The sequence below is a fragment of the Camellia sinensis genome, chromosome 3, assembly GCF_055761805.1.
Source record: "Camellia sinensis isolate YWXY chromosome 3, ASM5576180v1, whole genome shotgun sequence".
Taxonomy (NCBI): domain Eukaryota; kingdom Viridiplantae; phylum Streptophyta; class Magnoliopsida; order Ericales; family Theaceae; genus Camellia; species Camellia sinensis.
Genome location: NC_138963.1, coordinates 225,991,335 through 226,063,423, shown reverse-complemented (window position 1 = coordinate 226,063,423; position 72,089 = coordinate 225,991,335). Strand labels below are relative to the sequence as shown.

At 41.7% G+C, this 72,089-nt stretch overlaps 1 protein-coding gene and 1 pseudogene across 2 annotated transcripts; both read left to right on the top strand.

The window, feature by feature from the left end:
* The first annotated feature begins 47,740 nt into the window (after window positions 1-47,740).
* Window positions 47,741-53,105, top strand: LOC114276179 (increased DNA methylation 3 pseudogene; annotated as a pseudogene).
* A 10,163-nt stretch (window positions 53,106-63,268) lies between these two features.
* On the top strand, window positions 63,269-67,856 carry LOC114276160 (uncharacterized). 2 transcript variants are annotated; one of them, XM_028217940.2, is made up of 4 exons: window positions 63,269-64,869; window positions 65,725-65,783; window positions 66,287-66,483; window positions 67,216-67,856. In XM_028217940.2, exons 1-4 carry the CDS (start codon window positions 64,436-64,438, stop codon window positions 67,648-67,650), a joined length of 1,125 nt encoding a protein of 374 aa, XP_028073741.2. In that variant the 5' UTR covers window positions 63,269-64,435; the 3' UTR covers window positions 67,651-67,856. The 2 variants fall into 2 exon arrangements, with proteins under 2 accessions (XP_028073741.2, XP_028073740.2); XM_028217939.2 differs by having other exon boundaries at window positions 63,273-64,869; window positions 65,725-65,993.
* Window positions 67,857-72,089: the final 4,233 nt, after the last annotated feature.

Below are 72,089 nucleotides of genomic sequence, written 5' to 3'. Positions count from 1 at the left end.
GTACGATGCATTATTTCGATCTTGCTCCTCCTCTAATAATGCTTTGTACCTAGACACCTTATAAGTGAGTTCCACTAAGTCTCTGAACTCAGTTGAGTCAAACTTTTTTCGAAGCCTAAACTCTAAGCCATTTTGAGCCAATCTCATGAATTCTGGCTCTGGTAAGATGACTCTGCATTTATTTCGAGCCCTTTTAAATCTGGCAATAAACTGAGTAGCCTTCTCATCAGGCCTTTGACTCAACCTTGCCAAGTCTGCCATGGAAACTTCTGGCTCCGATTGGAAGAATTGAGCATGAAAAGCCTCTTCCATTTGTTGCCAAGTCTGGATAGAGCCAGGTATAAGGTTAATATACTATACAAATGCTCCCCCAATTAGGGAATTTGAGAATAACCTTAACTTCATATAGTCATTATTAGTAAATTCACCGCATTGAGCAGCAAACCTAGCAATGTGCTCCACTGTTGATTGGTTTCCATTCCCATAAAAAAGGACAAAATCTGGTATCCTGAAACCTCTTGGGTATTCATGTACCCTGTCTACCCATTCTGGGTATGATTTTCTATACACAGGAGTCTGGACCCCCCGAGCCATCGGTCTACACATCTCTCTAACAATATCAGCAATTTGGTCCTTAGGGACCATATTTTGTGCATGCTGAACTACTGCTGGAGGAACAAACACAGGATTTGGTGGGCAAACTTGTGCCTGTGGTCCTCTTGGTCCATAAGGTGGTATATTTGGGACTGGTTGTCCCTGTGGTGCAGGTTGCTGTTGAGGGTGTGGGTGACCCCTTTGAGCCTGTCCTGCGAAAGGACCTGCGAAAGGTGTTGGAACTGGTGTTGTGTCTCTTCCATTTGTAGGAAAACCTACCAACCCCCCGGGCATAAATTCGAATAAGGGATTAGTTAACCCCCTCGTGCCAGGTATGGCTTCGAACATTGGATTTGGAGCTATTCTTATGCCATTTTCTTGTACTGGGCCAGATCCACCAATTTACATGGCTTCACTGTTAAGCACTAAGGCATTTTGACTCGTTATAGGCCTCGAAATAGGTTCGTACCAAGACTGAGGTGATGGTCTTTCATAATTTTGATTACTAGTTTGACCATTAGAATGTCCATTAACTTGCATAGGCTGTTTATCTCTAGCCAATCTTTGTCGAGGGACATTTAAAACTTCCTCCATGTGTCTTGCGTTTGATGGTTGGTAGTTATTCATTCGATCCAAAAAGGATGTTGCCTACCTTTCCATCGTGTTCATTAACTGCTGTCTCATGGCATCTACTAGGCCACCCCATGGATTTATTGGCTGAGTAGATGGAACAGTAGATGTTCTAATTCTTTGGTCTCGTCTAATATTATGAACATGCGGTACTTGTTCCGAAGTGCTGGTCTGTTTGACCATAGGTTCTGATAAAATGGGAGTTTCCACAGGATGTGTTATCACATTATCCTCTGGATTAGGTATCTCTACCTCTCTTTCTACGCCTTCCTCCAAGCGTTCATTTTCTCCTTGTCTCCTACGTGTAGCCATTTCAATTAGTCCCACTGGGCGTGCCAAAAATATATGTTGGATTTTTTGGCTTTCAAAGGTTATTATTGTAATTACGAGACACCCCATTTTTGACCGTCCTCAAGACTTGGACGTCACCGTTTGAACACTCGGTGATCATCCATGTTTGTGTTCGTTTGGAGTTCCCGGAGGCCTCGGCTCGCGCGCCTTGCCTCAGGATCTCCGAACTTGACTTTTTAGTGTCTGGTTTCACACCAAACACTTGTGTTTTACCTTTGAGAGGCAGGGTAGGGCTTGTAGACCATCCCCACCCACCACCGGCAGTGGCTAGAGGCCACCGGCTGGTTTTTGCTGCCACCGGCAATGTATATTGCCGGCCGGCACTATTTGTTGCCGGTCAGCACTTTTTAGTGCCGGCCGGCACTCTTTTTGGCCAAGATGGCATTTTTGGCCGGCCGATTACTGTGCATCTGCTTTTGCAGATATTTTAAGACAGCTGTCTTGCCTTTTGCTCCCCTCCATACACGTGTATGGAGGGATCTCCCTCTTATGAAGCTTGTCTTGTAAGCTTTACAAGACAAGAAGTGCCATATAGAGAGGGATGGCTCTCTTGGCTTGAGAGGTTAGAGACTTAAGATTTTTTTGAGAGCTTAGACAGCCATTGTTAGGGTTTGAGTTCTACGGTTAGGGTTAGATACACATTCTATCTTTCTTTCCCTCTCTTTTGTGCTCTTGTGTGTGTTTTAGTCCATACTATTGCACACAAGCACCTAGTGTTCTACCTTCCTCTTAGAGCTGGGGTTCTAAGGGACTGATTTTGAGGTTTTGGTGTTGGATTCAAGCTAAGGAAGGCCATTGGAGCATCATTGTTGAAGAAGGCTTCAAGGGTAAGAATCTCACCCCTTTTTACCCCATTTTTGCATTGTATTTCTACCTATCTTAAATTCGTTTTTGAGCTTAGTGTATAATACAAAAAAGTTCTGTTTTTAGACCCTCTTGGTTGTTTGTTAAGAGTGTTTTGTGGTTTGGGTAAGTTTGAATACCCTTAGGCCTTGAAAGGCCTCATTTTGTGCCCTTTTGTGTGAACTCCGGGATTTTGGTGTTGGGGTCTCTTCACCACTGAAATCTTGAGGGATTTCAGTGGTGAAGGTGATGCCTTGAAGTCCCAAGAAGGAGAGGGCCACCCCCTCTCCTTGTTGTCCTTGAAAAGGGCATGTTTTGGCCTCTTGAGAGAGCATTATGTTTGAGGGTGTATTGACCATGACTTGGCTGCTTTTTATGCTTAATGTGTCATGTTATGCCTCTGTTTTTACTTGGTTTTGGTACTCCATGCATGCTTAGCATAGTTGCCATGTAATGCCTTGTTATGCCTTAACATGTCTTAGGTTGTGTGCCTTTGTGTAGACACCCCATTTTTGACCGACCTTAAGACTCAGATGTCACCGATTGAGCGCTTGGTGATGTTGCATAATGTGCTCATTCAGAAGTTTCAGAGTTGCGGCCGTGAGCCCTGCCTTCGGACTTCCGAACCCTCTTCTGTGCCTTGTCTCGGTTTGCGAACCAGACTCGGTTTTCTCTGTTTCTTTTCCTGAGGGGAGGGAGAGGTCCAGTAGACCATCTCTCAATGTCCGCAGGCTACATTTCGTGGCCGTAGGCCATTTTGCCCATTTCGGAGTCCGATTTCCAGTTTTTCCGGACCATTGGCCGTGTGCCTCGGTTCGGGACCGCCTAACCACCTCCGTTTGTTCTAATTTTTGGCATACTTCTTATTTGGTCCCTTTTGAGGGACACTGGGGTCTGAGAAACCCACTTCGTGGTCGAATGCCACTTTCGGTGCTTAACAGCCCATTTTTGGGACCTCGAACTGCGCGTTTTGGTCCCCGAGCATTCGTTTTGCATCGGTTTTCGTTCATTTTTGGCAGGTACCTCTGTTTTATCACCAGAGAGGTCACTGAAGGGTGGGAGGCCAGCAATTGTTGCAGCAACCAGTTATACATCCACCGACGCCCTCCGGCGTCCGTTTTTCGCACTTCCGGGCTAATGTTGAACACCTTGGGCCCATTTTCTCGAACTTTGAACCACATATTTGTGATGTACACACATGGGAGGACCCTAAAAAGTGGTGGCCGGCCATTAATGTTACTTGACCCTTTTGACCCCCTCCTTCCGAGCTAATGTTGAACACCTTGGGCCCATTTTCTTGAACTTTGAACCACATATTTGTGATGTACACACATGGGAGGACCCTAAAAAGTGGTGGCCGGCCATTAATGTTACTTGACCCTTTTGACCCCCTCCTTCCGAGCTAATGTTGAACCCCTTGGACCCACTTTCTTGGACTTTTAACCACAGGGTTGTGTTGTACACAGATAGGAGGACACCATCAGTTGGTGGCCGGCCACTAAATCTGATTGACCCTTTTGACCCCTAGCCGGCCGGCTAGGGGGTGTGGCCGGCCGGCCACCTGCAGCAAAAGTAACAGGCCGGCCGAGCTCCTTGCACTGTGCACTTTACAGCTGTGGAGCTTTATCCCCCAGAAAATATCTTTATCCGGGGGATATTTTGTGGGGGAAAGTTTGTCTCCTTTTCCCCCACCTTTACACTCCCTTTTTGGCCCTTATAACCAGCTGGTGGCTTCACTTGTAGGGGTTAGAAAAAATTGTTCTTCAAGCTTCCATACACAAAGCCATCTTTATCCCTCTCATTTCCTTGAAAACTTCCAAGTCCTTAATCACCATTTCTTCTACACCACCAAGCTCTACCACCACCACCTCATTTCCAGCAACAAGGAAGGCTTCTCAAAGGCTAAAGGAGCTGCAAATTGGTCCAAGAAGCAACAAAAGCTTTAGTCTTCAAGGGTGAGTAACATTTCTCCTCTTTGACCCTTTTTCTTGATCCATTTGTAAGCCCCATATGCTTTTTGTTTCAAGCTCCGGCCCTAACTGAAAAGGGCCCTCTTTTGAGCTCATCTTCACTTTTCATTAAGGGCTCAACCCTGTTTGAGCCCTCCATGATGCACTTGCTTCATTGATCCTCTTATATGTCATAATCTTGCATGCTATTTTTGGCCCATGAGTAATCTGTTTTTGAGCATGTTGTAAACTGATATTAGGCTTATTTTGAGCCCCTCTTCAACATTGAAGAAGGGCTCAACACCAGTTGGGACTTCCATGTTGTACTTACCTTTATACTCCTCTTTTATTCCCCATTCTTGCATGCAATGGCAGCCTACCATGCTTTTGTTTTTGGCCATTTTACAGTTCTGAAAAAGTGCTTATTTTGGTCCATTCTTCATATTTCATTTAGATCCTTTCATGGTTTGGGACCTCCATATGCCACTTCATGTTATATCTCTCTTTTATTCCCCATTCTTGCATGTTTAGTTAGCCTATCATGCTTTTGTTTTTGGCCATTTTATAGTTCTGGAAATAGTCCTATTTTGGCCCATTCTACATGTTTTATTAAGGGTCTTTGGCTGTTTGGTGAATAGTTTGCATACCTCATGTTATAGCCACTTTTGAACCTCATTTTGCATCGCATTTCTATCATGTTTGTATACTGATTTTGGGGCTGCCATATACTGTAAATTTTCATATTTTTGGTCCCTCTTCAATGTTGTAGAAGGAAATTTTTCAGTTTGGATTTTGCTTATATCACTTGCTTCATTACCCCTCTCTTGGCCCCTATTCTTGCATGCCATTTTTGCCCTACCTATGGTTGCTGTTTGGCCATGTTTATAACTGTGAAAATGCCTTTTTTGGGACTGTCTAGCTTCCGTCTTTGCATTGCATGTCCATATTGTGCATGTTTGGCATAGCTATAGGCCACTTCGGGTGCCTAAATTTGCATTTCGGGACAATTCCATGCATTTCGTGTCATTTCGCCTCATTTCGGGACTGTTTTCCCCCATATTTTAGTGCTGAAAATCCATTAGAATGATTGCTATCCATTTCATGTCATTACACCGCATTATGTCATCGCCTCGGTTTGCGTGCCCGTGTGCACGCATTTCGAGGCACTTCATTTTTATCCGTCGGCATCCTATGTGAGTGTGGCTGAGGCTCACTCATGTTGGTATAAGCCCATATCATGTTTCCATGTCATTTGCATTGCGTATGTCATCGCCTCGGTTTGCGTGCCCGTGTGCACGCATTTCGAGGCACTTCATTTTCAGCCATCGGCATCCTATGTGAGTGTGGCTGAGGATCACTCATGTTGGTATAAGCCCATATCATGTTTCCATGTCATTTGCATTGCGTATGTCATCGCCTCGGTTTGCGTGCCCGTGTGCACGCATTTCGAGGCACTTCATTTTCAGCCATCGGCATCCTATGTGAGTGTGGCTGAGGCTCACGCATGTTGGTATAAGCCCATATCATGTTTTCATGTCATTTGCATTGCGTATGTCATCGCCTCGGTTTGCGTGCCCGTGTGCACGCATTTCGAGGCACTTCATTTTCAGCCATCGGCATCCTATGTGAGTGTGGTTGAGGCTCACTCATGTTGGTATAAGCCCATATCATGTTTCTATGTCATTTGCATTGCGTATGTCATCGCCTCGGTTTGCGTGCCCGTGTGCACGCATTTCGAGACACTTCATTTTCAGCCATCGGCATCCTATATGAGTGTGGCTGAGGCTCACTCATGTTGGTATAAGCCCATATCATGTTTTCATGTCATTACATCACATTCTGTCATTGCCTCGGTTTGCGTGCTAGTGTGCACACATTTCGAGGCACTTCATTTTCATCCGTTGGCATCCTATGTGAGTGTGGCTGAGGCTCACTCATGTTGGTATAAGCCCATATCACATTTCCATGTCATTTACATTGCGTATACCATCGCATCGGTTTGCGTGCCAATGTGCACGCACTTCGAGACATCTCATTTTCATAGCATAGTGCATACTAGGTCGTATCTTAGATTGCATTCTGTCATTGCCTCGGTTTGCATGGCCGTGTGCACGCATTTTGAGGCATCTCATTTTTACAGCATAGTGCATACTAGGTTGTATCTTAGATCGCATTTTGTCATTTTCTCGGTTTACGTGCTAGTGTGCACGCACTTCGAGGCATCTCACTTTCATAGCATGGTGTATGTTAGGATTGTATCTTAGTCGCATTTCATGCGTATCATGCATATTGCATCGTGTTCGGAATAGGAGTTAGCCCGGGCACGGGAAACGAGGTGCGTTTCGTACTCCGAGTGGCGGAACGTGTCTCAATTCTAAGTCACCGACACTCCGGATTATCCATGATGGAGTTAGGTTTTAGCCGTAGTTTCATGTGCATTCATTCTATATTGAGTTGTGCATTTCGACTCCTCGGCCATCATGCCTCGGTATGCGTGATTGGTGGCACGAGGTTCGAGACATGCATATATCTGTGCAAATACATTGCTATGCCCCTTTCCTGCTCTCTGTTGCAGCAAAACGAAGAATCAGCAACTTTTTGGGGCTTGGCACGCATTTCAAGAACAGGTGTAAACAGAGGCTAATTGGGGCATTCCGGTGGATTTCCGCGCAAGACAACCCGGACATGCATCATCCATCAGAAGCAAGGCAGTCCCTGGCTTGCATGCCAGTTTTATTTATTTTCTTAGTTAATTTGTTAATTAAGTAGGAATTTGTACATATTCGGACTGTAATATTTTGGACTGTAATATTCTTTTATTCGAGACTGTATATTTATTCGGACCCTCCGAGTGAGGGCACAACTGTAATAAGTGTGCGTGAGTGTGATGTATGTCTTCCAACCCCACGTCTTTCTCCCTTTTATTTATCCGCTTATGATGGTTAGATTAGGGCATGCTAATTTAGCATACAGTATGACAACATGTTTGCATTCATTCATCTGTATTGCATGCACCGGGCTCGGCGCATCATACTAACTGCATTGTACTTTCAATTTCAAAAGTTGAATACATGATAGTTGTAACATTTCATATGCCATCTTAGAATAGCCGAGCCTGCTATAATTGCATTTTGCATGTGTTGCATTAGGCATTTCTGTATAGTTAGGATCATGCATGATTTCTAATGAATTCCTATTTTGGCTTGGAGTACTCGGTAAGCTTTATGCTTTAGCATCCTTGCATGCGTGTGAGTGACTGCCATGAATAGCATGCTTACCATGAGGCTATGTGCTTATATGATATAACTGCCTGAATGCCTGTGGGTGAAGGTTGGGTTACTTAAATTGGAATAAATCATCAAATGTTTTAAAACCTACCTGCGGGTAGCAAACCATTTTCAAAAACAAGCATGAAATGTTTCGTTCCAATTCAGGCGACCCGGTCTATATTTGTATGCTGTGCGCATCACGTAGTAACCTAGGCTAATAAACCGGAATAAGAACTCACAATGTTTTCAAAAATTGATATCATGGTTAGTAGAGGCCGGTCTATGACCGGGCGAGCGGGGGTGCTCACGAAGTGACCTTCCCCAATCGTACCCAAGTTCCCGAGCCGAGGCAACTTTGGTGATGACGGACACGTGGCCTTTTGGCACCGAGTCAGGGTTTCCTAAATTTCCCAAAATAAAATATTTAGGTGGCGACTCTGTATCTGGCAAAGCAGTCCATGTTTGGCACTTCTTTCAAAAATCTGTTTTTCTTAAAACGATTTGCCGGATTTGGACTCTTTGGTTCAGACTTAGAACCGTGACTAACGAAAGTCGAGTCCGAGCTGTAGCGAGGTCCCCCGCGGGCTTGTTACAATTTCTGGCGACTCTGTTGGGGATTTAGAGAACTTGACTCGAACTCGTGATATCTGTTTTTGACTACACTTGTGTGTTTCTTTGCATTGCATTTGCATTGGTGCGCCTAGGACACCGTGTTTGCCATCTGCTATTCCTGAACGGTTTGCTGGAGGCTTGTCTTGTCAAGGCATGACCATAAGGCTGACCAGTTGTGGGCTCTGCCAGTATGGGAACACAAACCCCGGTTTTACTGGGGCACCCTCTTTGACCATTCGACCTAGTGCATATTCGGATCCATAGTGACCATTCCAAATTAGGACAGGTTGCTTACCCGTTTATAGGTTGTTTGAAACCGCTGCGTGCGTAGTGAAACCCTAGCTCCTGACACAATAGGACAGGGAAACCCTACCCCAACATAGGGGTGTTTTGGCTCTCACTTATCTGTTATGTGCTTTAGAGTGCGTCTCTACAGGAATGTATGTATCAGTATATGAGTTTGGGCATCAAGCCTGCGGGCATCAGTTCAGTATTGACAGCATCAAGCCTGCGGGCATCAGTTCAGTATTGACAGTATCAGGCCTGCGGGCATCAGATTAGTATATGAGTTTGAGTATCAAGCCTGCGGGCATCAGTTCGGTATTGTCAGCATCAGGCCTGCGGGCATCAGTTCGGTATTTTGGGTATCAGGCCTGCGGGCATCAGCCAGTATTTGAGAATTAGTTATCTGCGGATATCAGATTCTGTTTTAGGGGACAGTGATACAGGGATAATAATCAGTGTTTGAGGACAGTGTGTTATTCAGCTTATTGATTGTGTGTTGATTATGCCCGGCTGTGTGTCATGCATTTTATTTTAAGCTGTTATGCTGTCCGTTTATCTGTTTATTTATTTCCATTTCACTTTATTTATCTTTTGCTAGGTCAGCTTTAGCACAATTGCTTCCAACCCAGCAGGCATTCCCCAAGCACTTTGGACACGAGGTCGTCGACTCCATCGATCTGAGGATCTAATCGACGGACAGCCAGTGTTCCATTCTCTACCCCCTGTTACCAGAAGGAAGCAGAAAAAGCGCAGTGTATCTGAATAGAGATCACCAGAACAGTGGTTTCCCCCATCAGTGGACAGTCAGATTGAGATCCCCACTGAGACAGATCTGCCGGTAGTTCAGATAGATCAAAACAGTATGACGGCACCAACAGGAGTTGAGGAAATGATGCGCCAAATGCAAGAAACCATGCGGGCCATGCAACAGGATGCCGTTCGCCGGGATGAACTCGCTAAGCAACAAGCTGAGATTATGACCCAGCAGGCTGAGCTGATTACCAGACTGCAACAACAGAATACAGCATCTGCTTCACACCAAATTCCTCCTCCGGCAGGGGCCCCATTACCTGAGCAGACACATACTGTTCAGAACGCCCCACCAAATGCCCAGAATACCCTGCCGAATGTCCAAAATTTACAAGAGGACACGAATCTTCCAACGGGGCCAGCTCCGCCCCCGCTTCCGCCACAATTGTCCAAGGTCCATACATCCAATCACCCGGACTCTCCCTTCGAGGTCGAGGTTGATCATACAGCTCTGAAATTGAGCAAACTGGAGAAGCTATTCAAGAAATCCCAAGGGGTCAAGGCTATGCCGGATATCGAAGATGGATATACCGAGGAGGCCGTAACACTCCCCGATAGGTTCAAAATGCCACAAATCGACCGCTTTGACGGGACCGGCGACCCCATGGTCCATATCCGACTGTTTGCAGACATCTTACGGCCAATGGGCCTAACACGACCACAGAAGCTTTCATTATTCGGCCGAACCCTGTCGGGTGTGGCCTCCCATTGGTACGCAAAGTTACAAGATGAAGTGAAGAAGAATTGGGATGAAATGGCTGAGGCCTTTGTCGCGCAATATTCGTACAACACTCAGATCGAGATCACAACTCGTGATCTCGAGACGACAAGGCAAGAGCCCAAAGAAACTTTCTCGGACTTTGTGATCCGATGGAGGGCAAAAGCGTCAATGATGACTTTAAGGCCCACTGACAAAGATCAAATCCGGATGATTGTGCGCAATCTCCACCCGAAGTTGATGCAGAGAATGATTGTAGTCCCCTTCCCTACTTTCGCAGATTTACATGAGATGGGGGTGCAAATCGAAGACGCAATGAAACAAGGTCTGTTTGACCACGACAGGGAACAACCGAGGAGGACCTTCAACCGTAACAACAATGCGGGCCCGAGTGGCGCTGCAAATACGAGAGCCTCGGAAGTTAGTATGGTCACCACCACTCCCCCTCCCCCTCTAAGGCCCATGACTGCCACACCCTTCTCCGGCGCGTCCGGAAGCAACACACAAACCAACAGATTCCAACCGCGAGGCCAAAGAACCTTTACCCCACTATATATGCCCCTGACCAAAGTTCTGGGAATATTGATCAGAAAAAATCATTTAAAACCCCTGGAGCCAAAGCCATTACCGAATCCACTCCCCCCCTCTTATGACCCAGCAAAGTACTGCGCATATCACCAACAACACGGTCACGACACCGACCGTTGTTACAGATTGCGTCATGAGATCCAAGATCTTATTGACAAACAGGTGATCGCGCCTCCTGATAAACCCAATGTTACAACCAACCCTCTCCCGCCACATAACCAACCTCCCCCTCCCAAAAGAATTAATTTTATCCAGACTGGGGTCGCATCTTACGATCCTAGCATCTATATTACGCCCACCCACCTACCCAAGCCGGGGGTGCTCCTTCCCGATTGCACTGACTTCTTGTGCATGGTGGACATCTCTAAAACCCAACCAGAACTGATGGTGGTGACCGTCAAAGATAGGGCAGGGCAGATTTTGGGAGAGAATGAGATTGTTGAATCTGGGACTGGACAGAGTTTTGCTGGGGGAGCCTATGATCCAAGCGAGTATATCCTATCAACGAGCCAAATTGGGCTAGGTATAGAATTGCCAGAGACAGGAGAGCTATGCATGATCCGGGGGGATGGATCTGGGCTATGGGCAGATGATCTGACAGCCGTAGAGGAGGACTTTGCCAACCTGCAATTTCTCGATGACCAGGAACTGGGGGATGCGTCAATCAATTGGTACGATTATGAGGGATCAGCGGAGGCCACTGGATGGCTCGAGGATCAACCAGATGCAGTGGGGGAAGCCCAACCAGAACAGAGCCCGGCAGGGGCGGAAGTATCAGTTGTGGCCGGAATGGCCGAAAGTCAAGTTGTATCGCCGGAGAGCGCCGGTGCTAAGAATTCCGCTCGAGACATGGGCATTATGGATACGAGAAATGTTGAACAAACAACTGTACTGATGCAGCTGGAACGAGAAAAGTTCGAGGAGGCTGAGAGAATTAGGAAAGCTAAAGGCCCTGAGGGGACTGAAAGTGCTGTGTGCACGAAGATAGAGAATGCTGCGAACATGTGGACAGAGGATACTACGAGTACAACTAAACCGGAGCCAGACAGGTGTCTGTTGGCTGCCGATGGAATGTGGTGGGAAGACGATGACTTATGTCTTGCCCATACGGATGAAGATTGGGGGAATAATCAACCGGATGACACTTGGTACCTCGATGAGGTTGACCACATGACGAGAAGTGGGCAGTACTTCAAACCCCCACACCTGGACCAACCCAAGGCATCCGGGAAGGATAGAGAAGCGGAGAAACAGAAGGAGAAGCAGATTGAAGACGAAGCTGTGCTGAAACAGTTAAAAAAGATACAAGCAGACATCTCCATCTGGGGATTGCTAATGGCATCACGAGTACACAGAGAAACTGTCCTATCTGCTATGGACAAGTCCAAACTCTCCATAGACACCACGCCTGAACAGCTGGTTGGGCTGGTTTTTCCAGGAGGAGGTTCCCCGACATTAACCTTTTCGGACAAGGAACTACCGCCTGAGGGCACAAATCATAACAAACCTCTCTATATTTCTGTGGAATGTAGAGATAAGTGGATACCGGTGGTACTTGTTGATACCGGGTCTGCGATTAATGTCTGCCTGACTAGAACGGCATATGCAATCGGGTTGAATCCCGTGGACTTCGTCCCAACCACCCAAGTGATCAGAGCATACGACAATACCAGCAGAGAAGTGATGGGGACTGTTAAAATTCAAACCAAGGTTGGTCCAGGACAACACAGCATTGAATTTCATATCTTGGACGTTCCCGCAACCTTTAACCTACTTTTGGGGCGACCGTGGTTGCACCAGGTCAAAGCAGTCTCTTCCACTCTACATCAGATGCTAAAGTACCCCCACGGGAAAGGGGTAGCGATCGTTTTCGGGAATTCATCAATCCATCTGCCGCCGGAAGTGTCTACACCTGTCTTGGAGATTGAGCACGGCACGGAGGATGTGTTTTTATCGGGGTTCACTTTGGCCGAGGCTCAAGTGGTGCAGAATGTCATGGCTGTGAATGAGGGCATGTATGTTAGTGCACAATCTATCTACCTCATGAACAAGCTAAAACATACCCCCGGGATGGGATTAGGGAGAAGCGGCCGGAAGGGCATCTCAGTGTTGGCCGAAGTGCCACACAACCCTCACGCCTTTGGACTGGGTTATCTGCCCACCAAAGAGGACTGGGTGAGAAAAGGAAAAGAAATGGCCGGAAGGGCTAGGGAAAAGAAGGCCGGGAAGCCATTTGAGTTAATGCATAGGCCCATCTGGGGTACCCTAAACGGACGCTTCGTCCGGGAGGGGGAAGATTTTCCATTCTGCGGCTTCCCGGAGCCATGGCTAAACGCGGAGGGGACGCGCGTGCCTGGTTTTGAAATCTTCTTCGACATACAATTATCTGGAGATGACGTTGCCGAAGCGCAGACAGACCCACCAACTGAGGTTGAGCAATGTGAAGCAGTGGATCCTGAGGGCACAGAGCTTGAAATGGGGGTAGCACTGGCGAGTCTACTATCAGATCCTCCGATCGGCCAAGAGTGCTTGGGGGATAACTCTTCGGTTTCTGTGATTGGAGATGAAATAGCTGCGGGCTTTCCAGCACCGATCTTGGATGCATCTATCGCACCTTCTCTCATCTGGCAATATGAAGAAGGCTTTTTATCTAGCAGCTCCGGGTCAGGTAGTGAGCCGGAATCTGATTCTACCGAATCTTGTGCGTCGGAATCAGATTCCAGCTCGACTGAGTCTGAGTCCGGTATTCCTGGGGGTGATAACCCGGATGCCACAGTCCTGTCTAGGTCGTCATTTTCATTTTCTTTTGAGTCTGTTGTAACAGAGGAATCTGACGGCTTGGAAATATTTAATGAGAATGATGTGGATGTGGTTTCCGAGTATTTTTCTGTGCCTTTGATTTATTGCTTAAATCAGGATTTTCAAAATTTTGATGAAAACAACGAGGAAGAAATTCCCCCAGTTTTGCAACGATTAATTGATCAAGAGCAGGAAAGATTTGTTAAACCTTTAATGGATGAAATCACTACTGTGAATGTTGGTACTGAGAAGGACCCGCGGCTGGTCCAGATCGGGTCCACGTTGTCTTCAGAGGAGCGCGAGCGCTTAGTCGCTTTATTAAAAGATTTCAAAGATGTTTTCGCGTGGTCCTACGAAGACATGCCTGGAATCGATCCTGAGATTGTACAGCACCGGATCCCTCTTGACCCCGAGGCCCAACCTGTCAAACAGAAACTCAGAAGGATTCGCCCGGACTGGGCCCTCAAAATTAAGGAAGAGGTCACCAAGCAAATTGACGCAGGGTTCCTGCTCGTATCTGAATACCCAACTTGGTTGGCCAACATTGTTCCGGTGCCAAAGAAGGATGGCAGAATTCGGGTCTGTGTAGACTTCAGAGATTTGAACAGGGCCAGTCCGAAGGACGACTTTCCCTTGCCACACATTGATGAATTGGTGGATTTCACGGCGGGACACGCCTTACTTTCGTTTATGGATGGTTTCTCAGGTTATAATCAGATAGTCATGGCACCCGAAGACCGGGAGAAGACTGCGTTCACTACCCCGTGGGGTACATATTGTTATAGAGTGATGCCATTCGGGTTGAAAAATGCTGGAGCTACGTATCAACGGGCAGCAACTACAATATTGCATGATATGATCCATAAAGAGGTCGAGGTGTATGTGGACGACATGATTGTCAAGTCCAAAGATAGAGAGGGCCACTACACCGCCTTACAAATTTTTTTTCAAAGGATCAAAGAGTTTCGGCTGCGACTGAACCCCCAGAAATGCACGTTTAGTGTTACAGCAGGGAAGATGCTAGGGTTTCTGATTACACAAAGGGGCATCGAGGTCGACCTTTCCAAAATCAAGGCCATCTTAGAAATGCCACCACCAAGGACTGAAAAGGAGGTGCGAGGCTTTCTGGGTAAAGTGCAATTCATAAGACGGTTTATTTCTAAATTAACCTTGACTTGTGAACCACTTTTTGGTCTCCTGAAGAAGGAAAGAAATTCCAATGGGACGGCCGATGTCAAGCAGCTTTTGAGCAGATCAAAGAGTATCTACAGAACCCACCCGTGTTGTCACCACCAGAGCCGGGGAGACCGTTGATATTGTACCTTTCGGTAACTGAGACTACCATGGGCTGCATGCTCGCGCAGGAGTTAGAAGACAAAGTGGAAAGAGCCATCTACTATCTGAGCAAAAAGATGCTGGATTACGAGACCCGCTATACACCGCTGGAGAAGGCTTGTTTGGCCTTGGTATGGGCAACCAGGAAGCTGCAGCACTACCTGTTAGCTCACTCTGTAATGTTGGTTTCGCGTTTAGATCCCATCAAATATCTTTTCGAGAAACCAGCACTTACGGGTAGGCTAGCTCGTTGGCTGCTGTTGCTCTCCGAATTTGATTTGAAGTATGTAACGCGCAAGTCAGTAAAAGGGAGAGCGGTAGCGGAGTTCCTTGCCGACCACCCGGTTGAGGGGGATGAACCGGTTGAGTATCTATTCCCAGATGAAGCCATTCTGCACGTCGAAGATGAAACTTGGACGATGTATTTTGACGGAGCGTCAAACCAGTATGGGTATGGGATAGGGGTGTTGCTGATAGCGCCTGACGATTCCCGTATCCCTTTAGCATTCAAGCTTCGGTTCAAAGTCTCGAACAATGAGGCAGAGTATGAGGCATGTATTGCTGGCCTGGAAGCAGCCCTAGAACTGGGGGCAAGGCGGTTGGACGTCATTGGGGACTCGAACCTTGTTGTGTCTCAAGCAAAAGGAGATTGGAAAGTCAAGGAGGAAAGGATGATAATTTACCACCAAACCTTGGATCTGCTAATTCCTCGGTTTGAGAAGCTAAATTTCACCCACCTCGTAAGAGAGAACAACAGGTTTGTAGATTCATTAGCAACTCTATCTTCTATGATAGACATCCCGTCCGGAGTCCGGATGCGTCCAGTCATTATTGATCAAAAGTTTACGCCAGCATACGAGTCGATTTCCGCCATAGATGAGGTTAAAGACGGCAACCCCTAGTATTACGACATCTGGAACTTCTTGGAAAAGGAGACATATCCGCTAGGGGCAAATGCCAAGGATAAGAGGGCCGTCAGAAGAATGGCTGCTCAGTTCATTATCTGCGGGGGAAAGCTGTACAAAAGGGGTTATCTGGGAATGCATAAGCTCTGTGTAGAAGCTGAAGAGTCGAAACGCCTGATGGAAGCCATCCATGGGGGGGAGTGCGGTGCACACATGAATGGAGTAATGCTGGCCAGAAAAATCCTCAGACAGGGCTACTACTGGTCAACCATGGAGGAGGATTGTATTAGTTTTGTTCGGCGATGCCACAGGTGTCAAATTCATGCAAATCGCATGAACATCCCGCCGTCAAAGCTGTACAACATGACTTCGCCATGGCCTTTTTCGGTCTGGGGAATTGATGTGATCGGAGCTGTTACCCCGAAGGGGTCAAACGGGCATGAGTTTATCCTGGTAACGATAGATTATTTCACAAAGTGGGTCGAGGCCCAATCATACGCGGTGTTGAAGGCGTCGCATGTCGCAAAGTTCATCAGGAACAACATTATCTGTCGCTACGGGGTACCAAACGAGATAATTTCAGATAATGGTTCCCACTTCAAGAAAGAAGTGATAGACTTGTTGGAGAAATACAATGTCGCTTTCCATAAGTCATCTACATACCGGCCGCAGACCAACGGAGCGGTTGAGGCCGCCAACAAGAATATCAAGCATATACTGCAGAAGATGGTGGAAACCTATCGGGATTGGCCAGACAAGCTACCATTTGCTCTGTGGGGCTACAGGACTTCAATCAAAACTTCTACTGGAGCAACTCCATATTCATTGGTCTATGGAATGGAGGCTGTTCTACCCATCGAGATTGAGGTTCCGTCGTTACGAGTATTGGCTGAATGCCAGATAGCCGAAGCAGATTGGCAGCAAAGTAGATTCGAAGAACTCATGCTCTTTGATGAAAGAAGACTGAAAGCACTGTACCACATCCAAGGCTATCAACGCAGAATTGCTCGGGCTTTCAACAAGAAGGTTAAGTCCAGGAATCTGAAAGAAGGAGATTTGGTGCTCAAAGACAACCGAGCTCCCATCCACGACCCAAGGGGCAAGTTCAAACCCAATTGGACTGGTCCTTACATCATCAAAGCTATCTGGTCAGGTGGAGCTGTGGTTCTGATGGATCTAGATGGCTTGGAGTTCTCACAACCGATCAATATGGACAAGTTGAAGAAATACTATCCTTGAGAGGCTCGCTAGGCCGAAAACCCGAAAGGGCGACCTAGGCAAAAGTCAGAGCACAAAAAATTAGAAAATATAAAAACTGAGCTCGCAAGGTTGAAAACCCGCAAAGGGCGGCCTTGGCAAAAGTTAGAGCGCAAAAGGAGAGTGAAAATACTCGAGTGAACCTAAGCCTGAACTACGTAAGGCTTGATTCCCATCTTTGGGATACGTAGGCAGCTTCACATCGAAGTTCAGCCATAAACTTTTCCCCGATCAACTCTTTCCATTTTTTTTTGATCATCTCAGTCATCTTTATCCATCAGCATTTATCGCGATCTCCGGTACAGTGCTGTTCAAACTAGGGGCAACTTTCCGTTGCCGCGACGGTGCAAAGTTACTCAGACTAGGGGCAACTTTCCGTTGCTATGAAGTGCCGCATTGTTCTTCAGACTAGGGGCAACTTTCCAGTTGCAGGGATCTGGGGTTGTGCATCTCAGTGACAGATCTTCGGCGTGTCCAGTTCTGATCCACATCGAAAATAGTTTTGAAAAGTTTTAATAAAAGTTGGCTTTGTTCAAATCAATCTTTTTACGACTAAGACCATTTTGGACCAAAAGCGGAAAATTTTCAGTACCACAACTTTCAATTTCATTGATTTCAAAACTGAGTTCTCTTACTCTTGCATTACAATCGAGGTTGCTTTTTTAGTACATTCATAACGAAAACTTGAAGATGCTAAATAAGCAATAAATTTGGGGCATAGTTGAATCAAGTATCTCTGCGTCCCCTCCCAGAGCTGGACGAAGCATCTGATACCAAGCTAGGCCCAACCTGTGCCTCCTCGTTGAGCCAATCCAAGCACTCATCGGACAAAGTGCAACTGAAAGTTGAAGCAGGGGCCAGGAGCTCTCTAGTCCTCCATGCCGTGGCATATCGGGCAAGCTGTGCACCCCGGACCGGGAAAGCAGCTGGGTACTCAATCCCCTCCGGTGGGCAGGTCTGATCATGACCAAACTGACGCAGGAACCGGAACGGAAAATAGAATACGCAGTGGGTTAGACCAATCAATTGGATCCCAATCAGCCGAGACATACTATAGCTCATTGCCGGGAGGTTGAGCCAAGGACAACGCCAAGCAATGCCGTCTACGGACAAATTGCACATCCAATCGAACCACCACCTTTCGTCAAGAGCATTGACTAGACGCTGCCGAAAGAAGTAGCCTCGAGCTGAATAGGCCGGGCAAGAGTCCACAACCTGCAACTTATCCATTAACCATACCTAGGGGAGGGATGAAAAATGAGAGAATAAAGAACAGAGAGACGTACGATGAGAGAAAAGTAAGACAAGGGGTTTTGTGAGAAAAACCGAGCCTGAGGGTCGAGTGATGTGAGCAAATATATATGTAAGGTTGGGCGGGAAACATTACCTGCAACAGCAGTGGACTCCCGGCAAACCTAGTCGCCTCCCGGCGATAGACAGAATCTAAGCCCATCAGTGTCTCGGCCAAGGTCATGGCAATACAGCTCTTTCCTTCTCTCAAACCTTGGGCGACTTCGATCAGGCGAATGCTAGCCCCGCCGAAGCCCGAGGAAAGCAGAAAGTGAGACAACAAACATAAGCAGAGGGCGTGTTGCCGGAAACCCTGCCAATAATGGTTGCTGCAGTCACCGGCGTCGGAAAAACGATGGATCAAACCAAGGATGTCCAGTTCCCCACTGCAGATCAGAGATCGAGCGTCATGCGCCATAAGCCCACACATCCGCCCTAAAGCCTGAGCATGGCCAAAACGGAGCTGGGGCAAGATCACTTCAGAGCATTCAGACTCCATCAAAACCTGAAAATCTTCGAAAGTGGGACACATCTCTTGGCCGCCAAAGCTAAAAACGTGCGTCACTGGGTTCCAGAACCTTGCCGCGGCATGGAGAAAAGGAAGCTGTAGCGGAGTACGGCTCAGCGTGAATAGTGCATTCAAGCCGAAACCCCGGAAATTCAGCTTTTCCGAGCCATCTAGAGAAGAGATCGAAGATGTGACATTTTCTGCGAGAAACGCCTCCATCTTTGTCTAAAACTAAGATGAAATGAATGTTCCCGAAGTTGAGGCTTTTATAGAAGGAAAAACACTATTCACGGGGACACATGTCAAAAACCAAGTGGCTGCAGGACTGAGTGGCCGGCCGGCCACCTTTTCTGGCTGGCCAGCCATTTACTTTTTACAAAAATGGCCGGCCAGCTGTCTCTCTCTACAAAATTGGCCGGCCGGCTCCCAGGGATGGCCGGCAATGCTGCAGTGTATCTCCTTGGCCCTGTTTTACCCTTTGAGGAAAGTTTCAAGCATTCCCATGCAACGGGAGAGTCAATGACCTTCATTTCCCTTTGTTTCGGATGCGTTCCGGTGCCCAGATCGTCAGAAGTACGCTCTGTTGTTGCTGAGTTTTTTTTATCGAGTTGTTGTTTTGCTTATCGAGTTGTTTGTCGAGCGGACGTGTTTCATGTTTTTGAGCCATTATTCTCTGTTTAAACAATCTTTGTTAAAGTCTTGTTTATTTGCGTTGTCAACGTTGTTGCATTTTGCTTGTCGAGTTGTAAACTTCCTAAGGTCCTGCTATATCTTAGTAAGTTGAGTTGCTTAGTTTGTTGCGTCGGTTCACTACCTGACTTGGTGATTACACAATGCGCACTCCCATTCAAATTCATTCTTTTCTTGTGCGAAATAAAATGATGCGATACGATGCTAAAAGTTTAAAATACAAACACCTTTTCAAAAGCTATTTCATTCCATCATGCTTTACAACAAACAAAGGTACAAGTTTTACAAAAAATAAAACTGCCTAACAATGTGCAAAGTGCTACAAACTACTAGCAAAAAGAAAAATAAAGCAGGAAATAACAGCATCAATGTCCTCGGGAACGGGAACGAGAAGCACTCCTCATCCTCTTCTGCGGGACAACCTCTGCACCATCATCATCATCTGAGTCGGAGCTGTCACCCTCAGGATCCCCCTCAGCCTCACCTCTGTTCCCCGAACCAAAACTGGAGCCCCCCTCCTCAGCAGATGTCTTTGACTGACGGTCGGTAGCCTCCTCCTCCTCCTCAGCATCCTCCTCCTCCTCATCAGGCTCCACCTCTACAACGTGAGCCCTGCGTCTGCGGACAGGCCCTCCTCGAGCTCCTCGAAAAGGCCTAGATGGCCCGGCTCCTCGGGAAGGCCGGGATGGCCCCGCCCCCTGAAAAGGCCCAGATGGCCCAGCTCCCCAAGGAGGCCCAGGTGGCCTGGCCTGCGGCTGACCGGACCATGAAGGCATCTGAAAACAAAGAGTTCAATTCAAATACATCAGTCCAAATATATACACCAGATGCAGATACAAGCAAAGGCTACGTGAAGTAGGTGCATGTAAATACAGAATACAAGTGGGGTGTGTGTCAGATGTGCTCTACACAAGTAGTCTATCGATGCAGTAGAAATCAGCATGTCATCAGAAGTATGATAAATGCCAGAAAACTGAAGGGTACCTGAATGCCCGCGACAGACAACTGTGCCTCCCTCCACAGAACCATGCCCTCGAGTGTGGCCACCAGTCCAACCATCTCCTCCATGTACCCTCGCGGTGGCTGCAAATATGAGCTCATAATCATCAGTGAACAAAAATGTCTAAACGTCTGAATGATGAATGAAAAAAAACAGTGGAGCATACCAGCGGTGAGTCAGGATCAATGGCGTATCGATCACTGGGCATCGGAGGCTCTAGCGGGATCGGGGTCAGAGAGATAGCCCCATACTGTCGCGCCATCAACTCAGTCGGCATATCTGGCCATCCAGGATGAGGATAAGCCGACGGAGTCGGAGGAACCGGTCTACTCCCACCTCTAGATGTACCAGCCCTGCTAGTAGAAGGGGCGTCTGTAGCCCGAGCCTGAGCCTGGCCCGAGGATGACATACCGGCAGGCCTCATCATCGGGATACGAGCTCCCGTCAATGGAGGCATCAAATATATGTGACGGTAAGTGGCATAGTCGCCCTCCTCAATATATAGTAAAGCATCACTACCCAGCATGGCGCCGACTACCTCCGAGTAAGAGAGTCTGTCAGCAGTCCGCATACTGGCTGGGGGTACTACGGGAGGATCCTGAGAAAGATAGCCCCATACCTGACGCAGAAAGCGTTCCCCCAGGAACCATGCCCTGCCAACCGGCCCTTCGAGCAGGACCCTATACTGGGAGATGTCCGACCCTCCGGTATACTGAAGTCGGAGACCATCACCCAGAGACACCCAGGGCTGCCATGTGATCTGCGGATGATAAATGCATAAACCAATCAGAAATCAAGAATATACAGAGCAAATCAAAGATGAGAATGAAAGAAACTGAAAGTTCTGAGGTACCTCTGAATGTCGCACAGTGTCAAAGTACTGTCGCAGGTAAAGGAGGGTCTCTCGAGGTCTCGGCCGGTGCGGGCCCTCGAACACCAGTGAATATGGGGTCATGGGAACCCCTGCCACCTCCAACTCTGGGGCTAATGCTGGGAAGTATACATAGACCCATAGCTGAGAAAAGCAGTGCAGAATGTAAGTACGAAATGCTGAGAGCAAAATACAGACTGTAAAAGTGCGCTGTGAGTGCAATATACAAATAATGAAAAGCAGAAATGTAAATCAAGGGGACAGAAAAGTACCTCCCAGGCTCTCCAGTAGCCGCCAAGTAAATCTCCCCGCCCGCGGGAGGTCGCGCTCATATAAAAGTAAAGGGTAGCCAGGCCGGCGCCACCCCAGTCATATCGATGGACCTGTGATAGGTCAACCAGAGCGCTCAGCAGGTATAGCCCGACTGTGTTCCCTCTATCGGCGAATAGGGTAGTCCCGAAGAGGAACATAAGGAAACCACGGGCATACTGCTCTATCTCCTCGGGAGTCTTAGGCACCATCTCCGCCCGCCGGAAGTGGGAAGAGAACCAAGTGTATCGGACTCTCCCAGAAACCCTGTCAACAGGCGGGCGAGCCCCCAATAGATACATCCAAGCGGCCTCCCACTCGCCCATATCCTCATCATAGGGGATGGACCAACCTCCGATGTCTAAGCCAGTCAACACAGCGAAGTCTAGGGGCGTCATGGTCATGTCTCCAGTGGCAGAGAAATGAAAGGAGTTGGTGGTGTCCCACCATCTCTCTACCAAGGCTGCCATCAGTGTCCTCCTGGCAGGACAACGTGACAACCCGACGCAGAAGGGCCCGAATCCTGCCAAATCTACCAAATCTCGAACACCCTCCGGGAGCTTAGCGTACCAGTCCCGCACGATGGTGGGACCATACCCCCGCACACTGCGGGAACCAACCTGCATTCAGAATGAATACATATGTCAATAATGAAATGAATGGGCTGTGTGCCGATGAGATGAATGGGCTGTGTGCCGATGAGATGAAATGGGCTGTGTGCCAATGAGATGAAATGGGCTGTGTGCCAATGAGATGAAATGGGCTGTATGCCGATGAAGTGAAATAAGCTACATGCAAATTCTAACCTGGGCTGCGTGTTCAGAAAAAATTGAAGTTTGGGCTGCGTGTTCAACTTTCTATCAGTGTGGGCTGCGTGTTCACTATTTAATCTGGGCTACGTGTTCAGAAAAATTTGAAGTTTGGGCTGCGTGTTCAACTTTCAATCAGTTTGGGCTGCGTGTTCACTATTTTAATCTGGGCTGCGTGTTCAGAAAAATTTGAAGTTTGGGCTGCGTGTTCAACTTTCTATCAGTGTGGGCTGCGTGTTCACTATTTAATCTGGGCTGCGTGTTCAGAAAATTTGAAGTTTGGGCTGCGTGTTCAACTTTCTATCAGTGTGGGCTGTGTGTTCACTATTCAACTGGGCTGCGTGTTCAGAAAATTTGAAGTTTGGGCTGCGTGTTCAACTTTCAATCAGTGTGGGCTGCGTGTTCACTATTTAACCTGGGCTGCGTGTTCAGAAAAATTTGAAGTTTGGGCTGCGTGTTCAAATTTCAACTAGCGTGGGCTGCGTGTTCACTATTTAATCTGGGCTGCGTGTTCAGAAAATTTGAAGTTTGGGCTGCGTGTTCAAATTTCAACTAGCGTGGGCTACGTGTTCACTACTCTAATCTGGGCTGCGTGTTCAGAAAATTTAAAGTTTGGGCTGCGTGTTTCAACTAGTGTGGGCTGCGTGTTCACTATCTAATCTGGGTTGCGTGTTCAGAAAATTTAAAGTGTGGGCTGTGTGTTCACTTTCGAATTCGGGCTGTGTGTTCGACAAATCAGTGTTTGAGCCGTGTGTTCGCCTCTTAACTAATGTGTACTGTGCGTTCGCAATTAATTAATGAGCCGAGTGTTCAGAAATTCGAGTGTTGAAACTACATGTTCAGGATGCAAGCAAAGTACTATGTCATAAGCTAAACTGCATGTTCAAGCATGGCAAAGGTGCGAAATCTACGAAAAATACAGAAAATGAAGTAAATACCTCTTGGGCCTCATGAGAGAGGTGATGCTCCGGCTCTCGGAGAAGCAGATCCCCGGGTGCTCGCTCGTCAAAGCTAGTGAAGTGACGGAAGACAGCACGAGGGAGGACATGTGCTGGCGGACGGTACCTCCCGGGAATAAAAGGTCGGGTCCTCGGGGGTAGGGTCATGGGATCAAAATCATCTCCGGCACCTGGAAAACCTCCGCCGTGGGGAGAATTACCCGCCATTTTCAGAAGATCTGCAAAGGGAGCAAAAATGAGCAAAATGAGCCGAAATTGGAAAAAGTCAACAAAAGTCAACTCCCGAGAAAATCTTCCAAATATTGAGACAAACTTACCTCAAGTGGCGAAAATGCGAAAAGAAACTCCGAAACCGAAATTTAATCGCTTCAAAGTGCTTGAAACCGAATATTTTTGCGAAAACAATTTGCACGGGGCGTTGGAAAACGCGTATGAAACTTAGATCTGGAGAAGAAAGTGTTGTAGGAGGCAAGAAAGGAAGGGATCTCGGCTGCCTTATATAGGCTCAAGGTCTTGGTTGAAGAAGCATAAAGAAAGGGGGTGAAAAGACCAAACTACCCTCGGATTTGGGCATATGGCCGGCCGGCCCTCTTTTCTAGCCGGCCAGCTATCTACTTTTTGGAAAACTGGCCGGCCAGCTATTTGCTTTATGGAAAACCGGTTGGCCACCTCCCCTTGGGAAGATAAACGGCCGGCCATGTCCCCCACATGCCCACCTAGCTCCCTGCAAATTTTGAGGAAGATTGGAGTTCCCGGGACCTGAAAAAGTTCAAGAAAAGTACACTTCCGGCCGCGAAATAGCTCCGCCGGGACTTCAGCTTCAAGTTCTGACATATGTCTCATCATCATTCATCGAAATCAAAGTGTATCCTTTTTGAATGAGTTGTAGCCCTTCCAAGAAGTGGGTCGAAGCCCGTAATTGAGTTACCTTCGCCGAAACACGCGTTTCCGTACTCGTTGTTTCATGACAAACGGGCACCCTGATTGATGCTCGTGTCACATTATCTTGCATTCTCATGAGCATACCTGCATTAACGTGCACATTTCTTGATATTGACATATCTCCATACTTGGGCATGCGTTGTCACGCATGTTCCACTCTTGCATTGCGATGCATTCACTTGCCGGCACTGCGTGTGTCAAACTTCCAGAATCACATTGGATATATAGCATATTGTACTTGTTGCAATTTCTCTCTTTTGCAGGCACGATATTGTATGTACGGTTCAATTGAGGCTGGTGCGACCAGACGAATCGCACAGGTATCGTATCTTCTCCGAGTGAGATGTGGCGGGGATTGAATAATCCTCCGCATTCTTAACTGCATGAAATGTAGTTGTTGCTTTGCATTCTTGCTTAAAACTGTTGTATCTATTTGCGAGTACTTGCTTCATTACAGCTTGCTGCATTTGCATGATCATTGGGTTACCTCCGGCTCTTTGCATTATCATTTGCATTTTGCCCCCTGCCTGCGGGCATGCCTGCGGGCACATCTTTGTTTATCTTGCCTGTTTGTCTAAGTCTTCGGCCTTGTCAAAAATGGGTCGTCTCTGGGCTTTGACATTCACTCCCGTCACTTATGACTTTCGAGTTCTGTCAAAGAGGGGCAACTGTAGACACCCCATTTTTGACCGACCTTAAGACTCAGATGTCACCGATTGAGCGCTTGGTGATGTTGCATAATGTGCTCGTTCAGAAGTTTCAGAGTTGCGGCCGTGAGCCCTGCCTCCGGACTTCCGAACCCTCTTCTGTGCCTTGTCTCGGTTTGCGAACCAGACTCGGTTTTCTCTGTTTCTTTTCCTGAGGGGAGGGAGAGGTCCAGTAGACCATCTCTCAATGTCCGCAGGCTACATTTCGTGACCGTAGGCCATTTTGCCCATTTCGGAGTCCGATTTCCGGTTTTTCGGGACCGTTGGCCGTGTGCCTCAGTTCGGGACCGCCTAACCACCTCCGTTTGTTCTAATTTTTGGCATACTTCTTATTTGGTCCCTTTTGAGGGACACTGGGGTCTGAGAAACCCACTTCGTGGTCGAATGCCACTTTCGGTGCTTAACAGCCCATTTTTGGGACCTCGAACTGCGCGTTTTGGTCCCCGAGCATTCGTTTTGCATCGGTTTTCGTTCATTTTTGGCAGGTACCTCTCTTTTATCATCGGAGAGGTCACTGAAGGGTGGGAGGCCAGCAATTGTTGCAGCAACCAGTTATACATCCTCCGACGCCCTCCGGCGCCCGTTTTTCGCACTTCCGGGCTAATGTTGAACACTTTGGGCCCATTTTCTCGAACTTTGAACCACATATTTGTGATGTACACACATGGGAGGACCCTAAAAAGTGGTGGCCGGCCATTAATGTTACTTGACCCTTTTGACCCCCTCCTTCCGAGCTAATGTTGAACACCTTGGGCCCATTTTCTTGAACTTTGAACCACATATTTGTGATGTACACACATGGGAGGACCCTAAAAAGTGGTGGCCGGCCATTAATATTACTTGACCCTTTTGACCCCCTCCTTCCGAGCTAATGTTGAATCCCTTGGACCCACTTTCTTGGACTTTTAACCACAGGGTTGTGTTGTACACAGATAGGAGGACACCATCAGTTGGTGGCCGGCCACTAAATCTGACTGACCCTTTTGACCCCTAGCCGGCTGGCTAGGGGGTGTGGCCGGCCGGCCACCTGCAGCAAAAGTAACAGGCCGGCCGAGCTCCTTGCACTGTGCACTTTACAGCTGTGGAGCTTTATCCCCCAGAAAAAATCTTTATCCGGGGGATATTTTGTGGGGGAAAGTTTGTCTCCTTTTCCCCCACCTTTACACCCCCTTTTTGGCCCTTATAACCAGCTGGTGGCTTCACTTGTAGGGGTTAGAAAAAATTGTTCTTCAAGCTTCCATACACAAAGCCATCTTTATCCCTCTCATTTCCTTGAAAACTTCCAAGTCCCTAATCACCATTTCTTCTACACCACCAAGCTCTACCACCACCACCTCATTTCCAGCAACAAGGAAGGCTTCTCAAAGGCTAAAGGAGCTGCAAATTGGTCCAAGAAGCAACAAAAGCTTTAGTCTTCAAGGGTGAGTAACATTTCTCCTCTTTGACCCTTTTTCTTGATCCATTTGTAAGCCCCATATGCTTTTTGTTTCAAGCTCCGGCCCTAACTGAAAAGGGCCCTCTTTTGAGCTCATCTTCACTTTTCATTAAGGGCTCAACCCTGTTTGAGCCCTCCATGATGCACTTGCTTCATTGATCCTCTTATATGTCATAATCTTGCATGCTATTTTTAGCCCATGATTAATCTGTTTTTGAGCATGTTGTAAACTGATATTAAGCTTATTTTGAGCCCCTCTTCAACATTGAAGAAGGGCTCAACACCATTTGGGACTTCCATGTTGTACTTACCTTTATACTCCTCTTTTATTCCCCATTCTTGCATGCAATGGCAGCCTACCATGCTTTTGTTTTTGGCCATTTTACAGTTCTGAAAAAGTACTTATTTTGGTCCATTCTTCATATTTCATTTAGATCCTTTCATGGTTTGGGACCTCCATATGCCACTTCATGTTATATCTCTCTTTTATTCCCCATTCTTGCATGTTTAGTTAGCCTATCATGCTTTTGTTTTTGGCCATTTTACAGTTCTGTAAATAGTCCTATTTTGGCCCATTCTACATGTTTTATTAAGGGTCTTTGGCTGTTTGGTGAATATTTTGCATACCTCATGTTATAGCCACTTTGAACCTCATTTTGCATCGCATTTCTATCATGTTTGTATACTGATTTTGGGGCTGCCATATACTGTAAATTTTCATATTTTTGGTCCCTCTTCAATGTTGTAGAAGGAAATTTTTCAGTTTGGATTTTGCTTATATCACTTGCTTCATTACCCCTCTCTTGGCCCCTATTCTTGCATGCCATTTTTGCCCTACCTATGGTTGCTGTTTGGCCATGTTTATAACTGTGAAAATGCCTTTTTTGGGACTGTCTAGCTTCTGTCTTTGCATTGCATGTCCATATTGTGCTTGTTTTGCATAGCTATAGGCCACTTCGGGTGCCTAAATTTGCATTTCGGGACAATTCCATGCATTTCGTGTCATTTCGCCTCATTTCGGGACTGTTTTCCCCCCATATTTTAGTGCTGAAAATCCATTAGAATGATTGCTATCCATTTCATGTCATTACATCGCATTATGTCGTCGCCTCGATTTGCGTGCCCGTGTGCACGCATTTCGAGGCACTTCATTTTTATCCGTCGGCATCCTATGTGAGTGTGGCTGAGGCTCACTCATGTTGGTATAAGCCCATATCATGTTTCCATGTCATTTGCATTGCGTATGTCATCGCCTCGGTTTGCGTGCCCGTGTGCACGCATTTCGAGGCACTTCATTTTCAGCCATCGGCATCCTATGTGAGTGTGGCTGAGGCTCACTCATGTTGGTATAAGCCCATATCATGTTTCCATGTCATTTGCATTGCGTATGTCATCGCCTCGGTTTGCGTGCCCGCGTGCACGCATTTCGAGGCACTTCATTTTTATCCATCGGCATCCTATGTGAGTGTGGCTGAGGCTCACTCATGTTGGTATAAGCCCATATCATGTTTTCATATCATTACATCACATTCTGTCATTGCCTCGGTTTGCGTGCCTGTGTGCACGCATTTCGAGGCACTTCATTTTCATCCGTTGGCATCCTATGTGAGTGTGGCTGAGGCTCACTCATGTTGGTATAAGGCCATATCACATTTCCATGTCATTTACATTGCGTATACCATTGCATTGGTTTGCGTGCCAGTGTGCACGCACTTTGAGACATCTCATTTTCATAGCATAGTGCATACTAGGTCGTATCTTAGATTGCATTCTGTCATTGCCTCGGTTTGCGTGCCCGTGTGCACGCATTTCGAGACATCTCATTTTTACAGCATAGTGCATACTAGGTTGTATCTTAGATCGCATTCTGTCATTTTCTCAGTTTACGTGCTAGTGTGCACGCACTTCGAGGCATCTCACTTTCATAGCATGGTGTATGTTAGGATTGTATCTTAGTCGCATTTCATGCATATCATGCATATTGCATCGTGTTCGGAATAGGAGTTAGCCCGGGCACGGGAAACGATGTGCGTTTCGTACTCCGAGTGACGGAACGTGTCTCAATTCCAAGTCACCGACACTCCGGATTATCCATGATGGAGTTAGGTTTTAGCCGTAGTTTCATGTGCATTCATTCTATATTGAGTTGTGCATTTCGACTCCTCGGCCATCATGCCTCGGTATGCATGATTGGTGGCACGAGGTTCGAGACATGCATATTTCTGTACAAATACATTGCTATGCCCCTTTCTGCTCTCTGTTGCAGCAAAACGAAGAATCAGCAACTTTTTGGGGCTTGGCACGCATTTCAAGAACAGGTGTAAACAGAGGCTAATTGGGGCATTCCGGTGGATTTCCGCGCAAGACAACCCGGACATGCATCATCCATCAGAAGCAAGGCAGTCCCTGGCTTGCATGCCAGTTTTATTTATTTTCTTAGTTAATTTGTTAATTAAGTAGGAATTTGTACATATTCGGACTGTAATATTTTGGACTGTAATATTCTTTTATTCGAGACTGTATATTTATTCGGACCCTCCGAGTGAGGGCACAACTGTAATAAGTGTGCGTGAGTGTGATGTATGTCTTCCAACCCCACGTCTTTCTCCCTTTTATTTATCCGCTTATGATGGTTAGATTAGGGCATGCTAATTTAGCATACAGTATGACAGCATGTTTGCATTCATTCATCTGTATTGCATGCACCGAGCTCGGCGCATCATACTAACTGCATTGTACTTTCAATTTCAAAAGTTGAATACATGATAGTTGTAACATTTCATATGCCATCTTAGAATAGCCGAGCCTGCTATAATTGCATTTTGCATGTGTTGCATTAGGCATTTCTGTATAGTTAGGATCATGCATGATTTCTAATGAATTCCTATTTTGGCTTGGAGTACTCGGTAAACTTTATGCTTTAGCATCCTTGCATGCGTGTGAGTGACTGCCATGAATAGCATGCTTACCATGAGGCTATGTGCTTATATGATATAACTGCCTGAATGCCTGTGGGTGAAGGTTGGGTTACTTAAATTGGAATAAATCATCAAATGTTTTAAAACCTACCTGCGGGTAGCAAACCATTTTCAAAAACAAGCATGAAATGTTTCGTTCCAATTCAGGCGACCCGGTCTATATTTGTATGCTGTGCGCATCATGTAGTAACCTAGGCTAATAAACCGGAATAAGAACTCACAATGTTTTCAAAAATTGATATCATGGTTAGTAGAGGCCGGTCTATGACCGGGCGAGCGGGGGTGCTCACGAAGTGACCTTCCCCAATCGTACCCAAGTTCCCGAGCCGAGACAACTTTGGTGATGACGGACACGTGGCCTTTTGGCACCAAGTCAGGGTTTCCTAAATTTCCCAAAATAAAATATTTAGGTGGCGACTCTGTATCTGGCAAAGCAGTCCATGTTTGGCACTTCTTTCAAAAATCTGTTTTTCTTAAAACGATTTGCCGGATTTGGACTCTTTGGTTCAGACTTAGAACCGTGACTAACGAAAGTCGAGTCCGAGCTGTAGCGAGGTCCCCCGCGGGCTTGTTACACTTTGTTTCTAGCATGTTTTAGGCTTACATTTGTGAAGATTTTGTGCTTATATTGACATGTTTTAGGTCTGTCCATAAGTGTTTGGGTTGATTTTGGCATGCTTGGTATAGCTCCTTTGTATTTGGGCTTGTTGGCCTTGAGCATATGAATGTATAGCATGACATCTTTGCATTGATTTGGTGATTTGGGATCATCCACCATGTCATTTCAGTCCTATTTGCATGCCTATATGTTTACCTTGGATGCATCTTTAATGCCTCATAAGCTTGTGTAGCAATGCTCCATGTTTTGGTGTTTATGCATGCCTTTGTTCTTGAGTCATTTGGATGCCATCTAAGTGGTCCTTAGGCCTTGTATTAATGTCCCAAAACTCTGGTTTTGGTCAATGAGTTCATGCCATGTTTGGTCTTGCTAAGTGTAGTTTAATACTCTATTGGTTTGCTTTGAGCATTTGGGCCATTTGTTGCATGCTCGGCTTGATTTATTGCTTGGTTTGGCACCATGTTTTAGCATGATTTCAATGCTTATGTTGCATGCTATGCGTCCATGATTACCCCCTTTCAAATGTGTTTGAGAGTTGTTCAATTTGTGCTTAAGTGTTGGCCCTCAATTATGTGCATGTGTGTATGTATTTGGCCCCCATATTATAGCATTTTGGCTACTGTTTTAGGCCTATTTAGAGTTGCCTAATTCATGTTTAAGTCCATCTTTCCGTCTATTTGCATTGCCATATGTATGCTTGCATGCTTGCATAAGTGTATCGCCATGCCATGTTGCATCCTTAGCTTGCATGCCTAGGTTGCATTGCATCTTGCATGCATGCCTTGTTCCTTGACTTAGTGATAGGAATTGGGCCTTGTTTGTTTGATTGGTTTGCATTTCATTTGATATGAAAGTTGCATACTTGGTTCCTTGGACCATCATGCATGGAAATGCGTGATTGGTGGTCCGAGAATCGAGGCACATGCCCCTTTGAGTCATTGCCATGATAAGGGACATGAGTAGTGCATACATGCCTTGAATTGTGCTGCCATGCTTTGCCTTGCCCTCTGTTGTTGTCATTTGTAGATTCTGCAGGAACACTCTGCCGACCGGCAACAATTTCTCTGCCGACAGCTTCATTTTGTGCCGATGGCCACACACCACTGCCGGTGGTAATTCCACTCAGCCGGTGGCACTCCCCAGTGTCCAGGGATGCAGTCCTGAGGTTTTGACAGCCTCCAGAGGAGTGAAGGAAGGAAAACAGAGGCAGCCTATGCATGGCGGCGCGTTTCCCGAGGCGTCTTTCCTGTTTTCTTAGTTTTAGTTAATTTCCTTAGTTGATTAGGCAATTTGTAATTATTAATTAGCTTGCGTAGTTAATTAATTTGTAATATTTATTTGGTCCCTCCGAGTGAGGGCAAATCTGTAATAAGTGTGCGTGGGTGGTGTGTATGTCTTCCAATCCCCACTTCTTTCTTCCCTTTTATTTACCTGCTTATGATGGTAGATTAGGGCATGTTTAATTTAGCATACCTTATGCTATGCATGTGTGCATCCATGCATTTGTATCGCATGCATTAGGCTCGGTACATCACGCTAACTGCATTTGTACTTCAATTCAAAAATTGAATATGTGATAGTTGATCGCATTTCATATGCCATGCTTAGGTTAGCCGAGCCTATTTAATTGCATCCTATATGTGTTGCATTAGGCAATTTAACATGAACTAGGACATGCATGTTTGCTAACTAGTTTACCGTTTTGGCACGGAGTACAATGTAAGTATTTATGCTTTAGCATCCCGCATGCGTGTGAATGTTAACATGACAGTATGCTTGCCATGCGGCTAAATGCTTATGTGAGATTAAATTGTTTGAATGCCTGTGGGTGAAGGTTGGATTGTTTGAGTTGGAAAAACTCATTGAAATCCGTGTTTTTAGCCTACTTGCGAGTAGCAAATTCCAAAGCGCTTTTCAAAACAAACGGATATGCGATGCTTATTTCCAAATTAGGCAATCTAGTCTATACTTGTTTGCTGCACGCATAACATAGTAATTCTAGGCTAATAATTGGAATAAGAACACATAAAGTTTTCAAAATCGGATATCACGGTTAGTAGAGGCCGGTCTTTTGACCGGGCGAGAGGGGGTGCTCATAGCTGACCTTCCCCGATCGTACCCAAGCTCCCGAGCCGAGACAACTCCGGTGATGACGGACATGTGGCCTTCGGCACCGAGTCAGGGTTTCCTAAATTTCCCCATTTTAAAAATATTTAGGTGGTGACTCTGTATCTGGCAAAGCAGTCCATGTTTGGCACTACTTTTTCAAAAATCTGTTTCTCAAAACGATTTGCCAGATTTGGACTCTTTGGTTCAGATTAAGAACCGCGACAACAAAAATCGCGAGTCCGAACTGTAGTAGCGAGGCCCCCCCCTCCGCGGGCGCGTCTACAGTGCCAGCAAGGATCAATCAGTCCTTACAGAAAATTAATTGCGAACTAATTATCAGACGATTGTGTTTTAGTTCTTTCAGTATCAATGAAGAGGACTTTTACTGGTGGCTTGATTTAGGAGAATTAAGCAAAATTACAATTAAATGAAGAACAGTTGAAGTATTTCATTAAAAATGAAAAACTTACAATGATCCAAACTCAGCCTTGTAGAGGTTTACAGTAACAATCTACTTGAAACTACTCCTATGAACGACGTGCAGTGCAGGAATTTAAAGTACAGGAAAATGAAAGACTAGAAATGTAAAACTGGAAAGGAAAATAAGTGTAATAAGACTGGTTTTTTGGATCTGAGTTTGGGGGACTTTTCTAGGCCTTCTCTGCTATTTATACTTCTTGAGGATGACCATCGAATTGTGTTTCCAACCGTCGAACTGCTCCTCTATGATCGCTGATCATGTTGCCTTACAATTAGCCCCACTATGCCATCACTTGCAGTTAGGATTCCCTCATAAATTTGAATTTAAATGTGAGTAACCGTTGAAGTCACATCACCTTGCATCTCTTTGTTGATCCACTGCTACTCAGATCTCGTAATAACCAATACTAAATGCCACGTGTACGATCAGGATCAAAGACTTGAATAGTTTTCCTGTATTACCCTTATTCTGTCACGCGTCGAATTGTAATTGGCTTGCACAAAATATGTAGCCAACAATTACCAACTTCAGTCCGTATTTTCAACAGATTGGCTGCATAAAACTGCTCATAACTGCCCAGCAGTTACAGTTCCAAATTTGCACTGTTTGACAGGTTCAAACAGATCTTATTTTCAGCAGTTATCTGTTCAGTTGGTGTTTGCACCTGTTCATTTGAAACCTTACCTGTTCAGTTCAAAATACTGCACCTGTTCGACAGTCTTAGATGCCTATAAATTCAGATCTGTTCTGCAATCTTTGCATCTAGAAAATAGACAGAAAAAATTAATTTTCTTGCTGTCCAACTTTGCTCTGTTTGCATTATTTATTCTTCATTCTAGTTTTAGAGAAAAATTAAACAGAGTATAGAACACAAGGTTCTAGTTTGCCAGACAAATTTGTTTGGAGTGCTATTACAAATTTCTGAAGATCATTGTATCCTGGGAGATAGACGCCATTAGTCCGTAAGCACCGAAGCGGGGCGAATCTGTCTTAAGGATAGAGTGTCACACACTCGACTTGGTCTTTTATTTTTCATTCGGTTCAATAAAATAAATTATGTAAGTTATTTATTTTATTTTGTTTGATTTAATTTCAATTTATTTTTTTTACACAGAAGATTGTTCCAACAAGTAATACCTCATGTTTTGTAATTCAGTTAATCCTGGAAACCGTGAACCATATAAACAACAACACTTCATGTAGATTTTCCTATCCATTATTGGGTTATTTGGTTTCTTGTGCTGAGTAACATATAATAGGGGGACATATATATGAAGGGGTCTGGAAGTAAAAGTAAGAAGTATTGGTTGGTTGGCTCTATAACCCCACTTTGTTAGAGCATAACCCCGTTGATATACCCAGTTAGCCGAAGCACTTGATCTTTTATCTCACTAGAAAATCAAGGGTTTTTACCCTCTCAACGTACTTGCCTGCGTAAGTTCTTTCTGATTTTTGATTTCAAAAGTTGTATTTGTATTCCAATGTATATATTTTTAAATAAATAAAAAAATCCACAACAACAATTGTACAATCACAGAGGTTACCCTTGTTTATGGTCCAGCTCCACGGGAGTCAAACCTTAACACTGGAAGAGTTCTTCCTTGAATGAAAAAATAAGCCATAATTTCATTAAAAAAAATACAGAGATACTTCACCAAATGATGAGAAAGTTGGAAAGCACACAAAATATACTACTTAAAAAAAAAAACAAAAAACATACAAACTTTTTTTATATGAAAATTTCTCATACAACCTAGTATTTTCAATTTCAATTTCAATTTCGTTTCTTGCGCACAAAAAATTTCTTTTATTTTGAAGGTAATGTTGCCTCATAACACAATTCTGTTTGAACTTCTTATTTTTTTACTTTTTATGTAGTAATAAAAAGAGTTTATTGAAGCAATTATGTCTCGTTTGGGAACATATTATTTTAGTAAAAAAATTAGTATATTTGGAATGACTTTTTAATTTTTTATGTAAAGATGTGCAAAAGGTAGAGAGAAAAGAGATCTTTTAATTTTTTGGTATAAATTGTTGGCTTTTTAGTTTTTTTAGTAATTTTTTGAATTTTAGGCTAAAGAGTTGTCAAATGAGGCTTTAATTTTTTGTTATTGAATAATTAAAATTTATTTTATAATTGATATTTAAATGAATAAATCTAGGGGTGAGCATGGTCCGGATTGGACTAGATTGAGGTAAAACCAAGACCAATCCGTTATCTACGGTTCTTGAAAAATTGAAATCAATCCAATCCGTTTAAATCATGAAACCAATCCGAATCAATTCATTTAAACACGGATTGGATCGGTTTAGTATCACGGATTCACATAATTAAATAACAAAAAAATATATATAACACTTTAATTTCATAAAAACATAAACATAACGCTATATTAGTTCCACAATAGCAACATATCTTTCTATATAGTGACATATTGTTCTAGAATTTAAACAATGATAAGAAAACTGGTTTCATCATAAGTATTAAGATCATTACAAGGTAAAACTAAAAACTAACAAACAAAAGTAATAAAAAAAAGATCGTATACGAGTTTAGGTTTATGGGGGATGGTGTATAATAAAAATATAGACTATTTGTATATGATCTGGATCGGTTCCAATTCGGAATTGTGGGGTTCAATCTAGAACCGAACCACGGATTAAAAAAATCAATCTAAATCTATAGAATTGGACTGAACTGGATCAGATTATGAATTTCACGGATTTCATGCACAGTCCTAAATAAATCAGCGTAAAATTGGTGAAAAAAAATGTAGTGTAAAATTGGTAAAAAAAAATGTTGATAGATATGGTAATACTAGTCAGTGTGTTTGGTTTGAGTTTTTTGGATTAAGTTTTTTAAAAATTGAATTTTTTGATTTTCGTGTTTTTTTGTTTTTAGTGAATATTTTTAAAATTTTAAACATTTTTTTTTTTTACTTTTTTAGATGCACCTTACTTAGATATATCTAAAAAGTAAAAAATTTGTGAAAAAATATTTTAAAAAATTAATAAATACATAAAAATACAAAATATGTATGGAATTCTCATATATTTTTTTTGTATTTTTGGTATTTAGTGAATTTTTAAAAGGTTTCTTTCACAAATTTTTTACTTTTTAGGTATATTTATGTTAGGTATGTCTAAAAAGTTAAAAAAATTGCTTAAAATATTAAAAAAATTCAGTAAAAACAAAAAAACACAGAAAATAAGAAAATAAAATTTTCTAAATTTTTTTTTTTGAAAAACTCTAACCAAGCATGCTGAGTAGAAGACCCCACAAGGAAGGGTAGCAGAGAGCATAGGCAAGAGGGGTAAAATGGGTCTTTTATCGTTTGTACTCAGGTATCATCGGCCAAGTGGCAGGAGATCTCATTCAAAACATGAGGTGGCACGCGTAATTGGTCAGGGAATAGGAAAGAATCTGTCACTCTCTCTCTCTCTGGCCTCTGTCTGCGTTGCGAAATAAATACCTCACTCTTCGCTGGACGAACGGTGTGACTTTATTTTAAAACCCAAACCAAATGACTCACACAAACCCTAAACCCATCCATTCACACCCTCCCTCGCAAGAAATAGATATACAGATAGATAGAGAGAGAGAGGGAGATAGAAAGAGCGGAGGGGGAGGATGAGGAGGAGTTGCCGCCACCGTCCCTTCAGATTCAGGTTTTGCGATAATTTACCAGCGATCAATCTCTGATTCGTTTCTATCATTGTTTACTTTTTTGTTTTATTTATCGTCATCATTTGATTTTGAACTCACTTTCTTGAGTTTTTCCAGACACTCTCTCTCTCTCCCTCTCTCTCTCTCTTGTAAATCTGATACTTGATTCTGCATCTGTAACGCCCTCAAAATAATAACATTAAACCCATCAAATAAGACATTCGTCGATATGTAAAAGTTCCACATTCTTTTATACATCAGAGTTTCATACAAAAGTATTACATGTTAACAACAAAAGCAAAATGCCCTACAGGCTTACAGCTTTCCAAGTTAACACTTGGTTACAACAAAAGAGTACTAACTCGTTTACACATTAAGCCCTTGGCTTGAAATTACATGTAATACATCAAAAAAGTAAAACGACAAAAGTATGCCCGCCTCTAGCCTCCCAAGCTATGTCCTTGGAGGTGGCATGCTACCTGTACCTGAAAATGATATTCCCATATAGGGTGAGCCACAGCCCAGTAGAAATACACTAAACCAACCATGAACAATGACTAAAAGATTAGCAATTGATAGATGGCCAACACTGATACATTCACATAAATCACATATTTATGTCAACCGACTCATAAGTCCAAGTTACTTTTCATTTTCCCTTTTTCAACAGATAAGCATGTTAGCTCTATCATTATTTCAACAGATATGTATAAAAACTATATCCCACATTCACAGATAAGCATATAAGCTATATCCACATTCTCAACAGATATGTTTAACAACAATATCCCACATTCACAGATAAGCATATAAGCTGTATCCACACATCACAAAGATAAGCATGTAAGCTCTATCTTCACTTCTCTAGACAAGCATATGAGCTGTATCTACGGAGTTCATCCCTATCTTCTCCCAACACTATCCGGTTTAGAGGTACATCCCCTATCTTCCCCTAAACCGCGGAGTACATCCCCCATCTCCTCCTCTACACATAACGTATACAAACACATTGGTTCTATATACAATCACTCAATACATGTAGTTAATGTATTCTATCAATCGTCAAATTCCATGACACATTCCATTGATTAGTTTTCGTTTGCCTAATCATCATGCATTGTCTACAACAATCACAACTATCCTCCACTGATAGCCCAAGCAGTTATTTCTATACAGAAAATAAATGCACAATGGATATTAAATCAACATTTCATTTCCTTATTCCTCACAATTAATTAACCCAATTAATTAAACAATGTAATTAGGTCAATTCCCATAATTAACATTTCAACCCTTAGGTCCCATTTTTATCAATGATTTAACATTTATCCCATTTCTCTATGCCAAACATGCATCTAGGTTTATTATGAATAAAACCCCAACTTTTGTAAAATTACACAAAAGCCCCAAACTTTTACCAAATTACCAAACCAACCCCAACATCTCAAAATACTAAAATTTAAAGACAAAATCCATAGAGAGGAGTAGGATATCCCTACCTCGAAGTTTAAGCCAAAAAGGAGATGAAGACTCGAAGATCAACGTGCTCCAAATCCAAACTTTTTCAGATTAAGTCGAAGCTCTCAACGCCCTCTATCTTATTAACAAAAGCCCTAGGCTAGATCCACACTCTAGGGAGATCAATTCTTAGAGAGAATGTAAGTTTAGAGAGAGAGAGTCTCGGATCTAGGGTTTGAAAGAAAAAGAAAGTGAAAAAGTGATGTTCAAAAACGCTACTGTCCGCTGATATAAAACACGCTCGCTCGAGCGAAGCCTTTGTCGCTCGAGCGACCAGACACAGAAAACTCTCGCTCGAGCCAAAAACTCAAAAGTGCGCTCGAGCGAAAGAACGCTCGCTCGAGCCAACAACTCAAACCCTCAGGTCTGCAACCAGCACGCTCGAGCGACATACTCCTCGCTCGAGCGAAGAACAAGCCAGACCGCTCGAGCCAAGAAAAGCTCGCTCGAGCCAAGAAATACAACTCTCAGGTCCAGAACCAGATGCCATCGCTCGCTCGAGCGAAGCCACTTTGGCTCGACCCACCAGACACGAACTCAACTCTCGCTCGAGCGACCAACTCCTCGCTCGAGCGAAGGTCCAAAAATCGGGGCAGCAACACTAGGCTCCCAAACACAACCAACCTGAAACAAACCTTCTCAACACATCCTATAACTCAATATACAAAGTAGTAACAGATGCAAACTAGATAATAAACAACTACTAACATCCACGGACACATGTCCGGATCACTGTACAACAAGGGTAAACCCGGGATCGCTATAACCTCCCCCCCTTAAAGAATTTCGTCCCCGAAATTAAGCACAAGTTTTCAAAAACAAGTTTTTCTCCATTTTAAACAATGTTACAGTTTAATATTCAACAATTCGACCAATTACCGGTCACCCCCTCCCTTTAACAAGAGGCATTTCACAATATGTAAACAACATATGTACTTTCAACATGCATCAACATTACGCATTATCTTTCCAATTTCAACAATATATTCAACATATATAGTGTTACATTCAACTTCCATATGAGGCAAGTTCCCAAAACATACTTCCAATAAACCAAACATTTTCAATGTTTCACAACTTAAGACATATACAAAAGCTCTTAAGTTCAACAATAGTTCAAAATTTAAACACAAGATTACATATCAACAAATAAGTCCGGATATTTCTCACGGACTTCCAACTCACGTTCCCAAGTGGCCTCCTCCACTCCGTGATGTTTCCACAAGACTTTCACCAAAGGAATGGTCTTGCCACGCAGGACCTGATCCCGCCTATCCAAGACCCGAACCGGTCTCTCCTCATACGAGGCATCCTCATCTACCTCTAAATCGGTCCAATCCAACACATGTGATGGATCTGGCTCATACTTCCGAAGCATACTCACATGAAACACGTCATGCACTTCGGACAACTGTGGCGGTAAGGCTAACCGATAAGCAACCTCGCCAATCCTCTCAAGGATCTCAAAAGGACCAATAAACCGAGGGGATAACTTCCCACTCTTCCCAAACCTCATCAGGCCTCGCCTAGGTGATATCTTCAGAAAGACATGATCACCTACCTCAAACGCCAAAGGTCTCCTCCTACAGTCGGCATAACTCTTTTGTCGACTCTGGGCTGTAACAAGCCTCCTACGGATAAGCTCAACTTTCTCCGTCGTCTCCCTAACCAACTCCGGACCCAACAAAGGTGCATCACCCACCTTGGCCCAACACACTGGAGACCTACACGGTCAGCCATACAAGGCCTCAAACGGTGCCATACCGATGCTGGACTGAAAAATGTTGTTGTAGGCAAACTCTACCAATGGCAAGTGCCTCTCCCACGTCCCACTGAAGTCCAGGACACAACCCCGAAGCATATCCTCGAGGATCTGAATAGTACGCTCGGACTGCCCGTCAGTCTGAGGATGATAGGCCGTACTAAAGGTCAACTTAGTGCCCAAGGCACTCTGCAAACTCTGCCACAACCTAGCAGTAAAACGAGGATCTCTATCTGAGACGATCGTCACTGGGACCCCGTGCAATCTCACTACGCCCCGAATATACAAATCGGCAAGATGATCCACCGAATCTCTCACGCGCATAGGAATAAAGTGCGCCGACTTAGTCAACCGGTCTACAACCACCCAAATAGCATCACTACCCCGCTGAGTCCTCGGAAGACCTACAACGAAGTCCATAGTGACATGCTCCCACCTTCACTCGGCAATAGGCAAGGGTTGCAACAAACCCGCTGGCCTCTGATGCTCGGCCTTCACTTGCTGGCAAGTAAGGCACTTCGATACGAAAACCGCCACATCTCTCTTCATACCCCGCCACCAAAACTGGCGACCCAAATCCTGATACATCTTAGTACCTCCCGGATGCACCGCAAGGCGCGAATGATGGAACTCTCGGAGTACTTCCTCACGGCAAGACTCCGGTACAAACAAACGGTCTCGGTATCTCACACTCAGGTCGGGATACACCACTAAACCCTTCTCAACTTTCCCACTGGAGATCTTCTCTCGGATGGATTCTACCTCAAGGTCACTTCTCTGTGCCTCTAACACTCGTGTCACAAGTGTAGGCTGCGCAACAACAGAAAACAAGGCCGCAGCCTCAACAGATTCGCCCAGTAGCAAATCAAACTCGCCAAGTGCTCCCAACATCTCCCATTCCCGGATGGCTATACTAGCTACATCCCTAATGGATTTCCTACTAAGGGCATCGGCCACAACATCGGCCTTACTCGGATGATAGTGCAACTCAAAATCATAATCCTCGATGAACTCCATCCACCTCATCTGTCTCAAATTCAAGTCTCTCTGTGTAAACAGATACTTCAAACTCTTGTGGTCCGAGAACACCTCGAACCTCTCACCATAAAGGTAGTGCCTCCAGATTTTCAAGGCAAAGATCACAGCCGCTAACTCTAGGTCGTGTGTAGGGTAATTCTTCTCGTGTATTTTCAACTGACGTGAGCCATAAGCTACCACTTTCCCTTCTTGCATCAACACACAACCCAAACCCTCTCGTGAGGCATCACAATAAACCGCATAACCCAACCCTCTCTCCGGAATAATCAACACCGGAGCGGTGGTCAATCTAACTTTCAGCTCTTGGAACGACTTTTCACAAGTTTCACTCCACACAAACTTGACTCCCTTCCGAGTCAGTCTAGTCAACGGTGACGCTAACCTGGAGAAATCTTTCACAAACCGACGATAATACCCAGCCAATCCCAGAAAACTGGGGATCTCAAACACAATCTTAGGCTGTGCCCAATCCTGCACTGCCTCAACCTTGGATGTATCAACAGACACCCCTTCCCCGGATACCACGTGGCCTAAGAATTTGACTTCCCTCAGCCAGAACTCACACTTCCCAAACTTGGCATACAGCCTATGGGCCCTAAGCAACTCAAGCACCACTCTCAAGTGTTCCTTGTGCTCCTCCTCAGTAGGCGAATAGATAAGGATGTCGTCCACAAAAACGACTACAAAGCGATCCAAGAATTCCCGGAAGATCCGGTTCATCAAGTCCATAAAGACTGCCGGTGCATTGGTAAGCCCAAATGGCATCACCAGAAACTCATAATGGCCATACCGCGTACGGAATGCCGTTTTCAGAATATCCTCTTCCCTGACCCTCAACTGGTGGTAACCCGATCTCAAGTCTATCTTAGAGAAACAACGGGAACCCTTCAACTGGTCAAACAAATCATCTATACGGGGCATAGGATACTTATTCTTAACCATAGCCCGATTCAACTTCCGGTAGTCAATACACAATCTCAAGGCACCATCTTTCTTTTTAACAAAGAGGGCCGGTGCTCCCTAGGGCGAACAAAGCCCTTATCTAGCAATTCCTGGAGCTGAACTTTCAACTCAACCAACTCTGCTGGAGCAAAACGGTAAGGTGTCATAGAAATCGGCGTCGTGCTGGGCACCAAATCAATAGAGAACTCTATCTCTCGGTGAGGTGGCAAACTAACAAGATCCTCGGGAAAGACATCCGAATACTCACAAACCACCCTCGGCAACACAATCTGGGTCTCATCACACTCACTACTCTCAAAGCTAGCAAGTAGACCACTAAGCTCACTTCGCCCTCGCGAATCATACCCCGGTGGCAACACACAACCAACCCGGTCTCCCAAGAAATGGAACCACTCCCCGCTCAAGGTACATAACGTGACCCTCTGGCGGTAGCAATCGATAACAGCCCGGTATGACGATAGCCAGTCCATACCCAAAATAACATCAAAACCCTTCATGGGCATGACAACAAACGGAAAAGGAAGCCTATAGTCGGCGACCTCTATATCACAACCTCGAACACCTTGTTTCAAGATCAACTCACCACCCAAAGGCGATACCACACAAATAGGAGATGCTAACTGTGCTAAATCCAATTCCAAAACAGATGCAAATGCAGCAGATACAAAAGAATGAGATGCACCCGTGTCTATCAACACATTAGCAACCGAGTTGCAAAATAGAAAAGTACCTCTCACTACCGATGGAGCCGGTACTAAATCCTGCGCGGTAACAGCATACACGCGCCCCGTAGGCCCCTGGTCTACCTGCTCACCTCTCGGAGCAAAAGACTGCTGTACAGACTGGGATGACGAAGCTCCCGGATTGGCCCTCGAGGCCTGCACAGACTGAGCTGGCTGAAAACCCTGCGTTTGCCTAGAACCAGACGCTCCCGAAGTGGCACTCAACTGCGGGCAAAACCTCTTCAGGTGCCCAGGCTGTCCACACTGATAACAACACAAGGGCTGCCCCCTGCCCAAACTCTGACTCTGCGGTCTAGCTGAAGAAGAAGCAGCTCTCTGACCTCTACCCTTTTGCGGGCAAACAGAAACCTTGTGACCCAACTGGCCACACTTGTAACAGGTGAAATCCCCCTGACCACCTCTCCCGGAGCCTGCACTCGGCACTGGGAAGGTCGATCTAGCAACACCACCCTGCGACTGCTGAGGGTTAGAACCCCTCTGCCTCCTGCCATCACTCTGACCATCTTGGCTCCTCTTGGAGCCTCTCTGCCCCTCATCCTCCTCCTGCATCATGAGCTCCATATGAGCTGCAGCATCCACTAGGTGTCTATACTCTCGGATGTAAGACCCACCAACTCTCAGCTTGAGGCCCCGCCTCAACTTCCGCTCAAACTCATAGCAACGGCGTTCCTCAGACGCCACCAGTTCAGGTGCAAACCTGGACAGACTGGTAAAAGTAGCCTCAAACTCGGCCACTGACAAGCCCTGCTGATTAAGCCGGCTAAACTGATCCCTCAGCTTCTCCCTAGCTGCTGCAGACAAAAACCTCTCCTGGAAAGCATTCACAAACACCTCCCAAGTACCACCAACACGAGCCTTCTCGTACTTCCACCATTGACCCGCATCTCCCTTCAGCTGGAAGGATGCCAAGGTCACCTTCAGTGCTCCGTCCTCGATGCCAAGCATCTCAAACGTCTTACTCATTTGCTCTAGCCACTCATCAGCCTTCAGTGGCTCCTTCGGATCACCGATAAACTCATCCGAATTAGACCGAAAAAACTCCCTCTTCAAGAAGGAAGGCCCTGCCTCAACTGCCTGATCCCGGCTCTAAGAATACCCAAAGCTCCTGCTATCTCTCTGGCCAAGGCACCCATGGCCTGCTGACCTGCTGGCTCGGCCACGTTGGCCTGACCAACTCCCTCTTGCACTGCCGGAATCTCACCCGGTAACGGTACTTCCTGCCTCGCAGGTCTACCACGCCTAGCACCTCTTCCTCGTCCTGACATCCTAATAAAGGTAACACAGAACATTAGCACATTCACAAATGTGCCGAAACTAAACACTCACGTCCTAATATATGGACAACTGTGATTCACTCCACGTAAGCACATAAACACATAAGCACTTACGAATTTCATTTCCGGATAACGATAGTCCCGAGGCGTTACCAGAGTTCCGGTTAGAAACAGCATTGATCAAGTGCTTTTCCAACAAGACTCCTAGAAACCCAAGGATCCAATCAACATCCTAGAAATTAAATCCCATACCCACATAGTCACATAAGCATGTTATCAATTAAGCACATAGCATATGATACTACATCTGAGTCTCTATCAAGCGAGACAAACCCATTGTGATACTAATCACTTCCCACGTACCCAAAGTATTCGAACCCGGTACGCTCTGATACCAAGTTGTAACGCACTCAAAATAATAACATTAAACCCATCAAATAAGACATTCGTCGATATGTAAAAGTTCCACATTCTTTTATACATCAGAGTTTCATACAAAAGTATTACATGTTAACAACAAAAGCAAAATGCCCTACAGGCTTACAGCTTTCCAAGTTAACACTTGGTTACAACAAAAGAGTACTAACTCGTTTACACATTAAGCCCTTGGCTTGAAATTACATGTAATACATCAAAAAAGTAAAACGACAAAAGTATGCCCGCCTCTAGCCTCCCAAGCTATGTCCTTGGAGGTGGCATGCTACCTGTACCTGAAAATGATATTCCCATATAAGGTGAGCCACAGCCCAGTAGAAATACACTAAACCAACCATGAACAATGACTAAAAGATTAGCAATTGATAGATGGCCAACACTGATACATTCACATAAATCACATATTTATGTCAACCGACTCATAAGTCCAAGTTACTTTTCATTTTCCCTTTTTCAACAGATAAGCATGTTAGCTCTATCATTATTTCAACAGATATGTATAAAAACTATATCCCACATTCACAGATAAGCATATAAGCTATACCCACATTCTCAACAGATATGTTTAACAACAATATCCCACATTCACAGATAAGCATATAAGCTGTATCCACACATCACAAAGATAAGCATGTAAGCTCTATCTTCACTTCTCTAGACAAGCATATGAGCTGTATCTACGGAGTTCATCCCCTATCTTCTCCCAACACTATCCGGTTTAGAGGTACATCCCCTATCTTCCCCTAAACCGCGGAGTACATCCCCCATCTCCTCCTCTACACATAACGTATACAAACACATTGGTTCTATATACAATCACTCAATACATGTAGTTAATGTATTCTATCAATCGTCAAATTCCATGACACATTCCATTGATTAGTTTTCATTTGCCTAATCATCATGCATTGTCTACAACAATCACAACTATCCTCCACCGATAGCCCAAGCAGTTATTTCTATACAGAAAATAAATGCACAATGGATATTAAATCAACATTTCATTTCCTTATTCCTCACAATTAATTAACCCAATTAATTAAACAATGTAATTAGGTCAATTCCCATAATTAACATTTCAACCCTTAGGTCCCATTTTTATCAATGATTTAACATTTATCCCATTTCTCTATGCCAAACATGCATCTAGGTTTATTATGAATAAAACCCCAACTTTTGTAAAATTACACAAAAGCCCCAAACTTTTACCAAATTACCAAACCAACCCCAACATCTCAAAATACTAAAATTTAAAGACAAAATCCATAGAGAGGAGTAGGATATCCCTACCTCGAAGTTTAAGCCAAAAAGGAGATGAAGACTCGAAGATCAACGTGCTCCAAATCCAAACTTTTTCAGATTAAGTCGAAGCTCTCAACGCCCTCTATCTTATTAACAAAAGCCCTAGGCTAGATCCACACTCTAGGGAGATCAATTCTTAGAGAGAATGTAAGTTTAGAGAGAGAGAGTCTCGGATCTAGGGTTTGAAAGAAAAAGAAAGTGAAAAAGTGATGTTCAAAAACGCTACTGTCCGCTGATATAAAACACGCTCGCTCGAGCGAAGCCTTTGTCGCTCGAGCGACCAGACACAGAAAACTCTCGCTCGAGCCAAAAACTCAAAAGTGCGCTCGAGCGAAAGAACGCTCGCTCGAGCCAACAACTCAAACCCTCAGGTCTGTAACCAGCACGCTCGAGCGACATACTCCTCGCTCGAGCGAAGAACAAGCCAGACCGCTCGAGCCAAGAAAAGCTCGCTCGAGCCAAGAAATACAACTCTCAGGTCCAGAACCAGACGCCATCGCTCGCTCGAGCGAAGCCACTTTGGCTCGACCCACCAGACACGAACTCAACTCTCGCTCGAGCGACCAACTCCTCGCTCGAGCGAAGGTCCAAAAATCTGGGCAGCAACACTAGGCTCCCAAACACAACCAACCTGAAACAAACCTTCTCAACACATCCTATAACTCAATATACAAAGTAGTAACAGATGCAAACTAGATAATAAACAACTACTAACATCCACGGACACATGTCCAGATCACTGTACAACAAGGGTAAACCCGGGATCGCTATAGCATCTCTCACTCACGACTCACGATTACGTTATGACCATATTTAAATTCGATTTTAGGTGTATGATTTATTGTCTTAGCGGATCGTATAGTTAGGGAACTGACCTTTGTTTTTTTTCTTTAAAAAATAAATCCAAAACATGCTTGGTTCTGTTTAAAGATAGTTATATTTGGTGATTTATTGAATCGATTATGTGGTATCACCTTCCTTGTTATTGTTTGCCTGCTTGCTGCATTATTCACTTATGTTTAAAGAGAAAAACCTGGTTTGTTTCATTGCATGTACATGCTCTTCTTTCCCTACTTTTTTAATGTGTGCATTTTATATTTTGGTCTTGCCTCACTGTTAGTAATGTTGGGAATCAAATCTATTTGGTTGAGTCTTATGAATTTGGTTTTTGAAAAATTTTCACAAACCAGAATATAAACAGATGCATTGAGATTATATCTCAAGTTGTATTACACAAATTATAACATTTACTTGTATATTTGCCTACCTGTGTTTCTTTGGCCTCATTAATCTTCTCTCTTTATATGTTGGAAATGGTAAGCTTTATGATTTTGTTGATTTTCAAAAGGCAGCCATAACTATGTAAAAATAATTTATATTGCAAACAAAACCGCTTGTCAATCATAATGTTACAAGTTTGGTTATATATATAGGATTTTAGACTATTTGTGTTACATGTCTTTTATCTGTCATGATTACCCTTGAAGGTTTTGTTAAACACAAAGGATTGACTCTTGTATGATTGAAGGTTTTACTCTTGTATGCTAGCTCATTAGAAATAGATGATTGACTCTTTCTTTTGTTTCACTTGGAAACATTGTTGGGAGCATGTATAGTCACATAAATCCTGTATTCTACATATATCTGTCCTCTCTTATTTTCTCTTTTATTCGTGGTGATGTCTCCGATGAATGTATTCCCATGCAACATTAAAATAACGTAAGTAACAAATATTAATCACATTTCCTGCCAATATATATTTGCTATATATTGTTGTGTACACCTTTACTGGCTTTAAAAAAAAAAAAAAAAAAACCAAACTATTGCTGGAGCCAATTTGCTTAGCAATTGGTGAACACTAATGAATGCTTTTGAGCTATCATTCAACTATGAATGCTGCAGCCTTTGTTAAAATGGTAGCATTCTTTCTTAAAGACAATTTTGCCTCCATGAATTTAATTATCCTCTCTTATTTAGCCCTCATCACACTATAGTGGCAGCAGTAATGATGCATCTGCACTTGCAATAGAATGGATAGTAGTGCAGAATATTGCAACTTATAATGATGAAGATAGGGACAACTGAGTGGACATAGAGGGCAATAACAGAGTTGAAGCACATAGTTTGACTTGCTCATAGATTGTTTCTACATTTGCATGTGTATGTGTGTGGAGCTGAGCCAAGATTGCCTTCATTTCATTTTTCCTAATTTCTCTGTTGGACTAAATTTGTTTTCTGGATATGGTATAACAGTGAAGCTTCAAAGGTTTCATCTTTTACTAGCATAGCTATATGTTTATTTACGCCCAAATCTTTTGGTGAATAACTTTGAGAATGAATTGAAACTTTAGTTGTTGTCTATAGAACCAAATTTGGGAACATCAATATGGATCCAGCTGTGGTTTTGACTGGAACAACAAATGAACGGAGAGTCGGACACAGTTTTGGTAGTGTTGAGATTGGTCGTAGCGAAAGTGCCTACATTTTTCGGGTTGCTTTACTTGGTGTTCGTCGCAATAGCTGTAAGTTTCCTGTCCTGCTTATTTATCAATGTGCATATATTAGTAAATGTGTGTTTGAAAACGTATGGAGCATGCCTACTTCAATAAATATGCTGTATCTGTACCGGGTACTGACCAGTATATAGTACTTTGTATAGTATTTCCGCATACATATTGGATATACAAAATACGTATTCAAATTTTTTCTTCTTAATTTTTGACATACCCAAATCTTAGTTGCACGAAGCAGAGTGGAGGCGGGAGAGGGAGCGAGGAAGCGTGAGCCGATAGAAGTTTCTTAGGTAGGGAGCGCCTCGGGGAGCGGTAATATATATATATATATATATTAGTAGTTATTTTTTAAATATATTTATTATATGAAGATGAGTTAAATAATTATTTTTAAATATATTTATTATTTTTATTGGTAATATTTTTAATTTATTTTTTATTTTTAATTGATATATATATATATATATATTATAAATAAAAAAAATATATAACAAATAAGGAATAATAAAATATGTTAAAATAAATAAAAAATAAAAATTGGATGATTTATTTTATAGATTTTTTTTATTATATATGATTTAATTAGATATTTTATAAATGGCTAAAATATCATTTTATCCTTTTATTTTATTTTCTTGGACCAATGAGGTTAAATGATGAATCATCATGGCCCAAAGTTTCATCCAAAACCCAAATACAAAACAGGCCAGTACTTCTCCATTAAGGCCCATTAGGGCTTTGCCTAGCTTTTTATATATATAAAGGTCTTTTCAATAGCCCTAAACACACACAGAGACAGGGGGAGCTCTCTCTTTCTCTTTCATTTCCATCGTGTAACGCCCTAAAAAATAAACCCATTAAATATATATATCATCAACATGCAATGTTAAAAAGGAAACAATTCATTATAACATTCATCAGAGTCTTACTAACTAAAAACATTACATGTAACATCAAATTAAATGCCCTACAGGCTTACATCTTTCCAAGCCAACACTTGGACACAAAAGTATGAGTTCTAACTCAAATACAAATAAAGCCCTAGGCTTGAGTGTTTACATGTACTAACAAATAAAAAAAAAAACAAATAACTGAAAATAGTCTTCAAAATCCAAGTCCTTCCAAGCTAAGTCCTTGGAGCTAGCTTATCACCTGAACCTGAAAATGATGTTCCCATATAAGGTGAGCCACAACCCAGTAGAAATATACTAAACCAAATATAAGCATTGATTAAAGAAATAGCATTCAATAGATGGTTAACCAAGATAATCAATTACATCATTTTACAGTCCCATGACACTATTGTCTAAGACACGTTTTACTTTCCAACTTTATCAATATGGCTCAGAACCTGGCCAAACTTACAACAGTGAACTATATATATCATATTCACATTCTTCCAATGTCAACAAACAGATGAGACTCAGGCTCAAATCAAAACACTTCATACTTCCAGTTTGATACACATTTTAGTGCTGTATCAATAAAAACACTTCAATATAAATAAGTACACATAAAAGTGATGCTAATGGAGTCCATCCCCTATCTCCTCCCAAACAAAATCCGGTTTAGAGGTCCATCCCTTATCTTCTCCTAAACCGTGGAGTACATCCCCTATCTCCTCCCACACAAAACAATGTATGTAAACACATAACATATACAACACACAATCAATACACATAATGTCTGTATTAATTCAGCAGTCAAAATTGATGACTTAATCAATGATTAGTTTCAGTTATCCCTAATCCACATGCAGTGTCTACAACAATCACGGCTATCCTCCACCGATAGCCCAAAACAGTTATTTCTAAACTGAAAATAAATATATCAACAATTCAATAGGCGAGTGATTTAAATTATCCAACTACACCATTTAATCAACGAATTTCTCAATTCCATGAATTTAACCATATTTCCCCAATCTCCTTAAATTAATTATATAAATTAATTTATTAATACAACTAGGGTTTTTCCCAAAATTACCAAAGTACCCCCAACATATCAAAATACTAAAACTTAGAACAAAACTTATAAGATGGAGTAGGAAATCCCTACCTCGAAGAAAATAACCCGAATGGAGAAGACAGAGATGAATACCCAAATTCCAATATGCTCCAAATCACCAAATGTTCAGATTAAATGGAAGCCCTCGACTCACTCTATCTTTTTAATAAAGGATCTAAGGTAGAAACTCACTCTAAGTAGATCAAACCTAAGAGAGAAGGTGAGTAGAGGGAGAGAAAAGTCGGACCTAGGGTTTTGGAATCAAAAAGAGGATAAAAATTGATTAAAATCCCGCTGCTGCCTATTTAAACTGGACAGGCTCGCTCGAGCGAAGACTTGGTCGCTCGAGCGACCAGACACACGGAAACCTTGCTCGAGCAAAGAAAATCTCGCTCGAGCCAAAAATGCAATGCTTCAGGTCTGCAACTCAGCAGCACGCTCGAGCGACAGAATGCTCGCTCGAGCGAGGAACTCGAAAACATACACCTCTCTCGCTCGAGCGAAGAAAATCTCGCTCGAGCGAATAAGCACTACCCTCAGGTCTATACTAGACGCAATCGCTCGCTCGAGCGAAGCAAAGCTGGATCGAGCCAGAAGACACAAAATACAACCCTCACTCGAGCGACCAAGCCCTGGCTCGAGCGACCAACCCAAAAACTGGACAGCAACACTTGGTTTACGAACCCAACCAACCTGAAACAAACCTGCCCAACACATCCTATAACTCCAAATGATAAAATAAAGGACGACAACAATAATTACACAATGACAGAACAAACGGAACCTAAGTCCGGATATAATAATCAAATGGGAAAAGATCGGGGTCGCTATACATCGCCTACACGAGATCGGCGAATTGGTCGGTGTCCAAGCATGGTGCACGTTTCCTATTATAGCAACTGTAAGTCTTCTTTACAAGATCGAAGAAGATTGAAGAAGAAGAAGAAGAAGAAGAAAAGCAGTGACGAGAGACGACAAGCGACGACCATCGAAAACCGATAAGGTCTTCTCTCTTTCTCTTCTGTTCTCTCTTTCTTTTTTGTGCTTCATAGCTTCTGAGTTGTTTTATTTCCACCAATGATCCATCTTGGACAGGATCGCGTTTCTCTCTCTATAGAAATGCAATTCTTACACGTTTCTTTCTAAGAAACACGGAATCGTGTTTCTTACGAAGATTTGTCACCTGGTTGCATGATTCTTGCAACTAAGACCCAAACGTACCTAGTATATACCCAAGCCGTATCGTACCGTACCGTACCATACCTTAGTAAAAATAATATTTCATTTTACTACAAAGATTAAATTTCTTTTAGTAGATTTCTTTTTAATTTTTAATTTTATACTTAGCATGATTTTAAAATAAGCTATGGTTTGTAAGTTATTTAATATAATGATATTTAATTTTGGTTTGTACCTTTACTTTTGACATTAAATGTCAAATTAAACCATTTAATTAATTTTTACATTACTCTAAATTAAAAATAAATATTTTTTTACAAATGTACCAAACCGTATCCATACCTTACTTTTTTTCCAAATTTTAACATATCGACATATCCATATTGTACAGGTATCAGTACTTGTACCCATACCAATGCTTCATAGTTGAAGCCTCAATTAGTAGTCTAGGAAACATGGCTAATGGTTCGTTATGGGTACGCCTATATGGCAAAATCTAAAATAAAATAAGATACATGTACAGTTAGTTATGTGATAAGAAAAAAAAAATTATTATTTATAATAGTACATGATATATAACAATTTAAAAATCAAATGCACAAAATAATTAAATTAATTTTAAGTTTATAAAAATAGGCACAACATACCCCTCTATTTTGAAAAAATTACATTTATGTCCCCAATGTACCCAAAATTGTACCTGAAATGTACCCATGGCGTACCCGCCCTGTCTGTCTAAGCCACACTTGTAAGCATGTTGTGTACCCGATATTAGGGATGGACAAACGTCTGGCTGAGCTGACATTACATAATAAGGGATTTTGTGTTTACCTAAGCGGGGCCCGGTTCGGCCCTAACATCGGGTCTCTATATATCTATTCAAGCCTGGTCTAAAAAATAATTATAAATCTCAAGCCAACCAATCGGGCTATATGTTAAAAAAAATTTAAAATATTCCATAATTAAATTCAATTACACATTATATTTCTTATATAAATATATTGATATCATTATAAATTGAAATTGAAAAATTGTGTGTATAAATTGAAAGACTTCTTCTTAAATAAATTCAATCACACATCACCACAAATGTGAGTTTCAATACAATCAACAAAGATAAAGTTTAAATACTAACAAAAAATATATATTTTAATGTATTATAAATAAATAAATAAATAAATAAATAAATAATTTAATAGCGGGCCGGGCTGGGTTGAAAGTTTAAATCCCAAGCCCAGCCCATTAACATTTCGGGTTTAAAATGTTGGATCAACTCGACCATATGGGCTAAAACAACTTTCCCAAGTCCTAAAAAATAGGGTTGGGCCAGTCGGGCTGGATAGGCCAACATGCCGATGTCCACCCCTATCCAACGGGCCAACAGCTTTATCGGTAATCATACTCATACCACACTGTACTGGATAAGTATCTGTAATCATACAACATATAATATTTTTAGAGTACCCATATTTCATAGGTTATAGTTAACCCTGTGTTGACTCTTAATTTTGAATGGGTAATGTTGTATTCTAGTGACTACACAGCAAAATTTTCGATTCTGTCTTAACATAATGCCACTTGCTATGCACTTGAAAATCGGGGAGCAGTATGTGAAATGTTTTTACCTCAAGCAAATAGAAAGTTGTGATCAACCAGACAAAAGAGTAGGACATGTAGTTGCTACTGATATTTGCTTTAGGAATTTCTCCATTTGCATGAATCCTCACATTATCATTGAAAACCAAAAATGAAAAAAAATAAAAATAAATAGAAATGGAGGAGATGACCAAATAGAGATTGTTTTTCATCTCAGGTAATGTGAAGTATACTATTCAACCTAATGCTCAGGTACATGTCGAAGGACTGGTGGGAAATGTTGCAATGTTAAAGGATATGCTAAATCCGTTTGAAATGAAAGTTGAACAACTGTGTCCAAGTGGACCCTTCCATGTTACCTTTGATTTGCCTGGACCTGTTGACCCCAGGCTATGTTCTCCCAATTTTAGGCCTGATGGTATCCTAGAAGTTGTTGTCAAAGCCAAGAAACCATGATTGTTGCCTTTCTCAAGCTTTGTTGGAATCCCATGAGCTGTGTTATGAAACTCTGTTGTCATCAGAATTTGCCATATATATATATATATATATGTATATATTTAAATGTATGATTGTGTGTAATAAAGAGAAAGTAGTGTTTGGTGGAGTTAAACTCAAATCATATGATACTCACCAAAACAAACTCGTTATCATACCATCTATATATATGGTTTTAGTCCTAATTGAATTCCTGTTGTGTGTTTTCCATTGTTTACCTTTTTGGGTTTCACATTTCGTGCATGGAGAGTATGCAGCCTACGTGTCATATGAAGATTTTAATTGTCCAGCTATGAATACATGTTTCATTGGATGAGTTAAACTTTCATTGGACAAGCCAGTAATGTTGCATAAATAGATTAAATTAATAAATAAGATAAAATGTCACATTAAATCTATAATTATTTTATTTTATTTTTTTACGAACATCACATCTAATTATAAACACACAATTTTTAATCTATTAAAATAATTAAAAATTAAAATAACCTATTAAAATAGTTAACTTTTAAAAGCCACAGTTTGGGTGACCGACCGGATATTGATTTGTAATTCTTTATTCAGGTCGGATCCGGAGTGGAAGTGGAATGAGCCCAACTCGAGAGAGGCTTGGGCCCCCAAATTGTCATTTTACTCATAATTTCTATTTTTTTTTATAAATATACGTATTAAAAAAAAGAAATCCCCCACTCATGAGTTCGAATAGGCCCTAATGAAAATCAATCAAGGCCGGTCCTGCATGAGAGAGAAAATGGGCTTGAGTTAGATTTTGATCCACTTGTACTGTATTCCTTGCGTTCAATCATGCTTGAAAGTGGGCTGGGCCCATTAGGACACTCACCGCTCACTCGCTCACAAGGGAGAGTTGTTCCACTACATACACGCTTGTTTCGCATTGCGTTCTTTGCATTCCAGGAAATATGCTTTACTCATTTCGCTTCTAATCGATCATTCTCGTGCAGACTTCAATTGGTAAATCAATCTTTCTTTATTTTTTTATTTTTTGGGTCACAGATTACTGTTCTTCGTTTCTGATTTTCATTAATTTTTTCCCCATACATGCCTTTATCTCATTTTAGATGGTATAAAGATGTTTTTCTAATGAAAATGCATCGCAGAGCTGATGGTAATTCAGACCATTGGAAAGCTAAGTTTATTGATGGTCTTCCTACTCTTTTTGCTGAAAGAGTCAGAAAGAAGTTAAGAGATCGTCATAATCAATTAGCTATTCCATATAATCGATATACCTATGGCCAACTCGTAGGTATTATCACTGATGAAGGACTTGCTTTGTGCGATGACCTTAAATTACAGCAACAAATGAAATAACATCTTACAAGAAAAAAAGAATTAGGCGAATTCTGCGAACAATTTTCCTATGATACGAAATTACAGTATCCTCACAAACAGAAAAAACATAAAATTGGAAAATCTTCAAAGTATTATTCCAAAAAATCCAGAAAACATAAATATGCTAAAAATCAATTTCAACAGCAACATCAATTACCTTCAAAAGGTAAACACAAATATTCCAGAAAAAAATCCAAATCCACTATTAAATGTTACAAATGTGGACAGATAGGTCATTATGCTAATCGTTGTAAATCCAAAATACAACAGAAGCTTAATGAATTATCTTTAGATAATGAAATCCAGTAGCAGATTCTCAGAATGCTTTCTGATGAATCCGATACTTCTTCTGATAACGAAGATGAAATTGCAGCACTTTATTCTTCCGATACTGGCACTGAATTTGATAATTCTCCAGAAATTTGTGATTGTAAAACAAATCTTAATCAGATTTCTGATGAAGTCAACTATTGGAAAGCCATAGTTAAAATGAATGGACTTGATATTGGAGGATCCAGTATTAATGTTCTTACCAAAGAAGAATAGAATATGATTAGCATTGCTGATCAGATTTCTAATCCAGAAATGAAATTAAAATTTTTAGAATTATGCTTACAGCAACAAAAGAAGGAAGAGATTCTTCCTCCTCAGCATTACAGTATGAAAGAAGTTTTCCAAAGATTTCAACCTCTTACTGAAGAAAAACCATTAACAATTCAGGATTTAAAAATAGAAGTTAATGCTTTAAAAGTTGAAATTAAACATTTACAAACTTCCAATATTGCTATTAATTCTGAGATTAAGAAAATTAATAGTAAATTACAGCATAAAGAAAAAGGGATCATTATTAATGAATCCACCTCAGATTCAATTCCAATATCAAAGGAGCCTGACTATCTCATGCTCATGAATACCGTTATCTTTCAGAAATGGTATATCAGGATAACCTTTATGATAAAACTTGATTTTATCATAAAATATGCCATTGCTCTTGTTGATAGTGGTGCAGATATGAATTGTATTCAGGAAGGATTGATTCCTACTAAATACTTTCATAAAACAACTCAATCACTTACAAGTGCAAGTGGTAATTCGTTATATATTCAATATAAACTTCCGGAAGTTTTAATTTGTAATCAAGGATTATGTCTTCCCACTTCTTTTGTTCTGATAAAGAACATGTCTCAAGCCATAATCCTAGGAACACCTTTCCTGTGTTTACTAATGCCAATTTCTAAAATTGATTCTATTGGCAGTCATACAACCTTAAATAATCAACCGATTATATTTGAGTTTATTACAGAAAGAATTAGATCAGATCAAAGATCTAGTTAATTTTAAAGAAAAGCAAATTAAATTCTTTCAAAAATAAATTAGTTTTCTCACTACAGAACAAAGACTTCAACAGTCTTCTTTCCAGCAAAAGATTAAGTCACTTGAACAAGAATTTCAAAATCAATCTTTCTTTATTTTTTTATTTTTTGGGTCACAGATTACTGTTCTTCGTTTCTGATTTTCATTAATTTTTCCCCCATACCTTTTCTTTTCTATTATCATTTTTTGGGTGAATTAATTGTTTTTTCAATCCTATTTGATGGTTTCATCTTTGTGGTCATGTGTGTAAACTGTCATTGCTAATTTGTAAATGCACGATGATCTAGCAAGTCAATGAAGTAGATAACAATAGCAAAAAGAAAAACCACACAATTACATTGTGAAATGTGTGATTGTGATTTTTTTTCATCTCATGTTTGAAAATCAAACTAAATCCACCAATACTTTATGACAAGATTGGTTGAAGACAATCTAGATCGATTATGCATTTGATTGTTTGTAGAAAGTGATATATTGCATTCCCTTTTGGTGCATTGGTATTACAATAGGAGGTTGAGTTTTAACCACTTTAATTGGAAAATTGGGTGAAAATTTGGGAGAAATTAAAAGAGGTGTGCACTGTATGTAGAGTGTTTTGCAGATTTTGCATGCCTTGTCCACCTCATGTATGGGAAGATTCACTTGTAACTTCATTGAATGATCATTTTGTGTGTTTTTTTTTTCTCCTTGAATTTCCCATTGACAGATGGGTCAAAAAATGTTTCCATCTTGAAGTCAGTTATAGTTAACTCCATAATAGATGAGAGAAGTAGGAAATTCTCCGACATGCTGTTAATGAGATAGGCACCTGTAAATGTATAAAAGATCATGTGAATCAGGTTATCCCTTTATTGAGTTGGAAAAATTGAAAGATCTCAGTAGTTGGTCATTTATTACATTATATGAGAATGAGTATGACATGTGAACATTATGCATCTTAATTCTTATGAACTGATATATTAATCTTTATGTGTATTGTATTTGTATATATATATGCTTCTTTTGAGAAAATGTGTTTTCATTTAATGTACATTGTAAGTGCAGAAGTGGTTCTTTTCAAATGTAACAATACCATTGTTAAAAACTTAATACTTCATTGGTGTATGATCCATGTATTTTTTGTACTATACCAATTTTTCATTTATTTTATTTTACTGTGGTTAGCAACACAGATTATTATTTTGCTTATTACGCTTTTCTGTGCACGAATGATAGTAAAACATGGTTGACTATTAAAATCTCCAGTTGTTTTGATTATATTTTAAATAAACTATTTCCATATCTTGAACCTAACCTAATTGCTCCAAGTCATTAAAGCTTCACTATTTCTTCCTTTATTTGCGTACCCATGTCATGATGCGGTGGAGGGAATGGAGGTTGTTTTTGTCTGTTCCCTCTTCCTAATTCTTTGAACTACTAGTTTTCTTTTCAATATATGTTAGTCAACAAAATTTGAAAGTTATTCTCTATATGGTTCAAATTTTTGTTGCTGGAGATGAGTTTCTCTTGCTTAATACCTAAGAAGCATGGACACTTCTAAGAAGTTGACGTATCCATGTCGTGTCCGCGTCGGACACTGACACTCTTTGGACACTCTTACGACATATAGCGATCCCGGGTTTACCCTTGTTGTACAGTGATCCAGACATGTGTCCGTGGATGTTGGTTGTTGTTTATTATCTAGTTTGCATCCTTTGTACTTTGTCTATTGAGTTATGGGATGTGTTGGGCAGGTTTGTTACAGGTTGGTTGTGTTTGGGAGCCTAGTGTTGCTGCCCAGATTTTTGGTCCTTCGCTCGAGCGAGGAGTTTGTCGCTCGAGCGAGAGTGGTGTTGCGTCTGGTTCTGGACCTGAGAGCTGTCTTTCTTGGCTCGAGCGAGCTTTCTTCGCTCGAGCGGTCTGGATTTTTCTTCGCTCAATCGAGAACTTCTTGGCTCGAGCGAGATTTTTCTGTGTCTGGTCGCTCGAGCGACCAAGGCTTTGCTCGAGCGAGCGTGTTTTATATCAGCGGACAGCAGCGTCTTAAACATCACTTTTTCACTTCATTTCTTTGATTAAACCCTAAATTCGAGCCTCTCTCTCTCTCTAAACTTACATTCTCTCTAAGGTTTGATCTCCCTAGGGTGTGAATCTAGCCTAGGGCCTTTGTTAAAAAGATAGAGGGCGTTGAGAGCTTCGATTTAATCTGAAAAAGTTTGGATTTGGAGCAAGTTGATCTTCGAGTCTTCATCTCCTTTTGGGCTAAAATTTCAAGGTAGGGATATCCTACTCCTCTCTATGGGTTTTGTCTTTAAATTTTGGCATTTTGAGATGTTGGGGTTGGTTTGGTAATTTTGTGAAAGTTTGGGGCTTTTGTGCAATTTTACAAAAGTTGGGGTTTTAATTCATAATAAACCTAGATGCTTGTTTGGCATAGAAAAATGGAATGATTGTTGAATCATTGATGAAAATGAGACCTAAGGGTTGAAATGTTAATTATGGGAATTGACCTAATTACATTGTTTAATTAATTGGAATAATTAATTGAGAAGAATGAGGAAATGAAATGTTGATTGAATATCCATTGTGCATTTATTTTCTGTTTAGAGATAACTGCTTTGGGCTATCGGTGGAGGATAGTCGTGATTGTTGTAGAGAATGCATGATGATTAGGTAAACTGAAACTAATCAATGAAATGTGTCATGGAACTTGACGGTTGATAGAATACATTAACTGTATGTATTGGGTGATTGTATATAGAACCATTGTGTTTGTATATGTTATGTGTAGAGGAGGAGATAGGGGATGTACTCCGCGGTTTAAGGGAAGATAGGGGATGTACCTCTAAACCGGATAGTGTTGGGAGAAGATAGGGGATGAACTCCGTAGATACAGCTCATATGCTTGTCTAAAGAAGTGAAGATAGAGCTTATATGCTTATCTTTGTGATGTGTGGATATAGCTTATATGCTTATCTGTGAATGTGGGATATTGTTGTTATACATATCTGTTGAGAATGTGGATATAGCTTTTATGCTTATCTGAATGTGAGATATAGTTTTTATACATATCTATGGAAATAATGATAGAGCTAGCCTGCTTATCTGTTGAAAAAGGGAAAATGAAAGGTAACTTAGACTCATAAGTTGTATGACATAAATGTGTAATTTATGTGAATGTATCAGTGTTGACCATCTATCAATTGCTAATATTTTAGTCATTGTCCATGGTTGGTTTAGTGTATTTCTACTGGGCTGTGGCTCACCCTATATGCGAATATCATTTTCAGGTGTAGGAAGCATGCCACCTCCAAGGACATAGCTGGGAGGCTAGAGGCGGACATACTTTTGTCGCTTAACTTTTGATGTATTACATGTAACTTCAAGCCTAGGGCTTAATGTGTATGAGTTAGTACTCTTTGTTGTAACCAAGTGTTTACTTGGGAAACTGTAAGCCCGTAGGGCATTTTGTTATGATGTTAACATGTAATACTTATGTAATGGAACTCTAAGGAATAAAGGAATGTGGTTAGTTTAGATGTAAATGCATGTCTTATCTGATTGTTTTATTGTTGTTATTTTGAGGGCGTTACACGACACGTGTCCGACACTCTTCAAAACATGTCCTATTTTTAAATTTTTTTTTAAAGACCTGGACACTCTTTGGACATTTGGAGAATACATGTGTCAATCGCTTAAACACACATGTCTATTGATTAGACACATGTGAAACTAATTATAAGTTTGAACAAAACAACTTAACATAAAATAATAAAACAAAACGCATATAAATTTATAAGGATTAGTGTCTTATTGCATTTTTTATTATCTTTGAATGATATATTTATATATATGACATATAATAAATATATTAAATTATATATTTCATGAGTGTCTCTCACGTGTCGTGGTTAGTATTTTTTGAAAATTGACGTGTCGGCATGTCTGTGTCGTGTCACGTGTCCGTGTCCGTGTCCATGCTTCTTAGTTTAATATTAAGTTTTGGCTAGGGACTGAGTTCTTTATCTATGTTTCGGTTCTCTTACTTTGGCCCAAGATTTTGTTGATTGTTATTATTCATGATCAACTTAATTTTATGTGAAAGAGGCTAGCCTTGAAAGGTTAAACACTTAGCTGGGAGATATAATTTCAAGTTAAACTCTCGGAATTCCAAATTCATAACACTTTCACCAGAGATTTAGAGAAGAAGGTTAAGAGGGTTATATGAACAAGTTGTGGGAGACCATGGAAGGAAAAGATTCGCATGCAAATGGAAACTCATCGGCAAAGTTTCAAGATGAAATGGAAAAAGGGCGGTCTTGTGATCCTTTCGAAATGTCACTGGTCCCAAGTACAAGAAATTTGGATGGGCCCTTCATGATGCCCCTTTTACCGATTCCAAATGCGTCACAGTCTAATTCAAAGGCATCTGTTGTTTTGATTGGAACAACTGCAAGAGGGGGAACTGTACCAGCTGTTGGAGCTGTGGACATTGGTGTTAACAAATCTACCTATTGTTTTCAAGTTGCTTTGCCTGGGTAAAAAAGGATCCTGGTTTGTTTCTCTCATTTCCTTAAATTTTTGCTATATTTATAGGGAAGTTGTGATAATATTAATTGTCGTACTATTTAATACTCCTTGCTTACCAACAAGGCAACTCCTTTAAGTTATAGGGGATTAAAAACCCAAGTTTTTCTTAATGTTGAACTGGGTCAAAAAGATTATGTTGCATCTAAGGATGAGAAGACACGCTCTTTCTATCTAGTACAAGGAATCCAAGGCATTGGGCTACATTGTGTGTTTTTGCATCTTCTGGCAGAAATATTTTTATGCTGCTGAAGTATCTATGTCATTTGGGCACAAGTCTGATTCCTGGAGACAACCATGTACACCTGACACTTTGATCTAGTGCATTTAACGTAATTGCAACTGATGCCTGTAGCAATATAATGCTTTCAAGCAATTTTCTCTTGGATTAAAAAGATTTTCTCTTGTAGCTGTTCCAGTCAAGATAACAGATGCCTTTGAATTAGACTGTGACGCATTTAGAACCGGGAAAAGGGGCATCATGAAGGGCCCATCCAAATTGGCTGTACTTGGGACCAGTGACATTTCAAAAGGATCATAATACCGCCCTTTTTCCATTTCGTCTTGAAACTTTGCCAATGAGTTTCCATTTGCATGCGAATCTTTTCCTTCCATGGTCTCCCATAACTTGTTCATATAAACCTCTTAACCTTCTTCTCTAAATCTCTGGTGAAAGTGTTATGAATTTGGAATTCCGAGAGTTTAACTTGAAATTATATCTCCCAGCTAAGCGTTTAACCTTTCAAGGCTAGCCTCTTTCACATAAAATTAAGTTGATCATGAACAATAATAATCAACAAAATCTTGGGCCAAAGTAAAAGAACCGAAATATAGATAAAGAACTCAGTCCCTAGCCAAAACTTAATATTAAACTAAGTATGGACACATACACGTGACACGACACGGATACGCCGACACGTTAATTTTCAAAAAATACTAACCACGACACGTGAGGGACACTCATGAAATATATAATTTTATATATTTATTATATGTTATATATATAAATATATCATTCAAAGATAATACAAAAATGCAATATGACACTAATTCTTATTAATTTATATGGGTTTTGTTTTATTATTGTATGTTAAGTTGTTTTGTTCAAACTTAAAATTAGTTTCACATGTGTCTAATCGATAGACATGTGTGTTTAAGTGATTGACACGTGTATTCTCCAAGTGTCCAAAGAGCGTTCAAGTCTTTAAAAAAAATTTAAAAATAGGACATGTTTTGAAAAGTGTCCAAAGAGTGTCGGTCTTCGACACGGACACGGCATGGATACGTCAACTTCTTAGAAGTGTCCATACTTCTTAGGTATTAAACAAGAGAAACTCATCTCCAGCAACAAAAATTTGAACTATATAGAGAAGTGTCCATATAGAGAAGAACTTTCAAATTTTGTTGACTAACATATATTGACAAGAAAACTAGTAGTTCAAAGAATTAGGAAAAGGGAACAGACAAAAACAACCTCCATTCTCTCCACCGCATCATGACATGGGTACGCAAATACAGGAAGAAATAGCGAAGTTTTAATGACTTGGAGCAATTAGGTTAGGTTCAAGATATGGAAATAGTTTATTTAAAATATAATCAAGACGACTGGAGATTTTAATAGTCAATCATGTTTTACTTTCATTTGTGCACAGAAAAGCGTAATAAGCAAAATAATAACATATGCTGCTAACGACGGTAAAATAAAAAAAATGAAAAACCGGTATAGTACAAAAAATACATGATCATACACCAATGAAGTATTAAGTTTTTAACAATGGTATTGTTACATTTGAAAAGAACCACTTCTGCACTTACAATGTACATTAAATGGAAACACATATTTTCTCAAAAGAAGCATATATATATACAAATACAATACAATACACATAAATATTTATATATCAGTTCATAAGAATTAAGATACATAATGTTCACATGTCATACCAATGCTCATATAATGTAATCAATGACCAACTACTAAGATCTTTCAATTTTTCCAACTCAATAAAGGGATAACCTGATTCACATGATCTTGGAAAAAGCGTGGTAGCTCGAATTGGAGGGGCCCGAATGAGTGTTGGCCAGACGTTCGCCTGGACGACCGGGTGAAAGATTGTTTACTGCAGTTGTCACCTTTGTCGACTATCAGCCTCCTCACCGAACGACCGGCCGGACATCCGCTCGGACGACCGGCAAGATGAATTTCGAACCATTCAAGCCAACCTCATATTTGAGCTACCAAGCATTGCCGCATGATCTTTTATACATTCACAAGTGGCTATCTCATTAACAGCATGTTTGAGAATTTCCGACTTCTCTCATCTATTATGGAGTTAACTAAAACTGACTTCAAGATGGAAGCAGTTTTTGACCCATCTGTCAATGGGGAATCCAAAAAAAAAAAAAAAACACAAATTGATGATTCAATGAAGTTACAAGTGAATTTTCCTATACATGAGGTGGACAAGGCATGCAAAATCTGTAAAACACTCTACATACAGTGCACACCCTCTTGTAATTTCTTCCAAATTTTCACCCAATTTTCCAATTAAAGTGGTTAAAACTCAACCTCCTATTGTAATAACAATGCACCAAAAGGGAATGTAATATATCACCTTCTACAAACAATCAAATGTATAATCAATCTGGATTGTCTTCAACCACTCTTGTCATAAAGTATTGGTGGGTTTAGTTTGATTTTCAAACTTGAGATGAAAAAAAATCACAATCACACATTTCACAATGTATTTGTGTGGTTTTCTTTTTGCTATTGTATCTACTTCATAGATTTGCTAAATCATCATGCATTTACAAATTAGCATGGACAGTTTACACACATGAACACAAAGATGTGTGACAAAAAAGAAGAAGAAGATTGATTCACCAATTGAAGTCTGCGAGAGAATGATCGATTAGAAGCGAAATGTGTAAATCATATTTCCTAGAACGCAAAGCCTGCAGTCCGAAACGAGAGTGTGTATGTAGTGGAACAACTCTCCATTGTTGTAAGCGAGGGAGCAGTGAGTGTCCTTGTGCTGAGTGTCCTGATGGGCCCGGCCCACTTTCAAGCATGATTGAACACAAGGCATACAATACAAGTGGCTCAAATATCTGACTCAAGCCCATTTTCTCTCTCATGCTAGGCCAGCCTTGATTGATTTTCATAAGGGCCTATTCGAACTCATGAGTGGGGGACTTCTTTTTAATACGTATATTTATGAAAAATAAAAATTATGAGAAAAATGACAATTTGGGGGCCAAAGCCTCCCCAGAGTTGGACTTATTCCAATTTCACTCCGGACCTTGAATAAAGAATTGCGAATCAATATCCAGTCACACAAACTGTGAAACGGGTAGTTAAAACTATTTTAGTAACTATCATGAGATGAAAAGAGTTAGACTCTCTCTCTCTCTCAGGTCTTCTTTCTTTTTTCTTTTCTTTTTTTGTTTCCCTGAAAATGATGAATCAGGATCTTGAGTTCTGTTTCTGCTGAACAATTCTTTGATTACTTGATTCAGGATCATTGTGTAGGATTTTTAATTTATATATATATATATATATACATACATACATGTATTAGAATACTGATCCAAGTAAAGTAATTAGTCAAGTTAAAGATGGATTGTTGCCCTTCAATGAGATTCAGTGGATTGTCTGTTCTGGGAACTCTGAAAATGAGGAAAATAAAATAAATAGATTAATTTTTGAATCTTGCAAATTGTGTTGTTTTGTTTCCCAGAAACAGATGATCCGAGTAGTGAAATTAAATTTTTTTTAAGTTGCTCTTTTCTTTTCCTCATCTTTCTCAGCAACCAAATGATGCACTTGGAAGCTTCCGCCAGATGCAATATTTTCTTCCTTCTCTTGCATATTTAGTTCATAACATAGTCCACACACTGTTTTGAATCTACAAAACATGATTGCTTCAGAATCTGTTTAATAAAACTAATATGTGCTGTATGACTGTATCTCACACACATTTGCTTAGATTGCCTTTACTATGAATATGATATTAACTGCCATTGATAGTCATAGTCATAGTCATAGTCATATTAGCTGCAACTTTCTTAACCAAATTCGTATAATGATAGGAGATGTCACCCGCAAACAAGATGTTCAAAAAGCGTTATGCGGCGCAGATTGTGTTTTTCACCTTGCTCCATATGGCATGTCTGGGAAAGAAATGCTCCAATTTGGCTGCGTGGATGATGCAAATATAAACGGAACTTGCCATGTCTTGGAGGCTTGTGTTGAGCATGGGGTTAAGAGGCTTGTTTATGTGAGCACATACAACGTTGTGTTTGGGGGTAAGGAGATTATCAATGGCAATGAAACCTTACCTTATTTCCCTCTTGATGATTATGTTGATCCATATAGCCGCAGCAAATGTATTGCTGAACAGTTAGTTCTAAAGAGCAATGGGCGCCCTCTCAAGTAAGTAATTTTATTTTCACAAGTTCACCAGTCGGGCTGTCTTTGACATCTTGTTTAGTAGGTGTGCTTCTCACTTCTTTAACTATATTTTTATGACTCTTGTTGTTCTTGGCTTCAAGTTTCAACTGGTTTAAAAAATAAATAAACAAATAAATTGTCACTTTTATGTATTAGCAAATGGGTTGGTATGTGTCAAGCATCTACTAACATGAATATGAAATTTTCCATAATATATTTTTGAACTATAGAAGTAGCATAGAGAACAATGTTGTGATCTGTTAAATAGCGGTTAAAAGAGTATGCATAACTTGTGATCCTAACAAGACACCTTAAATAAACATGAAAAAGCAGTACCTTGAACAGTGTAAAAATGATTCTGATGTGCATTGCCTCAAGCAGATCTATAAGACATTGCCTTTGTTTAGAAAAGTCATTCAACTTTCTTATGACTCATTGAATTCCCTTCTTTAACCTTGCAAATCCCAGCAATCTGAGTAAGAAGACTGTTTCAGATGCAATTCTTACTAGACCCCTACTACAAGTACATGGTTCTTTGTGGAAATTATTGTTGACTGTTGAGAACTTCATCTTAGTTGTTTTCTCTCTTCAATTTACTTATTTAGGTTATATTGAAGAATTATGCATTCTCACTTTTCAAAATTTTGTTTGTTATCTGGAAAATAGCATAAGAAAGTCAAACTCAGATTGATGAAAATATCCTCCCTTTTTCAGATTTGCAGTATCAAGTTCTTTGCGCCTTTAGTGAGAGAATCTACACATGAATTTCAATGCTTGACCTGACCTCGTCTAGTTTGTAAGATTCTGATTTATGTACGATGTTTCTATGCTATGCAGGAAGAAGAATGGAAATCTCTATACATGCGCAATTCGTCCGGCTGCTATCTATGGACCAGGTGAGGAGAGACATCTCCCCCGCATTATAAATCTTTTGAAGTTAGGTCTACTGCCATTCAAAATTGGTGAAGAAAGAGTGAAGTCAGACTGGGTTTATATAGATAACCTTGTTCTAGCCCTAATATTGGCTAGCATGGGACTCTTGGATGACATTCCCCAGAGGGAAGGACGTCCAATAGCTGCTGGTCAACCATACTTTCTATCAGATGGTAATATTCAATCCATTTGCTTAGAAATATTTTACTTATTTCATGGCAACTAGAGCTATTAAAGTTGAGTAATGCTATACAAACTAACAAAACTTACAAAGTCACATGATTTGTAAGAAAAGTTAGTAAGATTTGTTAGTTTGTATAGTATTGTCCATTAAAGTTATTGATTAATCCTTGATTCCAAGGAAGGACTACTTGAATGTGAAAAACTGATTAGTGACTAGAGTGAACTGTGTTTAATAATTAACTGTTTTCCATGCAATGGTTTAATATTAGGCAATGATTTACAGGGTCTCCAGTCAACAGTTTTGAATTCCTCCGCCCACTACTCCAGAGCCTGGAGTATGACCTGCCAAAGCGGTCATTAGCTGTCTCTCATGCTCTTGTTCTGGGAAGGATATTCCAGTTGGTCTACACTATCTTATATCCATGGTTGAACCGATGGTGGCTTTCTCAACCATTGATGCTTCCTACTGAAGTGCACGAGGTTCACTTCTAAATTACCTCGGTTTCTGGTAGAATATAATTGTAGACTTGTAAAGCATTCCTTACTGCTTACAAAAACAACAAACCTTGGGTCTTGGGGGTGGGCTCCCTTCAAGGTTCAGGGATCGAAACCTCTTAGGTACTAACAATTCCTTGGGGCCATCGGACTAGGGAAAAACCCTTGAATTAATGGTGGTGCACTTGCAGGAAACTCCTTGCCGAGGGCCTGTGCATCCCTAGGGATTAGTCGGGCTTTGATCCTTACACCCAGTGCCAATCCAAAAATAAAATAAATCAGAGAGAAGGGTTATCTCCCTTATGTTAGGGGCTTTTTCCCATATATTATAGTAGTACAGTCCAAAGTACAAAAGTATCCTTACACAACGCAACATAACATAAAATCACTTCCTACTTGGATCTTATAAAGGGTCATCTATATACCCCTCTACTAGTTTCAATTTAAGTGGTTAATGCAACATATCGTCACTTTGATGCATACCTCCTATTGCCATTCGGCAGTTTCCTAAAATTCTACAGTTCTCACTTGGCCTAGTTGCAATTGATCTTGCACCTTCCCACATGGTTTACCATAATTCCTTCCACCCCATCTCAACACCCACATTTCCAGACAAACTTGAAACATTCTCTAACATCTGTTATTAGGTTTTGCAAGTTTCACTACTGTGTACTGAACCATATCTGATATATTTGTGTGTGTTTTATTTCTTGACAGGTTGGGGTTACTCATTACTTCTCTTTCCTAAAAGCAAAGGAGGAGCTTGGCTATGTCCCTATGGTGAGTCCTCAGGAGGGCATGGCTACAACCATATCATATTTTCAAGAGAGGAAAATGAGAAGTTTGGATGGGCCTACAATATATACATGGATGTTTAGTGTAATTGGAATGACTTTGCTATTTATTGCTGCATATTGGCCAACTTTCGGACCTGTGTCGCTTTTAAGAGATTTTTGTCTCTTCTTCTTCCGGTCTATGTGGGTAATGAGAATGGTGTTCATTTTGGCTACAGCAGCTCATATTGGAGAGGCTATGTATGCGCGGCATCTGGCAAAAAAAGTGGATCCTTTGAATGCAAGAGGCTGGTTTTGGCAGACTCTTGCGCTTGGGGTTCTTTCATTGCGTTTCCTGTTGAAGAGAGCCAGGAAGTAAGTTGGAGCATCTATTGTTGATATAATCTTTTTAGCAGCTGTGTTTACTACTGTATAAGGGCAGTTCCTTCATATGCAGTAAAATAGGACACGACTAGGGGTTTAGATTTTTTTGGTAGTTTTGCAAAATGTGATCAGATCCTCTTTTTATTTCTATGAACAACCACTGTCTCTCTATCAAAGGAGATTTGATTTGATTTGATTTGATCTGATCTGCGGGAGTATTTAAAGCCCGAAATGAATCCACCTAGTTTGAACTTTGATCGCTGAGAAAACAGGTATGTAAAAGAGTAGATCTACCTCTGCTAATTTGCCCTGACCCAGCTCAGCTCTTCGACCTCAAGCCCAGGGCTAGTAAGCTGAGAAACCATGCTGTTTGCCTGGGTGTTAACAAGATGGGATTAATGAGCTAGAATTTGAGTTTGAGCAAGCACACCCGGGAGCCTCAAAATGCATCCTTTAAAAATAATAATAATAATAATAATAAATTATTGGACATTCCACCTTTCATAATTTTGTTTAGAGTAATGCTCTATACAAACAAATTTTGTGTTCAAAAATTCATACGAATGATGTATCTTATTTGTATCTTGTTTTTTGAGGAATCTCATTTATATCTATTTATTGGGAGTTGACATATCCATCGTTTAAGTATAAGAATCTTATTATCACATCATTCTTTTCTTAAATTTTGTGAGAAAATTTTGTTTGAATATCACTCCTCTTTAATATCATTTTACCAAGTTAAATTATTAAAAAGGACAAAAAAATCCTCCCTAATTCAGGCCAGTCCCTACCTAGATCTTCCTGTCATGGCCCCACGCTTTCTCACTGTTCGGCATCAACCAGACCCCTCCCCAACTTACCACCTCCCCTATTGCAAATCGTCTTATCCCTCATTTCCTATTGCAAATCGACTTATCCCTCCTTTCTGTGCAAGTCTATCTCTCCCCCTCAAGGCTCTCTAATGGCAAGAGTGGGGGTTAGGGTTCAAGTTTGAGAGGGAGAAGGTGGCGTTGGCAGGCCGGATATGTGGAGGGTGTGTAAAGGTAAGGTGAACTAATTTTGGGTGCATCAAACAAAAATCAACAAAATTTAAATTTGAGTGCCGAAAGGTACAGGATATCCAACAATTTTTTCGTGATGCATTTAGATACTTCATTAAATATTACCTCTGACAAACTGTGCCAACCAAAACAACTGGGAAAGCAAGACAAAGGCATTGAAATGGTCACAAGTTCTGCAACAAATCTTGGATGAAGAAACTGCAATTTACTAGTACGACAGTATTACCCAAGCAAAAACTACCAGGAGAAATGGGCTAGTATCATTAAGGAAACCTAAAACTTGATCACTAGAGAAACAAAACAAGGGAGACAGTTTGGTACCATTTAAATCTAATGGACAGCAACAGAGACTCTATTGTTCTCAACAAAAAATAAATTAAAAAGAAAAAAAAGAGACTACAACAGTCAAAACACCGACATACTACAATCACCATGAGTTGTTCTATAGAACCTTACTAACACAACTAATTAATAGCTTATCAACACAATTGGAGAAGGGCACCTACTGTCACTACAAGGTTGGCTACTCCTAACAAGACCAAGGTCACACTGCAAAGTCAAGTCACCAGTTGTCTTTATTTTGCACCACTAAAATTACACAACGTGTGCACTTAAACTTACAAATGGGGTCTCTCAAAGGGTGAACGAAAGCCAAGCTCCACAAAAAGATCACCTCCATGGCATGGTCAACATGCCTTGGGGGTTACTGTTGTTGTAAGCTCCTGTGCTGTGGTTGAGTGGGCTCCCAGGTCCACCAGATGACTCACTGAGCGGCCCGTGCGAGGGCGGGCTGGTAGCACTCGTTGCAGCAGCAGCAGAACCACCACCACCAACTGGGAAGAGCTTTGATGGAGCTGACCACTATTCCATTTGATTTACTGCCTTTGATTCCTTGCCACCATCAGCGATGAAACTGCCCATAATCCACTACAATGGAGGAAACCCATTATTATTGTCATTATATAGACATAGCTGTGTTAAAATGAAACTTTGGTTGAGAAATGTCTAGTGGTGTAGACACCCCATTTTTGACCATCCTCAAGACTTGGACGTCACCGTTGGAACGCCCGGTGATCATCCAAGTTTCTGTTCGTCTTGAGTTCCCGGAGGTCTCGGCTCGCGCGCCTTGCCTCAGGATCTCTCGACTCGACTGTTTAGTGTCTGGTTTTGCACCAAACACTTGTGTTTTGCCTTGGAGTGGCACGGAATGCCTTATGAGGCATCCCCACACATCACCGGCCATGGCCAGAGGCCACCGGCTGGTGTTTTGTTGCCATCGGCAATATATATTGCCGGTCGGCATTCTTTGTTGCCGGTCGGCAGTCAATTTTGTCAAAATGGCATTTTTGAGCAGCCGACTACTGTTCATCTGCTTTTGCAGATATTTTAATACAACTGTCTTGCATTTGGCTCCCCTCCATACACGTGTATGGAGGGACCTCTCTCTTTAGAAGCTTGTCTTGTAAGCTTTACAAGACAAAAAAGCTCTATAAGAGGAGCCCTCCTCTCCTTGGTTTAGGTTAGAAAATTTAGACAGCCATATTAGGGTTTTGAGTTCTAGGGTTAGGATTGATACACATTCTATCTCTATACCTCTCTCTTTTGGCCTTTGTGTGTGTCTAGGTACATTTGTGTCTTACTATTGCACACAAACACATAGTATTGCACCTTCCCTTGGCAACTGAGGTCCTAAGAGGTTGTTCTTGAGGTTCTTGGGTGGTTTTGAGCTTGAGGAACCAGCTGGTCCACCATTTTTGAAGAAAGTCTTCAAGGGTAAGAAACTAGCCCTTTTATTCCCCATTTTTGCATCTTGTTTTTGCCTATCTTAGAACTATTTTTGTGCTTAGTATACAACATAAAAAAGTTCTATTTTTAGGCTCTCTAAATAGTTTGTTTAGAGTATTTTGTGGTTTGGAGGTGTTTGACCCCTTTTAGGCCTTGAGAGGCCCCATTTTGTGCTATTTTGAGTGAGCTCCGGGACCTTGGTGTTTGGGCCTCCTCACCACTGAAATCTTGAGGGATTTCAGAGGTGAGGATGGTGCCTTGAGGTCCTAGGGAGGAGAGGGCCACCCCCTCTCCTTGTTGTCCTTGAAAAGGACCATTTTTGGCCTCTTGAGGGAGCACCTAGCTAAGCTTCATGTTGACCATGCCTTAGCTGTTTTTTATGCTTATTATGTAGTAATATGCCTCTATTTTTTGTTGGTTTTGGTACACCATGCATGCTTAGCATACCTACCTTGTAATGCCATATTTAGGCCTTAACATGCCTTAGGTTGTAAACCATTATTCAAGCATGTTTTAGGCCTAGCTTTGTGAAGCTTTTGTGCTTATTTTGTCATGTATGAGGTCTGTCCATAGTTGTTTGGGTCGACTTTGCCATGCATTATATGCCCCCTTTGCATTTTGGCTTGTTGGCCTTAAGTGTGTGAGTGTGTAGCATGCATTACTTGCCTTATGTTGACGGTTTGACACCATTTATGGCATTATTTCAGTCCGCTTTGCATGCTTGTATGCTCGCCTTGGATGCCCCTTTGATGGTTTATGAGCTTATGTGGTATGCTCCTTGAAAGTGCATTTGTGTATGCTTTCGAATTCAAGCCATTTAGATGCCATCTAAGTGGTCTTTTGGGCCTTGTTTTATGTGCTAAAACTCTGTTTTTTAGTCAATAAGTTCATGCCATGTTTGGTCTTGCTAAGTGTAGTTCAATACTTCATTAGTTTGCTTTGAATGCTTGGGCCATTTGTTGCATGTTTAGCCTATCTTGCTTGCTTGGTTTGGCACCATGTTCTCGCATGATTTTCAGAGCTTAATGCATGTCATTTGCCCATGTTTGTACCCTCTTGAGTGTGCTTGAGAGTTGCTCTTTAATGCTTAAGTGTTGGTCCTTGTGTGTATGCATGTTTACATGTCATTTAGCCCTCATTTCATAGCACTTTGGCCACTGTTTTGGGCCTAGTATAGGGCTGCCCAAATTAGTTTAAGTCCACTCTTTACATGTTGTTACATGTCTTACACTTTGCATGCTTTGATTGCATCATGTCTTGCATGTCCACTAGCTTACATACTTGTTCATTGCTTGCTTGTTTGCATTGCCATGTTGCATGCCTAGTCAACATGCTTAGGTTGCATTGCATGGATGCTTTGCCTTTTGATCATCCATGATTGAGGTTGAGTTCCTCATTTGTTTGTTGGTTTGCATTGCATTTTGAAATCAACATGCATGAATTGGATCCCTTGGTCCATCACGCATTGAAATGCGCGATTGATGGTCCAAGAACCAAGGATCATGGCCCTTTGAGTCAATAACATGATAAGGGACATGATTGGTGCATACATTGCTTGGATTGCATTGCCATGCTCTGCCTTGCCCTC

Excerpts from the sequence above, each read along its gene's own strand:
- LOC114276160 (XM_028217939.2), top strand. The coding sequence starts at position 64,436 with ATGAATATGATATTAACTGCCATTGATAGTCATAGTCATAGTCATAGT. Across the intron at positions 65,994-66,286 it reads ACCATACTTTCTATCAGATG|GGTCTCCAGTCAACAGTTTT; the intron begins GTAATATTCAAT and ends AATGATTTACAG. Across the intron at positions 66,484-67,215 it reads TTCCTACTGAAGTGCACGAG|GTTGGGGTTACTCATTACTT; the intron begins GTTCACTTCTAA and ends ATTTCTTGACAG.